This window comes from Lactuca virosa, chromosome 2 (assembly GCF_052849685.1).
Source record: "Lactuca virosa cultivar CGN04683 chromosome 2, Lactuca_virosa_CGN04683_v6, whole genome shotgun sequence".
Classification (NCBI taxonomy): Eukaryota; Viridiplantae; Streptophyta; class Magnoliopsida; order Asterales; family Asteraceae; genus Lactuca; species Lactuca virosa.
The window spans coordinates 270528975-270601063 of NC_136427.1; the positions used below are offsets into that span (position 1 = coordinate 270528975).

The 72089-nt window shown below is 36.2% G+C and overlaps 2 protein-coding genes across 2 annotated transcripts; one reads left to right on the forward strand and one right to left on the reverse strand.

The window, feature by feature from the left end:
• Positions 1-21625: 21625 nt before the first annotated feature.
• Positions 21626-25524, reverse strand: LOC145161068 (R-linalool synthase QH1, chloroplastic-like). The gene is made up of 7 exons (XM_079080507.1): positions 25214-25524; positions 24771-25050; positions 23251-23635; positions 22951-23169; positions 22662-22800; positions 22343-22573; positions 21626-22228 (listed from the first exon to the last, which is right to left on the reverse strand). Exons 1-7 carry the CDS (start codon positions 25433-25435, stop codon positions 21917-21919), a joined length of 1788 nt encoding a protein of 595 aa, XP_078936633.1. The 5' UTR covers positions 25436-25524; the 3' UTR covers positions 21626-21916.
• A 39296-nt stretch (positions 25525-64820) lies between these two features.
• LOC145158504 (uncharacterized) lies at positions 64821-65956 on the forward strand. The gene is made up of 3 exons (XM_079077394.1): positions 64821-65424; positions 65494-65563; positions 65770-65956. Exons 1-3 carry the CDS (start codon positions 64821-64823, stop codon positions 65954-65956), a joined length of 861 nt encoding a protein of 286 aa, XP_078933520.1.
• Positions 65957-72089: the final 6133 nt, after the last annotated feature.

The window sequence follows — 72089 nt, forward strand, 5'->3', positions numbered from 1 at the left end:
TTCACGATTGAAGTCCCGAGCACCAACGGGTCCTAATTAGCATATTATTACACATATATGTGTAAATTTAGTGAATATAACTACAAAGGTGTTTAGGAAACAACCTAGGATGCAAGAGTAACTCACCAAAAGAGTGTTAGAAGCAAGTTAGGATGCTGAAATGGAGTTCACAGCTCTATGGTGTGTTCACGGCCCAAGAACACATGAGTGTTCACGGCCCAAGTTGAAGGGTTCACGGCCTTGATGAAGGGTTCACGGCCCTATGAGTGGTTCACGGCCCAAGAACATGAAGAACACTTGAAGATTTTGGTGTTTAGCAAGTGCTTGAAGGCCCCTTTGTTGTATTCCAAGATGATACAAAAGAAAAGGGGTGTTTAAGGGAAGAAAAGAGTGTTTCTTGAGGATGATACTTGAGAGAGAATGGGAGGATCACGACTGGGAAATGAGAAATGAGGAGAAAAATGGCTAACACATCTATATATAGGCGAGGGTTCACGGTTCGAAGGGTTCACGGCCGTGAACCTCGTTTGCGGTCCGAAGGCGGTGGTGGCCGAGAAGCGTTCACGATCCGAGGGTTTGCGACCCTCGTTCACGGCCGAAGTCTACTTGTTCTCGGTTGCGAGGCTGCTCTCTGAGGGGAAAGAAAGAATGGTCTTCGGACTTCAAGCTTTCACCTCTTAAACATATAACACCTTGAATACAAGGTGTAAACACTTATAAAATATTAATCTAACCCATTTAAGATTGAATAAGATTTAAGTTGACTTTAGTTGACTCAAGTTTGACTTTGATTAACTAGGGTTGACTTTACAAGAAGAAAATTTATGGGTTGTCACATCATCCCCCCGTTAAAGGGAATTTCGTCTCGAAATTAAGTCTAAAGGATACACATGGACGAAGGGGAAAGATGTGGATACTTACGTTTCTGATGATCCTCACGACTCCAAGTGAATTTGGGTCCTCGCTATGCACTTAAGCGGACTCTCACTAACAGGATAAGGATTTGATTAGTCTTAACGACTTTGCTGTCTAGGATTTCTACAGTTCTTACACAAAGTTGAGGTTCTCGTTTACCTCGATCTAATCGAGTGGGATAACAAGAGTCTCGTCGGACTAATAGTTTGAAAGATAAAGGCATGCAAGGTAGGGTGTATGCTATTGAATTCTCGGGGTAGTCGGGGTCTATAAGCTACTGGATCAAATCTAGTAAGAATATCGAATGGTCTTATGTACCTTGGATTTATTATTCCACGCTTTCCGAAGCGTATCTTGCCCTTCCGGGTGAGACCTTCACACGACGAGGTCACCAACCTGGAATTCCAAGGGTTTCTCTTATCGAAGGCATATCTTTTCTGCCTGACCCTGGGAGCTTCACGTCGCTCCTGAATTTGTACTCTCTTCTCGGTAGTTTCTCGGATGAATCCCGGACCAGCGAAGGTGCCGTCTGGAAATTGAACCTCTAGCTAGTTGCGGGTCACCTACTTTAATCCATTGCAGAGAGGATCTACACTTGCGACCATAGAAGGTTTCGAATGGAGAAACTTTAAATGATAGCATGGTAAAGGACTCGACTAGTTGGTAAAGGGGTATCCCATGCTTACCAAAGTCGATCACATATGCTCTCAGCATGACTTCAAATGCTTGAATCTTTCTCTCATTTTGTCTTATGGTTTAAGGATGGTAGGCTATGCATCATGACTAGCCTAGTTCCCAACGATTTTCTAAAGTGACTGCCTGAACTGGGAGATGATTCTACTATCTCTAGAGGAGATAACAGATATTGAAACACCGTGTAGTCTAACTAATCTCTCGAACACTCGTTCTAGTTACTTCTCTATTTTGTCTGTTTCTTTAAAATTACATGAAGTGCGCCGACTTGGTTAATCTGTCGACGATCACCCAAAAATGGCATCAAGTCCACCCATTGCCTTGGGTACTTGATTTTGAAGCCCATTGTAATCCACTACCCCTTCCACTTAGGTATCTCCGGTTGTTGTATTAAGCCTGCGAGCTTTTGCTCTAAAGTTCATGATAAGACTCATACTTGGTTCATCCACCATTACCTCGTGTATATAAGTCGTATATAATTTAGATTGAAAAAACGTCCAGATGGGTGGCTCTGCCCCAGGTCCACAACCAGACAAGGAACAAGAGATAGGGCGGAATCACACATCCTAAATCTTGTTGAGTCTAAATTATATACCACTCTTGCGTATACACGTAGTAACGATAGATTACTCTAATGAGTTCTTATTCTCTATTCTTGAACTTGACCTGTGGTACAAGTGGTCTTCCTCGGAGATCTATTGGGTATACTTAGGGTGGTTACTGACTTCTGAGACTTCTCTGGTGTTTTTTGCTTCAAGGCTATTGACTACTGGGTAGGCTAAAAAGGCGTGGTACCCCTCACGTGGGTACTTCTGAAGTTTTGAAGTGAGAGATGATATAAGGGTTTGTGTTATGGATTGGAAGAATTTAATCTGACGGCTGATTAAGGAAAAAGTTCTTTTACACAACATAAGAATTTTGCACGGTAAGGACAAAGCCAAACCATGTCGGATGAGGATGTCGGAATTTCTCGACGAAATAGATATTAAGTCGTTCTGGAAGAAATGATTACTAGGATGATGAACTATCCTATGTACATATGTTTTCAACGCTTTCGGTTTTATTCTGTTATTATTTCTGCGACTCCCTTTTTAGATTCGAAAATGGAAAGTACTAACAATACGAGGGTTCTGATAATTAGAAATTATGAACTTTCATGAAAAGATCCCTACTAGGTCTCTCTATCATCGCTTGGTGTACACAAGTCATGTATAATAAAGATTGGTAAGACAGTTGACTGAACGACCGTGCCCTAAATCCACAACCAAACAAGGAACAGGAAATGAGGCGGAACCACTCACTCTAAATCTACAAATCTTAATTATTAATGACCCTAATGTATACACTAAGTCATCATAGCTTACTTGTTAGGGTTCCGAGTTTTATATGAGTGTTGTGATTTGGTTCGAACGAGGGAGTAATTATAATTATAATTAATTGTTGGGGTTTGGAAGCGTACCAAAAAAGTATAGAGGGGTCCTTTGATGCTTCCCCATTCTCTGGGGTCAAACTCCTCCTGCTCCCCCATCGTTCTTCTCTGTTGGACAGTCCCTCTTAAAATGTCCTATTTCACCACAAAGATGACATATTGGACTGGTCCCAACATTGGTGGTTGAAGTAAGGTACTCAGCCGGAGTCCTACAGGAACAGACGGTGTGCCCTTTCATGTTGCATCTAATGCAATGCGACACTCGGCAAGCTCCATGATGATGGTAGTTGCACTTGCTGCCGTGTGGGAGGTTTCCTAAGTACGTTATAGTTGGTGTTGGGATAGCAGGGCTGATGGGGGTATTGACTGTCCTAGTTTGTTCCCCTTCAGTAGGTCCTTGAGCTGAACAACTCCCTTTCTAGTTCTCGAACTTTCGTTTCAGGATATTAGGTTTGCGGTCCAGAGTGTCTTTACAAGTAGGCACTTGTTGCTGAAATTGGTTATCACCACGATCGGGATTGCCGATTACGTTTCCAATAACATTTGCGTTTTTAGCATTAAGGTGAGCCATGACAGCTGCTACGGCTGCTGTGACTACAGCTTGAAACGTAGCTGAATCTATCTGAAGGATTGGTGTTTTACCGGGGGGTTGGTTACGTTTCTTCGGAGGCATGATTCTGTTACACGATAAGAAAATGAGCTCGTGAGCGACTATGGTTGGCTCTATATGTATTCTAACAATTTATATATACATATAAATTTGTCGTTTTGCTATTCGGTTCTCAAAGTTTCGACCTACATCCCTATGATGCAGTCCTGGTAAAGAGTAGAAGTAAGTTTATAGAATGGTTATAAAACGAGTGTCATCCAAACAAAGTTATCTTGATTGGTGGATAACATGATCCAAATTTCGAAAAGATTTGAAAGTAATTCATAATAGAGTCTACATAAAATAGACTTATGAATTTGAGAAATAATCACTCTCAATTGAGATCTCGCGCTCCGATTTATTGTTATTAGTCGTGATAGGAAAAGACGATAAGCTCAAAACTAATGTGAGTAATGTAATCACTAACTCACTAGGTTGCATTAATGTATTAGTTATTATTGTGACGAAAATACACTCAAACACTTCGCATGTAACACGCGTGGTTTTCTTTTGTTCTCTGTTCTATTATGGGTGGTAATGATTTGTTCTCTCCTGGTATCTATATGGTGTCCTTCTCCTCCGTAGGTATATTGAACTCCTGAGCCGTCTTACTTCCGATTCTGACACTGATCCCCATTACTTCAAAATGAAGAGTTCGAATCCCGGAAGCTCATGCGAACCTCTCATCGGTGTTCTTAATAAGGTAAAGGCATTTGGTGGTTTCTATAGTTTCTTTACTCTTTATCTGTTTCTTTCTTGGAATTCTCCTAACGAAACTCTGCTGGATCCTCGTTGATTCCCCTTTTGGTTGTTGTGGTGAGGTGGTTACATCTATCTGAGTGCTTTACATGAGAATGAGAATGTCTAAAGAATCTATGAGATTAATAAAAATTAAATTTTTACGAAGATGATCATTTCTGGTCTTTCTATAATCACGAAGTGTGTACAGATTATATATAATCCAGATCAAATAGACCTGTGAATAAATGATTCTACTCTAAAACCACAACCAAACAAGGAACAGGAAGTAGAGTGAAAATCACCTATTCTAAGTCTATAAAATCTCAACTATATATAACCTTAAAGTATACACTTAGTAATTATAGACTTACCACAAAAGGTCTTTTTAACAATTCCCTAAAGTTATTTATGGTACCTAAAATACTTCTATAGTATTTTAATTATATGTTTGATTCTTGAACTTCTAGATATAAGAAGTTGATAAGTTTTCAGTTTTGTTGTTATAGCATCCTAAAATACTCCTATAGTATTTTAACCTTTATGTTTGGTTCTAGAATTCTTCTGGTAACTAGGTAAGTTTTAGAATTGTTGCAACACTACAATCACTCCCAAACACATGTTGGTCATATCTCAAATAAATATAGTTGATCAGGCTATATTGATCCCATATATGATTACATAACTGTCCAGGTTTAACTGCAGTGTCCAACATCCAAATACTTTTGTTTTGTTTTTCTTGTGATACTCGTTCTAGTATATATATATATATTCTGCATGTGCTTATACTTTATAAAATATTGTTATATTTTAAAGTATAATTCTTGGTCAAAGTATTTTAATCCAATGTGTTTATAGTTGTATATCTTTTATGACTGATATACTGAGTTCACTATAAACAATGCTCTGATACCAATCTGTCACACCCCCAAACCCGAACGGCGGAAACGTTCAGGGGCGGAGGACGTCATGTCGAGTATCACAACACATGCATTATAGTAATCAAAGTACAAACAACCATTGCATTAATAAGTATAATTTTTTACATAAGTGTTTAAACATTACATATTCAAACATCAAAAGTAGATATGGTAAAAGACAAAAGACGCACCACGGTACTAAGCTGTCTTCTCAAAAGCTTCGGGAGTGTACCTGTCTACTGGATTTCCTTAGAATACAAGTTATTTTGAAAGATAGGATCAACATTTAAGCTGGTGAGTTCATAAGTATTTTAGTTATATAAAGTATACTCTAAGTTATTTGGAAAAGTTCGCCTGTTCCTCCAGAAAATCCTATACTTTCTCATGTGATAAATGATAAGTAGTTTTAATCCCATAAAACCGTTCTGTTCAAGTATTATTGTATTTATAATAAAGATTGCCATAATTATAACTATCCATAAAATTATAAGAAGAATGTTTTCCCGTTTTGTTGGTGAAAAGTAGTTTTAATCCCATAAAACCGTTCCGTAAAGTAGTTTTAAATCCCCATAAAACCATTCTGAAAAGTAGTTTTAAATCCCCATAAAACCGTTCTGTAAAGTAGTTTTAAATCCCCATAAAACCGTTCTGTAAATTAGTTTTAAATCCCCATAAAACCGTTCTGTAAAGTAGTTTTAAATCCCCATTAAACCGTTCTGTAAACTAGTTTTAAATCCCCATAAAACCGTTCTGTATTGTTTGTGGAAAGTAATTAATATAGTAGTATTTCTTAAAAATAACTACTGGTGTAATAACTACCCTATAATTAAACTGGTTAATTAGGGTTAAAATGTGATAAAGTTGTAACCATGCTAATAGACTAGAATGAACACGACGACCTACTGGCGTCGAAACTGAATATGTGATACTTGTCACCCTATGGCTGGTCTGCCGGACTGTAGCCAATAGTCGGGATGTGGGATTGTCAGTCCCGTATAGATCTATACACACAATGTCCGCCCTCCCTCCAAGAGACTCTGGTTACAATAATGTAACATAGCAAATATATTGCTATGTCCTGAAGACGTATAATCACATTTTAGTTTGAGTAAAGATCGAAATATACCCTTTTCTTGACAAAGTAATTTAGACCTCGTATACTTATCTAGAAAATAGATTTCTCGTTTGTTTCATAAATTATACCTATTATAATTTATACGTCCTATCTGATTAGCATGATCTCTCATGAATGTACCCCTTTGCTCATCGTGATACAAAAGTAATGATACCGACTGAAGTAACCTTTTATATTCATATATGTATAATATATATAATTAAGAAGGAAACGATATTCGGACAAATAACACCACCTTAAGCCCACATCCAAACAAGGAAAAGGAAATAAGGCAATCCATTAGTCCTAAGCCCTTTAAGTCTTATTTATATACCTATATATATATATATATATATATATATATATATATATATATATATATATATATATATATAAACATGATTATATATATATATATATATATATATATATATATATATATATATATATATAACGTGATTTTGACAATTATATATATAAACATGATTTTATATATATATATATATATATATATATATATATATATATATATATATATATATATATATATATAACATGATTTTGACAATTATAAGTTTATAGAGTTATAAAAACATTTAAAATAGTTTAACGGTATTCTAAAAAGAGTTTATGTGACTTTTAAAAGAGTTAACATGACTATAAGTTTTTATGGGAGTATTTAGTAATCCTTTATTGTAAAAATATTAATTAAAAGCATAAGAAAATCTTTTATGTGATTGATATCACATGTAATTATTAACACAATTAGCTTGTGTTCAACTTGTATCCCCCTAAAAGCATTTAAAATCATTTAAAAGGTAGATTATAGGGGTATGAACTCACCTCATGTTGGTGATTCGATTGAAGATCTGGTATAGGATGATAAGTTTCACGATTGAAGTCCCGAGCACCAACGAGTCCTAATTAGCATATTATTACACATATATGTGTAAAGTTAGTGAATATAACTACAAAGGTGTTTAGGAAACAACCTTGGATGCAAGAGTAACTCACCAAAAGAGTGTTAGAAGCAAGTTAGAAGGCTGAAATGGAGTTCACGGCTCTATGGTGTGTTCACGGCCCAAGAACACATGAGTATTCACGACCCAATTTGAAGGGTTCATGGCCTTGATGAAGGGTTCACGGCCCTATGAGTGGTTCACGACCCAAGAACATGAAGAACACTTGAAGATTTTGGTGTTTAGCAAGTGCTTGAAGGCCCATTTGTTGTATTCCAATATGATACAAAAGAAAAAGGGTGTTTAAGGGAAGAAAAGAGTGTTTCTTGAGGATGATACTTGAGAGAGAATGGGAGGATCACGGCTGGGAGATGAGAAATGAGGAGAAAAATGGCTAACACATCTATATATAGGCAAGGGTTCACGGCCGTGAACCTCGTTTGCGGTCCGAAGGCGGTGGTGGCCGAGAAGCGTTCACGGTCCGAGGGTTTGTGGCCCTCGTTCACGGCCGAAGTCTACTTGTTCTCGGTTGTGAGGCTGTTGTCCGAAGGGAAAGAAAGAATGGTCTTCGGACTTCAAGCTTTCACCTCTTAAACATATAACACCTTAAATACAAGGTGTAAACACTTATAAAATATTAATCTAACCCATTTAAGATAGAATAACATTTAAGTTGACTTTAGTTGACTCAAGTTTGACTTTGATTAACTAGGGTTGACTTTACAAGAAGAAAATTTACGTGTTGTCAGACAGAGAGTGTATAACTATGTCTATTGCCAACTCTTCATCAAAGTTGACATTCAATTTGAGCAAACGGTCCACACACCTCTTCATCCTTTGCAGGTGGGCCGTGATGGACTCTCCATCCTTCATTTTGGTAGTTATGAACGAGGTGACTATCTAGTACCTTTCTTGACGTGCTCTCTGATGGTACTTTTCCATCAGGTCCTGGCACATCTCGTCAGGCCAGTAGTCATCGTAGAATCGCTGGAGTTCTGGAGTCACAGTGGCCACCATAATGCACGAAACTTTGGTCGTTTCCTTGCATTTGGCCCTATACTCAACCATTTCTTGAGCAGTAGCAGTTTCTTCATTTACCTCGACGAGTTCCTTGTCGAGGATGTCTCCCTTATCCTCGTATCATAGGTCCATTCTGATGTTTCTGATCCAATCATTGAAGTTGGATCCATCAAATGTGATCCTCCCACAAATGTTATGGAGCGAGAGTGGGTTCGAGGAGTTGTTGGAGGAGTTGGAGTTTGAGCCAGAAGCATTGTTTGGGCCAGACATCTGAAAAAGAAGAACAAGTTTTAATTAGATATCAATTCCTCAATATAACACCCAAATGAAATATCAAGGCTAGGACCCAACACAATAATCCATAATTAAAAGAGGGATGTCGTAATCTAATCATAAATTATTATGAAGGTAGGTAAATGACGATTTATCAATTCCCCTACGAAAAACGAAATTTAAACAAACTAGGTTTTATTAAATGAAATTCCTAGATCTTTTGAGATTCATTGAACCTTTCAATGGCATGTTTAATCTCGATTATGCCCTTCAAGTTTGTGACTGGGATACCAAGGATCACAAACAAGGTGTGAATAACCATGCAAATTAGCTTGGCACTCTCGATGTCATTTACCACCTAATCAATGTGTTGGTTAACCACACACGCTCCATTGATCTATGATAATTCTCGAGCTACCCTTCGCCACCCTTGTTAGTCTAAGTTAGTGTGCCGGTTAGCCACACACACTCCACTAACGACTTAGCAAGGTGCAAAGTGCAATTTCATGGACTAGCATCATTTTCACATTTTTTCTAAAATAACTAAGATTGGGAATTCACAAGACATGTAGTTACTTTATATTAATCATTATACTTATTAATGAGAGAATTAATGTCCTATCCTACCCGTTCGACTAACGACTCTCCACTAGTCAAGAGTGTGGTGGGTAAGAGTGGATACCTAATGGCGGTCATTTTACAGGCTGCTTCCTTAAACACCCCTTATAGACCAGCTTCGTGAATGAGGACTAGTAACGGTAAGACTGACTCATCTTATATATATATATATATATATATATATATATATATATAAATTAAGCTTTTAATATTACAATAGTATAAGGGTTGTATTTTAAACTTTTAAAATACTAGGGTTTTAGAATTTAATATTTCAAAATTACAACTTTTAATCAAATTTTAAATTCCAAAACATGAGGGTAAATTTTGAAACTTTTCAAAACTTCTAGATCAAATTTTAAACAATTAAACTAATCATATAATTTTGTAATTATCTTAAAATTTGACCTAATCCATCTTATTTGGTAAGGAAATCAGATTACCATTCCAAAAATTCAATTTATAGTGATAAAAACGATTTATGGTAATTATCCCAAGCCAAACAAGATAAGGAAATCGAAAAATCAGCTGTCAGACGAGTCAACTCGTCGGGTCAGGGCTTGGGGTCGTCGAGTTCATCTTTGAACTCGTCGAGTTCATCAGACAGATTGCGAAATCTGTTTTCTTCTAGCTTTGAACAAATTACAATTTCATCAAATATAACAGAAAAACATCCTTGGCTCTGATACCACTGATGGGTTTTGAGCATATCTACATTCCTATGTGCACATGCAACCCTATTTGCTTTGGATCTATGTTTTTCTCAAGTTATATATGCAAATTAATTTTCCAAAGCAAGAACCCTAGATCTACTATATAAAATCGAAATCTATACATATTAGGGTTTATAAGAATACCTTTCTTGTTAGCTAGTAGTAACAAGTAATCCTTTCTTTGATTCCTTGACCTTCGAAAGCCTAGTGCCCCAAGCGTTGCACCTCTAATGGAGTCACAAACACCACAAGCAAAGAATGAGGGAGAAGGAGTAAGAAATCGGCTAGGGTTTCTCTCTTGAAGAAGGAAGGCCGATTTCTAGAGGCTAAGGGTTCCTTTTATAGTTGAGGCTGCTAAGGTTTTCAGCTGGAAACTCTAATTTCCTTGCTTAGGCCCTAAGCAGTCTATGGACCCCCATATGATAGGCCTTAGACGAAAACTCTATGGGCTTGCCATATATTTTCGTCCACCCCCTTTCAATAAAGTCCATCAGCCCAATACTGTAACTATCACTGATTAACATAATCAGTCCCCGTTCTTTTAATTAGTTCCTTTAACCACTAAATTAATTCCAATTTAATTTATGATTAATACTAATTAAAAAATATGATTTCTCAATTAATATATTATTCTTATAATATATTAATAAACCATTAATTAACATCTTTCTCCAAAATTCATCGTGTTCAGTTGCTATGGTGAAGGCAACCCAAAAGGACCATGCTATAATCAAATCAAGTACATACCAATTATAGTTATGGGCTTAGACACCTAATCCAACAAATACTCCTTATGAACTTTGGTGTAAAAAGGTACCAAATTTGACTTATCTTAAAGTTTGGGGGTCGTAGAGCAGTTGTAAGGCTCATTGAACCCAAAAGGAAAACATTGGGTGAGAGAGGTGTAGATTGTATCTTCATTGGATATGCTCAACATTAAAAAGCATATAGATTGTATGTTTTAGAATCTAATGAATCTGTGTCTGTAAACACTGTGATAGAGTCAAGAGATGCTCTCTTTGATGAAGAAAGATTTACATCTATACCTAGACAAAGGGACATGATTCATCAATCTTCTAGCAAGAGTACTACTCAAGTTGAAGATGTTTATGGTGGTGCAAGTTTTGTACCTGAACCTAGGAAAAACATAAGAGCTAGAAAAGATAAGTCTTTTAGATATGATTTTCAACTTTATCTAGTTCAAGGAACAAGGAATGAGACTATATGTCAACATCAATATTGTTTTAATATTGAGGAGGATCCAAATACTTTTAGTGAAGCTATGGCTTCTAGGGATGTTCATTTATGGAAGGAAGCAATTCAGGATGAGAATTAATCTATCATGCATAACAATACGTGGGTATTGTCTGATTTACCTCCTGGTTGCAAGGCATTGGGAAGTAAGTGGATACTCAAAAGGAAAACGAAGGTAGACGTCATAATTGATAAGTATAAAGCCAGATTGGTTATCCAAGGCTTTAGGCAACAGGAAGGCATTGACTTCTTTGATACTTATGCTCATGTTGCTAGAATTTCCACTATAGGATTATTGTTAGATCTTGAAGCCATACATAATATTGTGATTCACCAAATGGATGTGAAATCTGCATTCTTGAATGGTGAATTGGATGAGGAAATCATTATATGGTTTGAAACAAGCACCAAAACAACGACATCAAAAGTTTGATGATGTGATATTGTCTAATTGTTTTGCATTAAACCAGGATGAAAAATGTGTATATAGAAAATTTGATTCTCCTGATAAAGGAGTTATAATTTTTCTATATGTTGATGATATGTTAATTTTTCGTACTGATCAATGTGAAGTTGATAGAACCAAGAAATTCTTGTCATCTAGTTTTGACATGAAAGACATGGGGGAGGCTGAGGTAATTCTTGGTATGAGATTTAGAAAAGGAAACAATCGGATTTCTATTTCTCAATCTCATTACATTGAGAACATATTGAAAAAGTTTAACTTTGAGAATTGTTCTCCTGTAAGCACTCCTATAGATCCTAATCTTAAGCTTCTACCTAATAAATGATCTCCAGTGTCTCAACTTGAATATTCTAGATTAATTCGCTGTCTTATGTATGCCATGAATATTACTAGACCTAATATAGATTTTGATGTGGGAAAGCTTAGTAGATATACTAGTAATCCTGGTGTACATTATTGGCAAGCAGTGAATAGAGTATTCAAGTATTTGAAAGGATGGATATCCTTCTGTTTTGGATGGTTATTCAAATGCCAACTAGATTACCAACATAGAAGATCACTCTTCTACAAGTGGTTGGGTATTTCTTCTTGGAGGAGGAGCCATTTATTGGGCATCCAAGAAACAAACTTGTATTACTAATTCAACTATGGAGTATGAGTTTGTAGCATTGTCTGCTGGTGGTAAGGAAGCTGAGTGGCTAAGGAATTTGATTTATGAAATTGCATTATGGCCTAAACCGATATATATCATTTCTATCAGATGTGATAGTGATGCAACCTTGGATAAGGCTTATAGTCAAGTGTACAATGGGAAGTCTAGACACTTAGGTGTTAGACATAGCATGATTCGTGAGCTCATCATGACTGGTATGATATCTGTGGAGTTTGTGAGAACTCAGTTGAATTTCACAGATCATCTAACCAAAGGGTTAGCAAGAGATCTTGTGCACAAGGCAGTCATAGGGATGAGTTTAAAGTCCACCAAAAATATTTCATATTGAGATACCCAATTCCTATCTAGTGTAATATTAGATGTTGAATTCAATGGGGGAAAGCTTGCTATTTGAAGTTTGGAACACATAATTATCATTATCCCAAGGTATGTGTTCAGTACTGCAAGTAAAGGAGGTTGAATTTATATTCTTAATAGTTCTTTTGAAAAAAATGCATTTGCAGGTGCAACAATAAAAGGACTACCTATATAAGAATCAAGTTTAGTTGCTTCAAGAAGTTAGGACTTGGCTTTGATATGCTTATTGTGTAGTGAATTATGAACATTGGTTTGGCATGCGGAATTAAAGAACACACAATGAACATGGTGATTTCGGTGTTTAAGAGATGTTTTCGATTATGTATGGTGTTACACAAAAAGGGATCTAGATCTAAATCTACATAAATAACATACACAAACACACACACACACACACACACTCAATGTTACATCTCCCAAGCACACCTCCATAAGTGGTATGAACCCACCTTATATAGAGGTGTTTACATGTCTCTCTCTCAATCTCTATCTCATGTCATAAGGCTAATGCACCACATGCAAGTGGGTCTACAAAAGTCAACCTATTTACAAAGTCATACGTGGATAACTTTGTACCCAACATTCTCCCCCTCAAAGTTAGGAATGGATGACCCACTTCAAATCTTCCAAAATCGAGAAACTACGCGAACGAGCCTCAAGCGTGACACATGTTGAGATGAACTTCAAATCTTCAATTCTTCCATGATTATTCAATTTGGGTTCTAGGATGTGAGACCATACGAACCGAGCATCAACGAATGATCAAGAGCTTCTCAAACTCCAAATAATCACCCTAAAGTTGAGCAAACACACCCCAAAAATCTTCAATAAGTCCAAACCCATCTTGAACCGAAATCACTTCCGAATCTCCAATCGAATCATTTCATAAACTTCAAAAATTGAAGGTCGCTTCGGTCTACAAGTCCGCGTAATATGAAAAATTCAACTTCGAATTTCCATATGATTTTCTCCCCCTTTTTATAATTGAAATTTGATTATAAAACCAACTAGGAAAGAGAATGTGCTCTATTCAGAATTTTTCTTGTCAAAACTCCCCCATAACATGTGGCATAAACTTTTAGCTTCAATCCGGAAAACCGAAAAAATCTTCAATTTTTAGCTTCGTTCACGGACCGCCTTTGACAAAATTTTCTCAAAAATGGGTAGAAATTGTCGATTTCAAAATTCTGCAGTGACCCGGTGCGCCCAAAACAGCCAAAAATGCGAAACTCTCCCCTTTTTTCGAAACTGGGTAGAAAGCATCAATTCGCATAAACTGCAGGGGCATGAAATGCATTTTCTTCAATTTCTCAGCAAAATCAGTCAAATTTCGAAATTGGGTATGAACAGCCAAATTTTCGAAACTTCAGGGACTGCTTTCGAAATTTCTGCCTTTTGTCCCAAAATGTCGAAAATATGTTCTGATGTCGAATCTGGACTAATGCTGCCAAGCTGTCGAAATTTCAGGGACCAATTTCGAAAATTCTCCATTATTTATTCCAAACTGTCGAAAATTACTCCAAATGTCGAAATTTGTAAAATGAGACAAACTTTCGAAACAATAAGGACTAATGTCGAAAAATTCTATGTTTCTTCCTTTTTCCCAATTCGTTACAGAGACAACAACGAAGTTTTTCTTCCTTCCCATTCGTTACTTGGTAACGAAAATTATCAATTCGTGACACATTTGCTTCAAACTTTCGTTAGTCCTGGTATCACAAAAACCTTCGATTCGTTATTTCCCGAACCCAAATTTTCGACCATCGATATTCAAAATCTTTATTCTTTGCTGTTCATTCCAGTCATCGACTTTGATACACAAGAAAATCACACTTCGCTTTTTATTACCAAAATCTTCACTCTTTCATCTCAGTCGATCAACAACAATCTTTCATTCGTTTTTTGTTACAGTGACCCCAAAATCCTACAGATCCCAAACTAACGAACTCAAACTTTCGAAATTTCAGACCAAAATCAATAATAACCGATATCACAGTGCCCTTCATAACTCGTTTTTCATTCAATCATACAACATATAACATCGATTTTGATATATTGACTCCAACTTTCAAAATCAACGATCAAAGCTAGTCAGTTTTGATTTCGAAGCCAATCAACTCCAATTTCTTTCGATTCAGCCATCCGAGTTTGTCTTCTTTGCACCACAACGATTTCGAAATTAACAATTACAATCATGTTCGCAATCAGAAGATTATACGTGTTTGACTCCAAATAGTCAACTTCAAATCAAATACCTCAAATCCTTCTCATTTGTGAACTGAATGTCAACATTAATAACTTTCGCATCCTCCTTATACCCATTGACATCAACATTGACTATAAGACCTTCAATTTCCCAAAAATCATTAAGGATGCAAACATGAACTGTGTTCGACATCAAGGATATAAATCCAACCACTTTTCGAAATTGAACCCCAAATCAATCATGATTTCGACATTCATATCCCATGTTCAACTTGTATCAAAAAATTTCAACTTCCAATTCAACTAATCAACCAATAGAAGTCGAGTTTGACTTTTTCACATTGTTTGACTTTTCGAAATCAACATTCAACAAACATGAAATTGACAAATCTAATGTCCAATTTCAGATCAAAAAGTGTTCAAACTACTGTTCTAACAATGTTCTTCACAAAAATTTGGAAGATCTTCATCAATTTCATCAAACTCAAAAAATGGATCGACAATTACTTGATCATTATCGACTTTTGAGATTGAAGACATCAAATAAAATCGATTCACAAGTTTAACAACACTAATCAGTAATTGATTCGCAAGAACTGATTCACAACAACAACGAGAAGAAATTGATAATACGAATAGAATACGATAATATCAATTGACGCTGTGAACGAAAGAGTAAACAAATGTCGATTTGGGCTTTCAACTCATATCAAATGAACGGTAACAAGATAATACATTTCAGATTAAGATGGAATGAATTTTGGGCTCAATCTTTTAATATATCGGATCCAAACAAGATGTTGGGCTCAAAACATGATAGATGAACAGTAGATTTCGAAAATGGATCACAAAATAATTTTTTTGGGCTAAATCAAGAAAATGATTGAATCACAATGAATTTTGGCTTGATAAAAACAAATTAATTCGATCAAACAAAGAGATTTGAAACGAATTAGATCCAATGAACAAAAACGATCAAAAATCAAGAACGTAACACACGAATCAACAAGATTAAGAGAGATCATAGAGAGAGACTCACCATAAATGCTCCAATTGTGACAAATTTTGCCAAACCGAGCATCGTTCTTCAAAAAATCGTGTTGATCTTCGAAGACCCGCTCTGATACCAATTGTAGTGGTGTTGATTATGATGGCATGTGCGAAATTAGAAAAGATCTAGTGAGTCATCATGTAAACTCAAGAACACATGGAGTAAATAAATCTTGTTTAAGCTCATATTAGATCTAGAAAGAATACTTGTTTGTACCACTTTCTCTCACTTGAATTTGGTTCATATTCACTTTCTCTCTCTAGAGATCTCCTTGATTTTCACTTTCTCTCTCTAGAAAACCCAAGTTCATATCGTTTGATTCAAAAAGAAAGAAGCAATTATGGAGAAATGGTTTATACATAATGGAATTTCTCTAGGCGAATACACTTTTGAATCCATTCTTTATTGCTTGACTGTTGGATTGAAAAGTGAATATGCACCCATTTCAAATGGAGAAAAGAATGAGGTTGGAGAATTAATTAGTCATCCCATTTATCAAACCAAAGATTTGTTTGATCAATTGATTACAACGTATCAAGAAAGAAGAAGAAATAAGAAAGAAGGTGAAGTCATAAAAGGAATTTTTCTTGATGAATGTAAATATGGAAGCAATAAACTTGAATATTATGCAAATTGTCGTGAAGCTCAGGAACATGTTCTTTATGATGATCATTTTGGAGTGTTAGACTAGAGAGAGAAATTTGTACAAACCCATTTGTATATCCTTTCTAGATCTAATATGAGCTTAAACAAGATTTATTTACTCCATGTGTTCTTGAGTTTACATGATGATTCACTAGATCTTTTCTAATTCCGCACATGCCATCATAATCAACACCACTACATATTGAAGCATGGGACACAAGCTAGTAAATTATAGTGTCAAGTTAAAACTTGTGAGAATGTAAAATGTTGTGTGTATTATCTTAATGTATTTACTATTAATAGAAAGGCTTCAATCTTTAGTGACACCCTGATATTCTAATATTAGGAATGAATAATATACTAATGTGAAATTCAATCGTCATGACATTTCATTTATGCATCAGTTTTTTGTTGTTATGTTTTGTTTTAAGTTAATCAAGATTACACTTAAATGGGGGAGGTTTGTTGGTGATTTGTTATCATCAATGTTATTTAAGTGTAATACGATTAATTTGTTGACCAAAAATAATCTTGATAAATATTAAACAAGTAAGGGAGGTGTGGTGTGCATACTTGTTTAAGTTTGATCAAGTTTTTAAAGTACACTATCATTTAGGGGCGAAGCCCCTAATTGGTATAATAATAATAAAAAGATTGTCCTTATAAAATTCAGGCAACCAAAGGTAGACTTAAAGAAGATGAAGCAAGAAAGTAATTTCAGCAAGTCATTAACGTTGTAGAATACCGCCATAGTCGTGGTATTTTTCATAGAGATCTCAAAGTTTCTGATTTTAGATTAAGTAATTTTCAAATTCCATGGCATGTCTTTGGACGGACAAGATTGTAAATTGAAAAAAAGGGCACACAAGACGATGAATTAAAGATTAAACTCAACGGTTCAATTTATTTGTGATTAAGTTATTAAAGATTATGTCAAAGGTTCAAAGTCTATTAGGTATGGTATATATTTCCTATCCTTACAAAGTTAAATCTTATGCCCATTGTTTTAGTCAGCAACTAACTATTACTAAAGCTTTGTCAATATGCTCCTATTGAAAGAGATTACTTAATATTAAAGGAGATTCTCGGCGATGGTTTTAACACTGTGATTATTCATTTGGTCAGTTAACCTATTAAAGATATTACCATTATGCCACCTTGACTTTGGTGAACTTTAGTTTCACTTTGTATCCGTGTACCTTATGATAATTGTTCCCTGCGCAGTGTTCAAATTACAAAGTGGTCATAGAAAAGGTATGAGAGAAGGTATGAAGCTTTGAGTTTTGGGTGTGTGTATGATAATATGATATCCAATTGTTAGTTGACATTTTTTTATATGGAAGCTTCAGTTCAAAGTCAGCTTTTGTTTCCAAAATCGATGTAAAATCTGAACTGCACAGTGTTATGAAAATCTATGTTTCCACTATTATCATTCCATAATTTACAAATTTCAAACGTTCATTGCCATATTTGGTCGAAACTCATTCAAACCAGCGTGCGTTTGCTTCCGCTAGTTATGATTAAAACATACTTACACGTTACAATAAAACACCAAAGCATATGGTAAAAACTTTAAAACAAAAACAAATATAAATTCAACATGTTGGGCATCCAACTACCCTATAGGATGTTGCCGACTGAAAATGGAATAGTGGGTGTACACACCACCTTCCGGGACACTCCTATAATATTTTTAATGTTTATTTTCGATTTAGAACTCAAATTTTTTGTATTTATAAAAATGCCTTTATATATTTTTTAATTTTTCGATTTAACTCTTATAATTGTTTTTTAATTGGCCTGTTTAGGTTTCTATTTTTTCGATTTGGCCCTTTCATTTTCCATGATTTCGGATTAAACATTTATTTTATTTTATTTTATTTTTTGAAAAACCCTTTCATCATTGTATAAAACCGAAAAATTAACGAAAAACTTGCTAAAAATGCCAAATGAAAAAATGGAAAATTTTAAGTGATCTTTTAGAAACAAAGTGGAGTTTAATATGAGAAAATCTATAATATATATATATATATATATATATATATATATATATATATATATATATATATGGTATTTTATGTAATTATCCCTTATAAAAAATTGTATTTTGTCGACATTTTGATTTAAGTTTTACATACTATGGGATTTGACAAGCTCCAAGAGCTTGGAATTCCCAATTAGATAAGTTCTTAAAAGGTCTAAATCCATTAGGTGCCCTCAAGTGTATGTGGTGTATATTAGAAGGGTCAAAGGGAAAAGTTTGAGAATTAGGATCTACATGGATGATTTGATTGTAACTGATAATTGAGAACATGAAGTAAAAGTATTTGAACAACAAATGAGGAAAGAGTTCAAGATGAGTGATGTTTGCTTATTGTTGTCATTTTACTTGGGTATTGAACAGGTCAACATGAGGATGGTATTAGCTTGAAGCAAACTGCCTACCCGAAGAATTTGCTAAAAGAGACGGGCATGATTGATTTCAACCCATCCTAACATCCAATAGAACCGAAGGCTGAGCTAAAAAAAAGACAAGGAAGGAGCTTCGATGGATCCTAAAGAATTTAAAAATGGTATGGGTGGGTTAATTTCACACTCGAACTGACATTTCACATGATGTTCGAGTGGTGAGTCGTTTCATGGAAAGACCCACAGTCCAACACCAACAAAAAGGAAACAAAATTTAAGGTATGTAAAAAGGACCATTGATTATGATCTAGTATATACATGAAGTAATCAAGAGGTTGAGGTAATATGTTACTTCGATAATGATATTGCCGGATATGTAGTCGGCAACAAAGTATATAAGGGATGTCATCACATAAACAAATGTGTGTGGAACTCTCTTCATGTGAAGTCTAGTTTATAGTTGCCACATCAACTACACACCAAACAATTTGGATTCTTCTCTTGCTAGGTGACTCAATAGGTAAGATTATTAAACATGTTACTCTTTGTCTTGCTGATGAAACAAATTAGCATTTGCTTTATTATTGTTCAACAACTATGTAGGTTAGGGTGAGATTGCACCATTGGTGGAAGTGGAACCCTACAAACATCACCTTTTTAGAGGAGTGGTTGTATGGTACTTCTAACAATATGTTTGGAAAAGCAGGAATCACCTAGTGTCTGAGGGCAAAAGGCATTAATTGTGTTAACTCCATCGTTATGGATATTAAACTTTGTTCTTTTACTTGGTTTAAATGTATATCAAAAACAAGATCTAGATTAGTTTGGGAAAATTAGTATAATGACCCTATCATGGAAGCCTTGTAACTTTCAACTAGCTTCTCACTAGTTGCCTTTTTTTTTTATATTCGTCTTGCTGTTAAAAAAGCAAGTCAACTGTAGAACTTGTGAAAAGCCCGATCTTCCATGATAGAAATAACCATATAAATACAAGGTTTCAATTCATTAGAGAGTATTTTGAGAAAGGGGACATTATAGTGAAACATGTTTGCAACAATGAGCAAACGAAATATATCTTTACAAAGTCGTTGGCAAGACTGAAGTTCATAAGGATGGAACACCTGGTGGGGGTGAATAACATATATAGTAGATTCTGAATTAAAGGTAAAAATGTTGGAGTAATTAAGAATAAAGGGTAAAAAGTCATATAAGGGAAATTTCCTTATTTTTGGTATTTGAGTTAGATTAGGTTCCAATTATCTTTTTAGTATAAATATGCTTTAAGAGCATCCACAATGCATAGTTCAATGAGAGAGTTGAATGAGGTGACATGCCTAATTGACATTCAATGGAGTAAACTCTACCATTGTGAGATGTCATGTTGGCATTCAATGGTTATGAAGTTTAATGACTATTAAACTCTTCAATGAGAAAAAGGAAACCTTTTAACTATTAAATATATATTCCATTGAATTCTATTTTGAGTTCAATGCATTGCAGGAAGATTAATGTGGAGTTGTTTAGCAAGTAAAATGATGATGTGTCAATCCATTAATGTGGATGCCCTAACAGATGGTGTTTTTATTCAATAGTTCCCTTTGGTTTCTTAATAAAACCTTGGAGATCAAGTATTCAATATGTTTCCATAGTTTTCCTTTTCTGTCCCTCCTTTCCCATGTTATCCTGCTTTCACTTGTGCCCAAAGGTAAGAGTAGATTTATTGCTTACAATAAATGTCAACTTCTTGTATATATGTTTTCTGGTCTAACTTTAGAATCTGGAAAAACTAACGGATATTTAAAGGGCTCATCTAACCTTGCAAGTGTTGGGTGCATTAGTGAATTTTAATCTTTTATAAGAATAAATTTTTTCAGTCTAAACATTGTTTAATTTTCATATACTATAATATAATTTTTAATATCTCCAATATATAATCTTACGGATTTAACCGAAATAGCTTCTTTTTCCTAAAACCGACTTCCTAAAGTAAATATAAAAAACACGTCAACATTAAAACCGTGCAATTTGACATATGACTTAAAAAGTGAGTAATTAATCCAAAAACCAATTAACGTGTATAATTTTATACTTGAAATTTATGGGGGCAAAACTTATTGGAAAGTTTATATCACAAGCTTACACAATCGTCAATATTATTTATAGTGTCAGCCATGAGTTAGTTTGGATAAAGGTTATTACATCAAATAATGGTAATTTATATAAAGGTTTTTGTGGATGGAGGTCACCATCTAGTGCGGTTCCAATTTACCGTCTTCGAGTTTTCTCAATCTAAGTTAGACTAAACCCAACAATTAATAGTGGAAATGGAGTTGACATTTGATGGCCTGATCGGTTTATTGGCTATTGAACTTTTAAATAGGAAAAAACAATTTTAATATATATATATATATATATATATATATATATATATATATATATATATATATATATATATATATATATGATAAGTACATTGAATTTTATATGGTTCAGTATATTATATATAGAAATTAAAATGATAAAGTTTTATGAAAAGTAAAATGCTTGTATGAGGATCTTAAATTTTCTAAAGTTTAATATGTTGTGGATGTCTTAAAAAGTACACAAACAAGAAAAAGGAAAAGAAAGAAAAAAAAAAAATTTTATGAGAAAATTACAGAAAAGCAAATATAACATGATAAAATTGATAAATAAAAATAGAAGACTCACAAAGATGAAAAATATGGCTTTATAAATTATATTAGCCAGAAAGAGAAAATGGAACCGCGTCATATAATCATATTCATTAGGGTCACCTGCCACCTTGATCAGAAGGTTATCTAATAATCCTCTGGGATTTAGGATCAAAAAGTAAAGATATTTCATGAGATTTATACCAATCATCTGGCGAACCAAATGCATCCGACGCATGCTGGTATGTAAATTGGCCCATCCTACCAAGGTTTGTTGCACATTCTATGAAAATTCGAGATTTGGGATATTTAACAGACATTCTTTCTTTGTTTAGTTTCTTCCATGTCTGCATGATTAACTTCTTTATATATTCCCTAGCATTCTCTTCAGTAGCACCGGTTTCATGCATGTAGCACTGGATTGATTTTGGAATATCACCTCTTTCACGCTCGGCCTAATTAAAACAAAGAAAAATGTAATAATTGTAGTTAAATTCGTATCTATATATATATATTACTTCCTAAGATGGTCAAACACATGAGAGATCCTGAAGATAATTTTTCATTACCGATGATGTTCCCAAGTCATCAGCAAGACGTAGAATCATTGATGAGCAGTGCACTACGTTCTGCATGGCTTCTCCGCTAATATCGCTAGAAGTGAAGAAGTAAATATTTGAAAGTATTACAGGAAGTGATATGGTAATACAAGAGTTTTTCAGGTACTCTTCAAGTGTTGGGATATATCCACTGTTGAACCATTCTGCCTCCACGTTGTTCGCATCACAGTAATCTGCCCACTACAATGTCAAAGTTCAACATTATCCAGCGAAAATCTTGATATAAGTTTGGAAAAACCAATTGCTGAAATGAAGAAAGATAGCTGACTGCTTTTTTCACAATCGGTATAACAAGGAGTTCCTGGTTGATCAGGGTGCTGTATGCCATTTCATTGATGGTATTGTAGAATCCAAGGAAACATATCTTCATGTAATCAGGAAGTTCTTCGATGGCATTGATGTCCCATCTAAATGTCCGGTCATGTAAATATATATTAAAAATATATATAGTGAAAAAAAATAGAAGACTATATCTTTTTTTGAAAAAGCAAAGATCGACGACTGTATTTACTAGTATTAGTCCTATATATTCAATTCACTATATATTAGCACCGAACCTTTTCACAGCGCTCGAGAACTGTTTAAGTTCATCCAAAGTACCATACACATCATAAACATCGTCTATGACATTTACTAGAGAAATAAGCTTTGTGATGTTTCTCCTTAGAACACCATGTGGTGGTTCGTAACTTGCACCAACAGCCCACATAAAACTCTCCACCAACCTGTCTCGAGCAAAGCTGAACTTCTTGTCCCAACCTAGATTTTTCCACCACCTATACCAACAGTTTGACTTAAGCAACACAGAACAAGTAATAGGCGATAAACACATAATATATACATAAAGATTAATACACCTTGATGAGTACTTTAGCTCTTCTTGGTGTATCCCTTGCAACACGTTGAAATCCAATTCAGCAAGCTCTAACAACAACGAATTCTTGTCGCTTCTCCTCTTGTATGCTTCTATAAACCATATTGCCTCAAATCTTTGAGGCCTCCAAAGCAATGGAAGCTCCAAGGCGTGGCTTATTAACATCGCCAGACATTGATCGTTACCTATGCTATTCTTCTCTAGCATCTCTTTCAGGCATTGGCGAGTAAGCTCTCTGGCTTCATCCAATATACTTTCATCCTCGACAGCAAGAAAGGAAGCCTCATACAAGTTAAGCATTCCGACAATGTCCTCTCGTAACTGGGCCTTGATATTTCCGGTCTCATCCCTAATGTCCTCAAATATTTCTTCACAAATAAAACCAACAATTATATATAAGGATCTATCTCATGGTTGTTGCTTTATTATGCTTTCTTATTTAGGCTGAAGGGTGTGGGCGCGGTCTGGGACCGCGGTTTGTGCCACGTCAACCGCGAACACCGCCCCCAGGCCGCGGTCTGGTGCGGTCTTGGCCGCAGTGCGGTCCTTTAGTGCCGTGTTTGGTGATTGGTGGATGATGTATTGACCGTTGAATGGGTTGGGTTGTTGGGTAATTAATTTTTTTTTTTGCTTTTTCTTTCTTTTATATATATATATATATATATATATATATATATATATATATATATATATATATATATATATATCAACTTCATTTGTTTTTCACAAAACAATCTCTTCTCTCTCTCAAAAAAATTTAAAAAAAAAATCACCACTCTCTCAAAAATGTCATCTTCTTCATGTATACATGTCTTATATTGCATAACATGATTATTGAAGACGAAGAAAGAGCGATATGTGCGTTTGACGAGGAAGAAACCATACCAGAGACACAACCAATAGAAATTGATGGCGAAGAGTATATAAACAGGAGAGCAGAGATACGTTGCACTGAAACATTTCACAATATTCGCAATGACTTGGTGGAACACATTTACGGGGTTCAAAACATTAACCTTAATTTGGATCCACCGGATGACCCCGAAGACGAGTTCTTGGAGAACGATTTTATGTAGTTTGTTTTAGTTATTTTATTTGTGTTTTTTAAGTTTCTAGGATTATTTAAATGTCATGTGTGTGGTTTTCGTGTTTTTTTTTTTTGGTAATGCAATGTAATGTTTTTTTTTAATTTTCAAGTAATGAAAAATTATGCTTTTTTATTAAAATAGAAGTTTTATTAAATTAAAATAGTTAAAAAAAAAGAAGTTTTATTAAATTAAAATAGTTAAAAAAAACAAAAAACAAAAAAAAAATAAATGTGTGGCACCACTCCCTTGATGTGGCAAGAAACCACACTTGAGTGGTAAAAAATGACATGACGTTTATGTGGCGGGGAGGGAGTGCGGTTTCGGTGGCACCACTTCCTCCAGCCTTATATCGGAAGTTTACGAAAAACAAAAAGTGAGAAAGGATGTACGTTACAAATAACAAGGAGTCAAGTACCTTGAGGGATAAGATAGCCGTGTTGTCTCAATAGTCTAAAGCCAAGGGCTTTAAGGTTCAAATCAGATTTGTTCCACTTCTCTTGAGAGTCAAAGTAGCAATGGTATAGCATCTTCAAAACACTACTGATTTTATACTCAAAGTGATAAGATACTCCAAGCCTCTGCAGATCATCAATGAATTTAAGTGTACTCAAAGGGTCCTGCACTGCAGCATCTTCAGAAATCATCATCTTCACCTCTTCCTTCAAACTAAGAGACCTTGTCTCATATTCTTCACCCTATATATACGAACAAAAAGAATTGCAAGTAATTGTCAATAGAATCATTGGCACATGGATGTGATTAGCTTGTAAGATATATATATATATATATATATATATATATATATATATATATATATATATATATATATATATATATACAGACGAAAGAATAACTTGCCACATAGTTGTTAGTCAGTGACTGGAGATACTCATAAGACCATAGCGAAGGGGGGTAGTTTGCGGATCGTCTAACAGTGGGTGCATTAGTAGTTACAGCCATGGTTGTGGGTTGTGTTGTAGAATATTGTTTTTGAAATCCTCCCATATAATTTCTTATCCTTCTATGATGAGAAGTCGGACTAAAAGGAAGACTCATGCAGGAAATGCAAATTGAACTCATTGCAAAAGATGAGAGTACAAAAGAATGGCTTGGTGGTATAATATATCGCGGGATGATAAAAATCTTTAAAAAAACTCTTTTTGAAGGGAGGACTCACGTTTGCTTGGTGGTATATATAGTATATTGCTTGAGTTAAAGCCTCAAACTGCCCGTATAACAACACACTGCATATTTCGGTTTAGATTTTAGAAGTTTCGTGTTGTGGTTTCTGAAAATCTCAAACCGCATATGCGGTTCGTTTTATGGTTTTGACTACAAACTGCACCACATCGCAGCACCACCAACACCTCTATGCAGATACTTTTTAATTTTAGAACAACAAATTACTTTTTTGTCACAGAAAATACAATAACTTTTTCAGCAATACAATAAGGTGTCGTCTGATTCGTTGGAATCCATTGAAATTAGAAAGAATTAAAATCCAATTACAACACTTTCTTATGTTTGTTGAGGTTTTGAAAATAAATTGATTGCTAATTATGTCATTTTATATTATTTCAATTTTATTTCTAGCAAAATAGGAACTTAGATTCACCTTCATTTTTCCTTAAATGATACTTCTAAGACTACCCCCATTAGAGCTTCTTGTCATCGGGTCGTAGAAAAAAAAATAATAAAAAAAATGAAAATTAGACAATCTTTGGTGATCTAAGTCGTGACCATGCCCTCAGCTCACTATAGCTTGTATATAAAGATTTCCCACGTTTCAAACTTTGTTAAAGAGAATCCATTAGTTTTTATATCAAAAACTAACTTTTGTTAATAAGTAGACTTTATCTGTAATAAAAAATGAAATAAAATATATCATGTAGTAAAAAATGAAATAAAATATATCAAAATACTTGATTTATTTTTCTCTACAAAATAAGACCAATATTGATATAGTTTTATAAGTATAAAATCTTAATATAAAATAAATTGAATTAGATTGGTAATGAGTAAATAATTAAATTGGATTGGGTTATACAGATAGAAAAAAGAAAAATTAGTTATTTATAAAAAAAATTGTGTTGGATTGGAAAGCTTGATAATCTTCCACCTCTATTTATTAGACGAGACAAAATATTACCAACCCGGTCAAATCGTCAATCAGTACTATTCCTTTCTCACGCTATTAGACGAGACAAAATATTACCAACCCGGTCAAATCGTCAATCACTATTCCTTTCTCATGCTAAGGCTGAAGGGTGTGGGTGTGGTCCCAGACCGCACTTTGTGCCACGTAGACCAGGAACACCGCCCCAGACCGCGGTCTGGTGCGGTCTTGACTGCTTTTGACCGTTGAATGATCTTTGTGGTTAAATTTTTTTTTTTCAAAAACCTATATATATATATATATATATATATATATATATATATATATATATATATATATATATATATATATATTACCATTCTACACAACATTTTTACACAACCTTTTATCATATCTCTACTCCTTTTCTCTATTTTTTTTTGAAAAATGTCATCTTCCGAACGACCCAGCAAAGAAAAAACACCAGTTAGAAATACCAACACCCCACTACCTTCATTTGATCAACCGATTTTCTCACCTCCGTATTACCACTACGGCGGTATGTTTCCATATTTTCCACAACGACCAGCGCAACCACAACCACAAACACCACCACTACCACAACCCGACCCGAATTTTAATCCATTTGATTTTTTATCTCAACCCGAGTTTGTTCAACAAACACAAACACAACCAGAAACGGTCGTTTCTAATTCTGAACTGGAATTCGTTACAGAGACTCAGCCCACTCGAGCAGCAACTAAAAGAAAAGAGAAGGCGAATGCTAGATGTTGGGAACCTTTGGAAGCGTTAGTGTTGGCACAATCTTGGATCGATATTTCAGAAGATGCGACGGTTGGAAAAGACCAAAAGCATGACCGCTTTTGGATTCGCGTTTTACACAGGTTCCATAAAGGAATGAACCGTGGAGAATACCGTTCAAAACATCAAGTGTACTCCAAATGGGGGAAGATGAACAAGGAAATCATGTTGTTTAATGACTTGTGGAACAACATGAAACGTCAATGGAAAAGTGATAAAAGCGATGAAGTGATTTTGAAGAAAGCATTGAAAGTGTATCAAAAAGAAAATCTGAAGGCTTTCAAGTTTCTTGAAGTTTGGAATTTTTTGAAAGATAACAGGAAATGGCTGAGTAGCAAAACATCAGACGAGCATATCGACAGTGGGTCAAAACGCAGCAGAACATCTGAGTCCGACCACACTACATCAGATGCTCGTGTTCAATTTGATCTGAACGAAGATGAACCTGTTCCAGTTTCACCACCTTCCCGACCAATGGGAAGAGACAAATCAAAAAACAAAGGCAAATGCAAAGCGTCGGATTCAGATGATTTGAAAGAAATGGGATCCGACATGAAGAGTATAAAAGACAGAATGGACAAGATTTTGAAAATTGCTTCTGAAAGAGAGCTTCGGAAACAAAGGGAGAGCGACATGCGAATACTAGCGATGGACACGTCGAATATGATCGGGGCCGAGCTTGAAGTGGTTTTGGCGATGAAGGAGGAAGTGAAAAATCGTTACATCAATCGTGGCTAATTTCTAGTTTTTTTTTCAAATTTTTAATCGTTTCGTGTGTGTGTGTGTGTGTTTTTTTTTTAAGTTGTAGGTTTTATGTTTCTACTTTGTTTTTCTAAAATTTTAGGTTTTTTTAAAGTTAAGTAATGTATGGTATTTGTATTTTTAATTAATGAAATATTATCTTTTTTAAATTATGTTTTTTTTTATTAAATAAATAAGTTTTATTAAATTAAAATAGTTAACAAAATAACAAAAAAAAAATAAAAAATAAAAGTGTGGCACCACCCCTTGGTGTGACAAGAAACCAGACTTGTGTCGTATAATTTGACATTACGCTTATGTGGCGGGGGAGGGAGTGAGGTTTCGGTGGCACCACTCCCCCCTCCAGCCTAATGGGTAATAGGGATAGCCTAATAATCTTCCACCTCTATTTATTAGATAAGGACAAAATAGTACCAACCTCGTCAATCATTATTCCTTTCTCATGTTTTTATTCTTTTGTCACGTTGTTATTATAATAACGATAATAATATAGATACACAAAATATTTTAATTAATATAAATATAAGATGCAAAACAAAACGTTTAGTTTTTAGTTATAATATCTAAATAATATTTAATATACTTACTGACTTGCAATATAAATATTAAATTGAAATATGAATAATAAAACTTATTTGACAACAATCTAATTTATTTATAATGAGATTTTTTAACATACAAAATATTATTTATAAGAAATATTATCATAATTAAATATGAAGTGTATTAATAATATAAAATATTTCTTATTTTAAAATGTGAAATCTATTAATTATGAAAAATATTACTTATAATTAATGAATGTCATATTTAATTATGGTAATATTTTCCATAAATCATACTTTTTTACATGTATTTTAAGGCTCATGTTAGAAAAACTCATATTATTTATAGACTATAAAGTTAATAAAACCAACAGAGAAGTAGATATATATGGAGTTTAGGGGAGAATTAAGTGGTGTTTGTTTTTTTAAAAGCTCTTCTTGACCACTTTTGTCTGCGCCCCGCAGACAACGCGCATACTTTTATCCTCGCAGAGCGTTTGTTTTTCCGACAGGCTAAGATCTAAAAATGTCTGCGCGAGGTCTTCACCACACAGACATGGACTACCCACTTCTCACGTCTGCGGGCTTTTGACCTAAAAAAACGCCCCATATTTTCTATTCCCTACTCGCTCATCTGATACATCTGCATAGCGCCTCAACCCTCGACCCCCTGCCTCACTCCACCACCGATCTTCGATCAGACGAGGTTGTGCCCTAGATTGTTGTTGTCGTCCTTTGTGAAGCCACTGCCGTTAGCCATCTCCTCCCCACCGGCCGGAGATCGTCACCGCCTACAGCTGAATCGGAGACCATCCACAGAGGTTCGTTCAGGCTTCTTTCGTCTTTTTTTTTTCTTTTCCTGTTGTCTCTTTCATTCGTTTTTCCCTACTTGCTGTTGAAATTTTGCTGTCAAGGCTTCCTTTCTTCTCCCTTTGTATTATGGTATTTGATGGAGTGATGAAAGTTCGAAGATATGTGTTGTTTATGGTTGATTTCCACTGTAACGCCCGTGTTTTTAGGCTAGACATTAATGATGATGTAATAGTCTAGGTTAACCTTTGTAACCCGTCTTGAAATAATAAAGATGTATTATTTAGGTATTATGTGTTTTGTGCTTAATTGTGTCGCTAGTAGTCCAAAGGTGAAAAGACAGACGAAAACGGACGTCGGATGAATAAGTTATGATTTTATAACGGAGTTTTCCTATCCCGGCCTACTAAAAATAATATAATAAAAATAAAGTCAAAATTAGCCGACGAAGTCTAAATGAAAGTTGTAGATCATAGTCTCACCTACGCGTGGATATAAAGAACGTCGAAAACAGAACTCGTATGAGCAAGATATGATTTTCTGAAGTTTTTAAATAATTAAAATATATAAATTTAATTATTTATTTGGATAATATCCGAAGAGCTGACGAGTCCGATCTGATCCGAAAGGTACGGCCAGCGTACCGAGGAGTACGCCCCGCATACATGTTGACACCGAGGTACGCCCTGCGTACGAGATAGCTACGCGTAGCGTACAATTACTTTCCTTGGCCCAGAAGCGACCACGTCGCCCCACCCGAAGTTCGCCACGTGGAAGCCTGATCCGAACTAAGCCCTGCGTAGAGCTTCGTACGCCCAACGTACGTGCGAGATTCAGCCCCTATAAAAGGCATGCGAGGGCTGCCGATCTTTTTTGCCAAATTTCTTTTCTCTCTCCCTTTATACCTCGTTTTACGTGCAAGGTATACCCCCGAAGCCCCGGTATCATTCCCGAGACCCGAAGCAAGTCCCGGAGCCCCGAGGATCCCGAGAAGTAAAGTTTCCGAGCCGAAACTCTGCCCGCGTAAAGCCCGGTTTTGGAGAAAACGTCCCGGTTTTATCGAAGATTATTATTTTAAGAGTCGTAGTGCTGTTCGATCATCTTCTTATCAAGTGAGTGTATATTTGTTTTCTTCTAACACATAGATATGAATGTTGGATTAGGTGTCTAAGCCCATAACTATAATTGGTATGTACTTGAATTGATAGCAGCACAGTCCTTTTGGGTTGCCCTCAAACCTAGCAACTGGACAAGGAAATTATGAAATGAGAGATATTGATTTATTATAAGATTAATAAATTAATATAAATGATTTATTAATATGTTAAAAGATTAATATATTAATTAGAAATCATTATGTTTAATTAATAGTTAGCCATAAATTAATCAGAATTAATTTTGGGGTTAAAATTATTAATTATAAAGTGTAGGGACTAGTTTGCAGTTATCAAATAGTTGAGTGGAAGGCTCCAGAACCTCCTTGGAAGGAGGTGGACGAAATTCATAGGGGAAACCCTAATGATTTCGTCAAAGGGGGCTTGGATAAGGCCTTGGATTAACTTAGGCCCCAAGCAAAGGAGTATTAGGGTTTTCCCTAAACCCTAGATCCCTCAGCTATATAAGGAGCCTCCTGGCTCCCAAAATTAGCCACTCTTACTTTGGTGAAACCCTAGGGCCGAAATTACATACCCTACTCTCTCTCTCTCTCTCTCCTTCTAGTTTCCTTCTTGCTAGTTCTTGGGTGTGATTCCATTAGAGGCATTACATTTGTGGTGCTAGGCTTCCAAGAAGATCAAGTTCAAGAGGATTATCAATTGTTTACTATAACAATTGAAAGGTATGTAACTCTTAAACCCTAATTAGTTATTTTCGAAAATAGCCTCCTCCTCTAGGGTTCTTGTTTTGCAATTCAAAGTTATATGTTCAATAGTTAAAACATAGATCCAGAGTAGGTTTCATGGGAACTTAGGAATTGTTTTCTAGTTTATTTGTTTTACCTAAAACCCATCAGTGGTATCAGAGCCATTGTTTGTTTTAAAATTGAATTGCTATAATGGTTGAATTTCAAATTAGGGTTTATAGCTATTAAACCCTAAAAGGCCATTTTTGTTTTTAGGGTTTTTGGTTCAAAGGGTTTTTCGAAAAAACCCTAGCCTCCATGAACCCTAATCGAAATTAGGGTTAGGGTTTTGAAAAACCCTAGCCTCCTCCCTTGATTTTCGAAATATGCATGGCATTTTTAGGGTTTCTTGTTTTGGATAATTGTTGCCTAATTGAATAATTGAGAAAATAAGGAAATCATCCTATACCCTTAATTTCGAAATCTAGAAGGGATATGGATTAGGATTAAATTAATTGTTTAATTTAATTAGATAATCCTTACAAGATTTAATAAATTAATTAAAAGTTAATTAATAGATAAATATTAAATCTGGTTATTTGGTTTATTTCTAAATTTAAAATTAATGGCTTAATTTTCGAAATTTATATATAAACCTTAAAGTTTTAAAAAGTTTAAAACACATCTTATATATGTATTATAATTAAAAGTTAAATATTATATATGTATAAGAATATGGTCAGTCAAATTGCTAGTATGCCTCATTCACGAAGCTAGTCTATAAGGGGGGTATAAGGAAACTGCCTATAAAATCGTAGTTGAATGAGTGTCCACTCTCACCCACCGCTTCCTTGATTAGTGGAGGGTCGTTAGCAGAACGGATTTGATAGGACAACTACATCTCATTAAAAGTATAATGTTATTAAAGAAAGTACTAGAACATTATTTTACAAAAATCCCAACTCTAGTTACTTTAGGAAAAATGTGAAAAGTATGCTAATCCATGAAATTACACATTATGCTTTATTGGTCGTTAATGGAGCGTGTGTGGATTACCAGCACACTAATAGGCACTAATAAAGAGTAGTAATGGGTATCTCATAATTATCATTTTGGTGGAGCGTGTGTGGTTTACCGGCACATCAATAGTTAATGATAAAGACAATGAGGTTACCAAGCACATTTGCATGGTTATTCACATCTTGTTTGTGATCCTCGGTATCCCAGTCACAAATAGAAGAGCATAATCCAAGATTAAAACATGCCATTGAATGGTTTCAATGTATCTCAAAAGGAATTAGGAATTTCACTTCGTTTGTTTCGTCTAATGGTGGAATTGGTGAATCGTCATTCACCTACCTTTATGAAATTTACACTTGGATCTCGGCATCCCATTTCTAAGTTGTGAATCTTCATAGTTGGATCCTAACCTTGATATTATATCTTTGGGTTATTATATTGAGGTATCTTGAAATCTAACTAAAACTATCTTTCTTTTCAGATGTCTACTCCTGGAAACAATTCTGCTTCATCATCCTCCAACCACAACTTCTCTTTGCTCAACATTTGCTCCAAAGTCGTTATGGATGGCTCTAACTATAACGATTGGATGCGTAACATCAAGATGGCGCTTCGATTTGAGGACAAAGAATATGTCCTTGAAAATGATCTCAAAGAAATTGATGAATCTAAAGCTACTCCTGAAGAATATGCTGCCTACAAGAAGCACTATGACGATGCCACCAAAGTGGCATGCATCATGGTCGCAACCATGTCCCCAGAACTGCAGAGGTACTATGAGGACTAGTGGCCCTTTGAGATGAACAAGGACCTTATGTAGAAATACCATAAGCGAGCTCATCAAGAAAAGTTTAAGGTAGTCAAGTCACTCATGGCTTGCAAGATGAAGGAAGGGGAGTCGGTTGTTAGTCATGTGCAAAGAATGCAACGCTACATAGAGCGTTTGGTCAAGCTCAACATTCAATTTGATGAGGAATTGGCCATTGACATGGTTTTGAACTCATTACCCGATTGTTATGGTCAGTTTATCCTAACTTACCATTTGAACAACATTGAGCAGATACTGGCCCAATTGCACAACTTCTTACAGACAGCTGAAGCAGGGATGAAGGGTAAAAGTATAGCCTCCACTCCTGCAAGTGCCCCTGTCTTGGCTATTGGACAGGGAAAGGGGAAAAAGTGGAAAGGTCGTCCTAAGCAAAACTGGAAGAACAAGGCTCAAGCTGGGTCATCTAGTAATGACCCAAAGGCTAAGCCCAATGCTACCATTCCCCATGTTTCTGATCCAAAAGATGCAGATTGCTTTTATTGTAATGACAAAGGGCACTGGAAGAGAAGCTGCCCAAAATATATGTAGGATATCAAAAATGGCAAAGTGAAGCCATCTTCAGCAGGTATTTACACTATTTCTTCTAATAACTCATTATCTTCTCGTTCATGGGTCCTTGATACAGGATGTGGTTTTCACATCTGTTCTGATTTGCAGGGGCTAAAAGAAAGTGAAGAGGTGGAGCGAGGGAGGATAAACTTGATCATGGGAAACAAAAAGTCTTCACCAGTAACCAAGATCAGAGTTTATCAGCTTTTGCTTAGTAATGATGTTAGATTAGACTTACTGAATTGTTGCTATTCGTCTGAAATGACGAGAAACATTATTTCATTTCATGCATTGTTCAGACAAGGCTTTAAGTATTCTTTTAATGATTTGAATGGTTCAATTTCTGTTTATAAGAATGGTGTCTTTGTGTTTGAAGATTTACCTTGTGATAGTGTGTATGAAACAATGACTTGTGTTGATAGCTTAGGTAATAGTGTGTTTAATATTGACTTGTCTAATAGTGTAGACAAGGCATGCTTGTGGCATTGTCGTCTTGGACACATTAACAAGAAACGCATAGCCCAACTCCAAAAGGATGGAGTGTTGGAATCATTTGACCTAAAATCAGATGATATGTGTGAATCTTGTCTTTTGGGAAAGATGACGAAATCACCATTCACAGGGTCTTGTGAAAGAGGTGAAGGTCTGTTGGACCTCATACATATAAATGTATGTGGGCCCTTCAGATCAACTACAAGGGATGCTATTCGATTATATGTGACTTTCATTGATGATTATAGCAGATATGGCTATATCTACTTAATCAAACATAAGTCAGAAACCTTTGAAAACTTCAAAGAGTTTAAGCATGAGGTCGAAAATCAATTAGGCAGGAAGATAAAGGTACTTAGATCCGATAGAGGCGGAGAGTATCTTAGTATCGAGTTCAACGACTATCTAAAAGAATGTAGGATAGTCTCACAATTAACTCCTCCTAGGACACCACAGTTAAATGGTGTAGCTGAGAGGCGTAATCGAACCTTGTTAGACATGGTTCGTTCTATGATGAGTCGTGCTTTGCTTCCTATTCACTTCTGGGGGTATGCCTTAGAGAAAGCCGCCCACATCCTCAATCTTATCCCTACAAAGAAGGTTGCCAAAACACCTCACGAAATGTGGACGGGGAAAGTTCCCTCGTTAGCACATATTAAAGTCTGGGGTTGTGAAGCTTTCGTAAGACGAGAGACTCATGACAAGCTAGCAGCTAGAAGTGAGAAATGTGTTTTTATTAGTTACCTAAAATAGTCTTTTGGATATTTGTTCTACAGACCTAGTGAAAACGTGGTCTTTGTAGCACGAAGAGGAGTCTTTCTAGAAAGAGAGCTCATATTCAAAGAGGACAGTGGGAGCACCATTGACCTTGAAGAAATTCAAGAGTTAGCCAATGAAGGAACCTTAGATGACACTAGCACTCAACCAGAGGAAACAGTTCCTGTTGAACCAGTTGATAACTCATTACCTCTTCGAAGATCCACTAGGGTGAGTGTGCCACCTGAGTTGTATGGTTTTCATATTACTTCAGATGGTGACACATTCATCAGTGATAGGACACTGGTAAATTTAGATGAACCAGTTACTTACAAGGAAGCAATGGCAGGCCCAGAGGCTTCCAAGTGGAAAGATGCAATGGACAGCGAGATTAAGTCCATGTATGACAACCAAGTTTGGAATTTGGTTGATAGTGCACCAGGTCGTAAGACAGTTGGGTGCAAATGGATTTTCAAGAAGAAGACATATATGGATGGAAACATGCACACATTCAAGGCTCGACTGGTTGCAAAAGGTTTCACTCAAACCCCAGGGGTTGATTATGATGAGACCTTCTCGCCAGTAGACAAGATTAAATCTATTAGGATATTGCTCGCCATAGCTTCCTTTCATGACTATGAAATCTGGCAGATGGATGTCAAGACTGCCTTCCTTAACGGGAAGTTGGCTGAGGATGTTTACATGAATAATCCAGAGGGTTTTGTTGATGCAAAGTTTCCCAATAGAGTGTGCAAGCTTGAGAAATCCATTTATGGATTAAAACAAGCATCTCGCAGCTGGAATCTTTGCTTCCATGAGAAAGTCAAAGAGTTTGGTTTCTCTAGAAGTGAAGATGAGTTTTGTGTGTATATCAAGGCTAGTGAGAGTATAGTAACTTTTCTGGTGTTATATGTCGATGACATATTACTCATTGGTAACGACGTTCCAACCTTTAAAGATGTTAAGTCTTGGCTTGGAAAGTGTTTTGCCATGAAAGTGTTGGGTTTTAAGCATTCTAACACTCCTAAGTGTACATGCAACCCTAAATACCTTGGATCTATGTTTTCTCTATTATACATGCAAATATGAATATTCCAAGGTATTACCCTGTCTAGCATACAATCTTTGATACTTGGGTAATAAAACAAGTTAGAAGACATACCTTTTTTATGTAGCTTGATTCCTTGATGCTTAAGAGTCGAGTGCCCCAAGTGTGACACCTCAAATGGTTCACACAACATCAAATGCACTTGGAATAACTTAGAGAGAAATGATACACTTCATGAAATCGGCTAGCCCTCACCATACACACATAGTTGCCAAATTTGTCAAGAATAAGATGCTTATATAGTTTGTCAAAATTAGGGTTACACCATGTAAACCCTAATTGTCATGGCCTTTCATTTCCATGATCCATGGGTACAAAAACACCATGGAGCATCCTATGGGTTTTAGCCCAACTTGATAATCCATGGAGCATTAGCCCACTATACAAGTATGGATGATTTACGCAATCAACCCATATATTTAATTAGTCTCCTTTTGATCACTTAATTAATTCCAAATTAATTCTTGATCAATACTAATTAAATAATATTATTAATATATTAGAACTTATAATATATTAATAAACCTTAAGTGTTATTTCTCTCATTTTAGTCTATCCAATTGCATGATGCCATGCAACCCAAATGGACCATGCCAATCGGGTCAAGTACATACCAAATATGGTTATGGACTTAGACACTAATCCAACAGTCTCCCACTTGGATAAGTCTAAAACTATTATTGAGTATGACTTCAAAAACCGACTGGCAATCGTAGCTCTTGAAGCCGCTGTCGAACTCTGACGTTGTAACTTAACTCTGATCTTGTCAATGACTTGTCCACAAGATAAGGGATCATATATTCCTCCATTCTAGATATCATATGGACTAAGAGATGGATTATACATCATTCTCTCTGTCCATTTGTTGTTTCCCGATTTCCGATTCATGATGACTGACTGATTGAACAGATCAAATCAGTCCTGGCTTGGCCAAGCACTCACATGTGTCATCATTAAATCATCGATGGGCCCACATATATCGCTTTTATCCCGAAGGTAAAAGGAATGGATAAACTTCGACTCATATGGCTCGTTCTACTTCTTGTTGAATCATACACAAAGGCATGTTTTATAACATCGAGTTACCAATGCGTTTTCGTGCAATCAATGTATAACCAACTCATAGTAACAACTCATATCTCTAGGTTTGAAGAATATAAGATATTATCGTTTCATGATCACTCGTGATAAAATCCATGAAGTGATTCAAATGAGCGTGGGTTGAATCCAGTACTCAGAACTTATGAGCACTCATGAGTGTTGTAGCACCACTTTGTCCAACATCTTAGACCTCTACAAGCCAACCCATGACAGTCTTGATTCATATCTACTTCCAACATATGAACGACTGTGGATGGTTTGAATAACTTAGTCATTTAGGAAGAACGACCTAGTTATTCTGGAATTCAAAACATGCAAAGTGAAACACAAGAATAATCGAATCCAATATGGTCTCGGAACTTATGAATATAAATAAAACACCTTTTATTTATCACCATATTGATTACCCATTAGTCATTGTATACTGTTTCAATTGTCAACGTTATACTTGAATTAAAACAATAGTTGTCCCATGCTCCAAGCATGTACACTATGTTTTCTAAACACTAGTCATGCCATATACCAAGTATGCACACTATGTTTGTCTAAACATTAGTTATGCCATACATCAAGTATGCACACTAAGTTTGTCTATGATCTTTACTCTGTGAAATAGATTGATTGAACATAATTCCAATGATTCTCATTTCACAATCCCAATTCCTTACCGCAAATGCAAGAATTCCAAATCCTGCTATTTACCTAAATCTGTTAGATTCTAAACTTATATGCATTGATCCTCTTGAAATGATTATGCACAAAGTCACAAAGACTTGTCAACAGACATTACAGAGTATTCCAATGGAGATCAACTACATGGAAATATCCTTCTTGCATTAAGTTTTTTTTCTAATCTTACACAGATTGAATCCACCTATGGAGATAACTCCATATTCCCATTTTGACTATCATTTCTGAACAAGAGTTGCCTCTTTTCAGAACATGTCAATATGGTCCTTCCAGAAACACTATACTTCCAACTGTCCCTGAGCAACCAATCTTTGGTAAACCTTAGATTGTTCTCGACAATTGCTTAATCATTTTAGTCATATCCAATTCTAGATTTTTCCCCCTTAATGCCCAGAGCATTTGGAAAATTTAGAAAGGATGAATATTATAGCACATGCAATCGATCCTATATCTGAAGCATATGGAACACGATTCATGATGTCTCACATAAAGACATATACTAGACCAGTCTTTTTGCTATAATATTTCTATGTCTATTTGCCAAGTTCTCATAATTCAGATTATGAAAAGGGATGCCGTAATCATAATCGAATTTTAGAACGCAAATAATGGACCCATATATAAAATTTCCTTATGTTGAGCCATTCCAACACAAAATTCATATATATCCTTGACTAAAGATGATTAAAACCTCAATCTAAGCTTTTAGAATTGAAATGAAGTATAATTTCCTCTCCCTAAATTATAGCAAAACAACTTTTTCCCAATTGAAACTTTTGTTTTCTATAATTAACATTGCTAACTTGCAATACTTACCATAATTATCATGCTCCCACTAACATGAAAATTATTAGCATAACACTTATGCTCCCACTAGCTTTGACATGTACTCAGAAATTAGCTGGACTTCTAGAAATCAATACTGTATTGACTTTCTTACCAAAGTTCAAATTTCTGATACGAGATGCTTTGATAAAATTTTATCAAAATCATACACCTTTCCTTAGATAGCTCACAGGTGTGTCTAAACAATTTTAGAACTATGAAAAGGGATGTCGTAATCATAGTCTCGATTGTTTAGACTTTTTCCATTTCTCATAAGTCCATGTTAGTGTGCCGGTTAACCACACACGCTCCACTAACGACTTTGAGCATGCAAAGATCACAATTGCTATCTTACTTAAAATCTACTTGGTGGAAGTGTTTCCTCACCATCATTTTCATGAATCGGAGATAAACCTTATGACCCTTAGATTTTATGGTGTATGTGTTCATATCCACGTGAATTTGTCAAAACCATTATCACAAGACTAGGTTAGTGACAAATCCAAACTCATATGGATTGAATTTGTGCAATCTTAACTTCTAGCCACCTGGCAGTACAGGGCCTGCCATTGCTTCCAAGTAGTTATGCAAACAATTGAGAACATGTAGATTTCAAATGTATAGCCAACTTTACTGGAATGGGCACAGAAGTAGGAATATGTCAACACAATAGGTTATAAACCTCAAGTCGTGTGCTAGTGATGAACTACAGGTTTTATTCTTGATTAGATCTTGAAGCTTTTCCAAGATCTCTAAGACTCCCACTGTCCTCTTGACATATAAGACTCACTTGTCAAATATTCAAGAGATAGTGCGGATTCTTTATCAAGACAAACACTTCACACAATTGGCCTAAGTTGGTCTTTGTTTTATCCAAAACATCACAACTTACCAATTTCAAATGTATAAGAGTAGGACACTTTTACTCTTACATTTGACAAGTGTTATAACCTTTCTTTAAGATATGTCACTCAACTTACAGTCTTGGAGTATGACTCTCAGACTTGTTTTGGAACGAAGTATGAATCATCTTCTTGATTTAACCATTTCAACAATTCTTGATTTCTCTTCTTAGCCATAAGAATGCACTAAGATGTCCTTAGAGGACTAATTGTGACATGATTTCTAAATCATTAAGATGATCACAAAATATGATACTAAAGTACTCTCCCATCTTTTCAGATTTGAGAGACTTTTATCCTTCTGCCTGATTTGATTCTTCTCATTCATTCTGCCATACATCGAAACTTTTCCAACGTTTCAGAATTATACTTAAACTAGTAAGTATAACCATATTTACTAAACTTTAGTAAATCATGACGAATAGTCTTATCGATCTTCTGTCGTGGACTTGATCAGTGCACCAAAATGTGTACTCGATCCCTTAGTCCTTCACTTGACTCACATATACATGTGAACAAGGAATTAATCTTAATTTTCCAAAGATGAAAATTCTCATTCATCATACTATACAACTTGCATGATTTCCAAGTTTCTATCCAACTGAAACCTTGGGTGATGAGAATCTTTCCTTATTTGGTAAATTATGACACTACCACAAACGAAAGAATCAAGCCCATTTTTCCAATATTGATATCAATGGAATCATATAAACAACCATTTTTCACAAATGCCACTGTAAGGATGTTTAAAATAAATATAAAATTAAAACCTTTTTATTTTATTTTAAAACTTTGCGGAAAAAACTTATCCTTACAGTGCAAATGCATATGAAAAACTTGTTGTTATCTATTACTAAGCAATATATCATAACTCCTAAGCAACAGCTCAAAAATTCTGATCACCGAACCATGCGATCGAAATCCATCTTCGCGATCAGAATCAGGATATACTTCCTTTAAGTTTCTTCACTTTTCTTTGATTCTTAAAACAACAACATGTGACCCAGTCACATCATGTAATGAGATTCTCAGAATAGAAACTTAACAGAGTTAGATAGTGGACTTCACCTGAAGTACAATCAAACATCTTGACTTGATCAACCCTATGATCCTTCAAGTAAATAGGCAGTTTTGTAACCAATGCCCCTTCCTTTGGCAATATAAACATATGAACTCTATGGAAATGGTACACAGGACTATCACAGACTTAGTCTTTCTATTTACCATTTGGTCAACCGAGATAACTATCGCCGATCCCTTTCCATTGGGAAGAGAAAGCTTTTTCTGGATATCCAATGTTACCATTGTCAATGTCCATTTAAGGCTTGGGAAGTTGATCTTCTTAATAAAACTTGCTTTACTAGTCCTCCAAATCATTGCTGATTCAGTAGCACCAAGCAAATAGATAAGATCATTTAAGGGTCATGTCATAGTCTGTTTTATAGTAGTCCCAAAGGAACTCACTATGTGACTTAGAAAGTGACTGAACATCCAAGTTTCTTAAGACTTTGACACCCAACTCTCCCGGCTTGTCAATATGTGACTTCATCTCCAAGATGCGATCACACATAGACCTTGCTTGCCAATAGGGCTTGAGTGACCTTGAACTTGTGGGTTAGGGAGAATAATTGAAGGAGGTGGAGGAAGTGAAGTTCCAAGAGATATGGGAAGATCATAGATGTCTGAACTAGACATCTTTTGGGAGATATTCAAGATAGTTGATTTAAAGTCCTTAATATAACACCCAATATGAAATATTAAGGCTATGACCCAACACAATATTATATAACTTGGAAGAGGGATGCCGTAATCCAAGCTATAAAATATTTGAAGGTAGGCGAATGACGATTCGCCAATTTCCACCATGAAAAACGAAATAGAAATATTAGGCTTTAATTGGATTTGAAACTCGTAGATCTTTTGAGATTCATTGAACTTTTCAATGGCATGTTTAAATCTCGATTGTGGCCTATCAAGTTTTGTGACTGGGATGCCGAGGATCACAAAACAAGGTGTGAATAACCATGCAAATATACTTGGTACCCTTAATATTTACCCCTTAATCGATGTGCCGGTTAACCACATGCACTCCACCGATACTATGCTAAACATTAAGTTACCCTTTGCCTACTTTGTTAAATCCAGGTTAGTGTGCCGGTTAACCACACACGCTCCTCTAACGACTTCAGCAAAGTGCAAAGTGTAATTTCATGGGTTAGCACCAAATTCACATTTTCCTAAGTAACTAAGATTGGGAATTTATAAAAGGTTTAGTTACTTAGTAATTATCATTAATACTTTTAATGAAGGGAGAACTATAGTCCTTGTCCTACCCGTTCGGCTAACGACCCTCCACCAGTCAAGGAAGCGGTGGGTGAGAGTGGACACCCATTAAACTACCATTTTATAGGCAGTAACCTTATACCCCCCTTATAGACCGTCTTCGTGAATGAGGCCTACTAACGGTAAGACTGAGTTGCTCTTATACATATATATTATTAACTTATAATACTATAAAGTATAAGGGTTGAATTTTAACTTTTAAAATTCTAAGGGCTTAACTTGGAATTAAAGTATTCATAAAGGAAAAACTTTTCAAATTCCAAAACTTAAGGGCAAATTTTGAAACTATTCAAAACTATTCAATTCCATAACTTATGTGTTTAAAGTAGTTTTAATACAAAAAATTCTTCAAGTTCCATAACTTGAGGACAAGTTATGGAAGACTTTAAATTATTAAAAGAATGTAACTTTTCCTTTATTCATAACTTATGAAACAATTATGAGTTTTATGATTCTTAAATGTGACTTTTCATGTAACTTGAAGACAAGTTACAAAAACACATTTTAGAATCAACTCTTAGATTAAAATGGATTGAAAACAACAATTTCACATAACTTTTCTATTAATCTAAGCAACTCATAAGAACAAGATAATTCAATCAAACTTTTTCATATAATTAGACTAACCATTAAACTAATACAAAACATGAATCTATTGAAAATTATCTTTGAAATTGGATTAGAATGAACATTCCCACATCAAAAACAGGTTTATAGGTTCACAAACAGCTTAGGGTAATGATTCTAGTCCAATTCCAGCCTTAAAAGTCGAAAATATGCTGTCAGGGGGTCCTACTCGTCGAGTGTATGAACCTACTCGACGAGTAGGATGAGTTTCCTCATGGACTCGGCGAGTACATCAGTGGACTCGGCGAGTACATCAGTGGACTCGGCGAGTCCAGTGCCCAGACAGCCCGAAAATCGATTTTTTCAGCATTTTTCAGCACTTTGCATCAAGTATAATTGAAAACAAACCTAGGCTCTGATACCACTGTTGGGTTTTAAGCATTCTAACACTCCTAAGTGTACATGCAACCCTAAATACCTTGGATCTATGTTTTCTCTATTATACATGCAAATATGAATATTCCAAGGTATTACCCTATCTAGCATACAATCTTTGATACTTGGGTAATAAAACAAGTTAGAAGACATACCTTTTTTATGTAGCTTGATTCCTTGATGCTTAAGAGTCGAGTGCCCCAAGTGTGACACCTCAAATGGTTCACACAACATCAAATGCACTTGGAATAACTTAGAGAGAAATGATACACTTCATGAAATCGGCTAGCCCTCACCATACACACATAGTTGCCAATTTTGTCAAGAATAAGATGCTTATATAGTTTGTCACAATTAGGGTTACACCATGTAAACCCTAATTGTCATGGCCTTTCATTTCCATGATCCATGGGTACAAAAACACCATGGAGCATCTTATGGGTTTTATCCCAACTTGATAATCCATGGAGCATTAGCCCACTATACAAGTATGGATGATTTACGCAATCAACCCATATATTTAATTAGTCTCCTTTTGATCACTTAATTAATTCCAAATTAATTCTTGATCAATACTAATTAAATAATCTTATTAATATATTAGAACTTATAATATATTAATAAACCTTAAGTGTTATTTCTCTCATTTTAGTCTATCCAATTGCATGATGCCATGCAACCCAAATGGACCATGCCAATCGGGTCAAGTACATACCAAATATAGTTATGGACTTAGACACTAATCCAACAGAAAGACCTTAGAGAAGCTGCCTATATTCTTGGGATTAGAATATTGAGAGATAGAAAGAAGAGACTAATTGGACTTAGTCAGAGCACATACTTGGATAAGGTACTAAAGAGGTTTAGTATGGAAAATTCCAAGAAGGGAGAGCTACCTATCCAAAGCAATACCAAATTGAGTAAGACTCAATGCCCGAGTACAGATGAGGAAATAGCTGACATGAGTCGTGTACCTTATGCTTCCGCTGTCGGATCGATCATGTACGCTATGACATGTACTCGCCCTGATGTGGCATTTGCTTTGAGCATGGTCAGTCGTTATCAGGGAAACCCGGGTAGAGCTCATTGGATAGCGGTTAAGAATATACTCAAGTATTTATAAAGGACAAAGGACTGGGTCCTTGTGCTTGGTGGCAATGATACTTTGAGAGTAGATGGTTACAGTGATGCCAGCTTTCAAACGGATAGAGATAACTTCCGTTCTCAATCAGGCTAGGTATTTTTACTGAATGGAGGAGCAGTTACTTGGAAAAGTTCCAAGCAAGATACGATGGCTGATTCTACTTGTGAATCAGAGTACATAGCAGCGAGTGAAGCGTCGAAAGAAGCAGCTTGGTTGAGGAACTTCATCGGAGATCTCGGAGTTGTTCCAACCATCCAGGAGCCCATGGAACTATTCTGCGATAATGAAGGAGCAGCTGGCTTAACAAAGGAACCCAGAGATCATGGTAAAACCAGACATATCGACAGAAAGTACCATTTCATAAGACATAGAGTAGAAGAAGGCCATCTTGTTGTGAAGAGGGTATCATCTGAAGACAACCCAGCAGACCCCCTCACAAAGAGTCTGAGTAGGGTTAAGCATATTCAGCATGCTCGGAGCATTGGACTGAGAGATGATATTAGTTTTAGTAGTTAGATTAGTTTTGTTCTGAAACTTGTAACAAAGTAAATGTAATTGACTTTTGGTGATTAAATAATAAAGTATTATTTATAAGTTTGGTTACTGCCTTTTGTCAATTGTTTATTATTGTGTTTCATATTTTGCATGTTTTAATTCCCGAATAATATAATTATTCAAACTCCACAGTAACTCGTACTTTCGGAAGTAAGTAGTGAATTAAGACTGTTATGAATCGGATTGCAGATTGTCTAAGGGAGTTAGACATAGCAATAGAATTGCTGCAATGTTCATGAATACTTAGAAATAGAGATTTGAGTATTGGATAAACCCTCGCTCAGAGTATTACTTCATGGAATTCATCACGAGTAATGCTGAGACGATAATATCTTATAATCTTGAAGAGGAGAAATATGAGTTGTAATTTACAAGTCGGTCATGCATTGGTGATACGAAAACACATCAGTAACTTGGTGTTATAAAACGTATTGTCATGTATAATTTGATGAGTAAAAGATACAAGCATATGAGTCAAAGTTTATTAATTCCTTTTGCCCTAACGGGAAATGCGATATCTGTGGGCCCCTCGATGATTTGGTGTTGAGTTATGTGCTGGGCCCAGCCAGGACTAAATTGATGTGTTCAATTAGAAGTCCTATATCATCACAAATCAGAAATCGGGAAACATAGATTCTGGACAAAGAGATTGATTACATTCCATGTCTTATGTCTGGGGATATCTTGCAGAACGAAGGATTATATGATCACTTATCTTAGGACATGTAACTGACTGGGTCAGAGTTCAGCAACGGCTTTTCGAAGCTACAATTTGCTGGTCAAATTTAGAAGTTATAATAGCAATTATAGTTACAGACTTATCCAAGTGGGAGACTGTTGGATTCGGTGTCTAAGCCCATAACTATAATTCGTATGTACTTGAATTGATAGCAGCACAGTCCTTTTGGGTTGCCCTCAAACCTAGCAACTGGACAAGGAAATTATGAAAGGAGAGATATTGATTTATTATAAGATTAATAAATTAATATAAATGATTTATTAATATGTTAAAAGATTAATATATTAATTAAAAAATCACTATGTTTAATTAATAGTTAGCCAGAAATTAATCAGAATTAATTTTGGGGTTAAAAGTATTAATTATAAAGTGCAGGGACTAGTTTGCAATTATCAGATAGTTGAGTGGAAGGCTCCAGAACCTCCTTGGAAGGAGGTGGACGAAATTCATAGGGGAAACCCTAATGATTTCGTCCAAGGGGGCTGGGATAAGGCCTTGGATTAACTTAGGCCCCAAGCAAAGGAGTATTAGGGTTTTCCCTAAACCCTAGATCCCTCAGCTATATAAGGAGCCTCCTGGCTCCCAAAATTGGCCACTCTTACTTTGGTGAAACCCTAGGGACGAAATTGCATACCCTACTCTCTCTCTCTCTCTCTCTCTCTCTCTCTCTCTCTCCTTCTAGTTTCCTTCTTGCTAGTTCTTGGGTGTGATTCCATTAGAGGCATTACATTTGTGGTGCTAGGCTTCCAAGAAGATCAAGTTCAAGAGGATTATCAATTGTTTACCATAACAATTGAAAGGTATGTAACTCTTAAACCCTAATTAGTTATTTTTGAAAATAGCCTCCTCCTCTAGGGTTCTTGTTTTGCAATTCAAAGTTATATGTTCAATAGTTAAAACATAGATCCAAAGTAGGTTGCATGTGAACTTAGGAATTGTTTTCTAGTTTATTTGTTTTACCTAAAACCCATCAATGAAGTATTCTTTATAAAATACATGCTATGTGTTTATATATTATTTATTTATTTGAACTAGTTGTTGAATGGATGTTTTGTACAGGTTTTAAGCTGTATATAAATGTATATATTTTATCTACTAATATGTTGGGTAGAACATGGGTAGACAGTTGGTATGTGATGAAATAAAATGATGAGAGGCCTCGATGTTGTTGTTGATCTAGTCATCTAGCGGAGTATGGATGACGACCACAGACTCTTTCTAGACAGTCCAGTGGAACGCTAGCAGGCTCATAACCTGTAGGTGTTTGTGAACGATGTGTTCACCGGTGTACTCTATCCCCCTCATGGTTGCCTTTAGGACATTTATTATGGAGGAAACCCCTTCGCAGTAATGTCCACCTCGATGAAAATCCTTAGAATAGGTCCCTTGTGATAGTTGTTTTAGGGACATAAAGTGAGGATAATGGGAATGGGTAATCGGGTTATTGTTGGTTGATGAACTAAATATAATTATTTATTGTGGGTTGAAAACCCTATATGCTCACCAGGCTCCCAAGCCTGACCCACTCAGTTTTTCTTTGTATTACAGGTAGTGGCACGAGAGCATAAGTTGGATGACATTGTCAAGATATTTTTGGATTATAGATCAGTAGTTATATGTAACTATTGTAAGGTCTATTTTGTATTGTTTATGCTTTTGGTCTGTATCGGAACATGACATCCCGAGGTTTTGTTATATAATGAAAATACATTTCTTTATGTAATGCTTTGATAAATTCTTATCATATTTTGTTTTGGGAACAAATCCCGCAACTCTTTTAATCAAACGATTACTCTGATTTTATTTAAAAGCATAAATGAAATCGGTCTTTTCTGGCCGTGATTTTGGGGATGTCACAGTTGGTATCAGAGCATTAGTTTAAGCGAACTAGGAATTTGTAGGATTTCTAGACTTAAACTTAGAATGCTAAGTGAAGATTGTGAGGTGAGTGTCTGCTATATTTTAGACACGAGCACTAGTTTATTTTAGGAAAGTTGCCTAAAAAGCTTTTATGTGCTAAACGTTATATGTCTGCCATATATGATATTATTTGTTCAGATCTATGGTTTGTTGCCAACCGGATCTGGAAACCTTATGTGTTTAGGGTTCTAAACGTAGGACTATGGTATTAGAACTAGCATGTAAACGTTCCGGAGTGATAAGGATGATTTGATTATCTATCGTGAGTGAGGATCTAAATTTACCTTATTCGGTGTATATAACAACGATGGAAAGAACAAGAAGTGGCGTTGGAAACGCAGACGAAAACAGGAATCAACGGCCTCAACCACCAGTGATTGAGCAAATACCTGTTGTAGCTGCTGCACCCGAGCCAATGACAATGGCTGGTGTACAATTGATTATTAAAACGATGTTGGATCGTCAGATGGAAGAAATGAGACGTCTGCTTCGGCAGAATCGTGAAGAACCTTCGATGCCGATTGTTCAGCCCGAATTAAGTGAAGGGCAGTCGGAAGGAGGAAACTTCAGTGAGATTATTGGTCAAGCCAACCCGCCGGTGGTTAGACAAAACAATCGTGATGGAGGAAATGATGGAAGGGGATGTAAGTACAAGGATTTTATGGCATCCAAGCCACCGTGTCTATCTGGAAGCCCGACACCGGTGCAAGTTATGGATTGGATCTCCGAAATGGAGACAATGTTTGAAAGTTGTGAATGCAACAACATGCAGAAGACCGCTCTTGCGATTCCTTTGTTAAAACCTAGAGTGTTGAGTTAGTGGAAGCTATTAGCTGACTCGATGCCCAAGGGAGAAGCGAGCAAGATGTCTTGGGAAGACTTTGTGGAACAACTGAAATTGCAATACTGCTTAGAGCAGGACCTTCTGGAAATCAATAATGAGTTTCAGAATTTGAAGAAGGGAAAAATGAGCGTTACCGAATACGCTGCAAGTTTCACAGAAAAGATGAAGCTTATCCCATACCTAGTTCCAACAGAACTCTCAAAGGTCAATAAGTTTGCCCTCGGATTACCAGTGGATTTTGGTCCAATGGTTAAGCAAGCAACCTGTTAGATGTCATTTTATGCATCTTTTAGGGTAGTTTTTATTATTATTTAGTATCATATTTTGTACATTTGCATTTCATTTATTTAAATAATGTTCAGCTCATGTCTTTTGATACAATTCCCGTATTGCTTATGTTTTTATGTCAATTTCAGATAGTTTGAGTGGAGCAGTGCTTTGGGAGCAGTTGGATGCACGTTTGGAGCTTAAAATGGAGCTTGGAACTTATGGATTATGTTGTGGAATGATTGGAAGATGCTTTGGTCAAGAAACATTCGATCGAATTGATCACACGAAGATAGAATATGCAATCTAAAGTTAAAGGATGTTGCTGGCAGCTTTGACCCCCTGTCAGTATTTTGACCATATCTCGAGAACCGTAACTCCGATTGACGTGATTCAAAATGATCTGAAAAGTAGACGAAATTTCGGACGTATTAGGCACAACATGTGATCGCAGGTTGCCTTTATGCGATTGCATGGGGCCTTTTTGCGATCGCAGGTTAGGTCGCAACATGGATTCGAGGTTTTTTAGTGCCCAAAATTCATCCGGGAGTGAAAACTCAATACCTGCGATCGCAGGTTGTGTACATGCGATCGCAGGTTGGCCAAAAAGTGTCAAAATAGCATCCTACTTCATTAAAAAGGCACGAGACGCGTTTTCTTCAAAACCTGCGATCGCACCTTTGATACATGCGATCGCATGCACGTCGTTTTTGCTGCTGGACGTATAAATAGACCCTGATAGCATTCCTGTAACCTAAGTTGGCGATTCCAGAGGTACCAGACGACGAAAATACGATTTTGGAGGCGTTTCTTCTCTAATTTCAACGATTTCTGAAGATCTGAAGACTTTGGATCATCTCCTTCAAGTAGATTAGTAAGATTAGTTGTTTGATGTCTCTTTTCATTTGTTTTTATCAGATTTCAGCCATCTCTGGCTAAAACCTAGTTTTCATTTCTGCAAAGACAAGTACTTTTCATGTGATTGATCATTAGATCTGGTTTTTGATTTGTGTTTCTATCTAGATTCTTCAGTTTTGTTCTTAATGAATGTTTGATTTGATTCTTGTTAGTCTGATCACCTAGCTTGGGTTTTATCATTCCAGTTAATCAGTTATAGAATACGTAATTGTTCTTGTCAACTGGTAATAAGTACCAAGTAATAAATCGGTTTCGTGTTTGGGATTTGACTTTATTATAAACTGTAAAAATCATATCTTTACACTTCCGAGCTTGTGAGAAGTATTGGGTATTGCTGGTAATTTTACAAAGAACTTAATGCAAGTTTTCTGATTTAATTAAGAGCTTATTTAATTGAACAATAAAAAGTTAGGGTTAATTGAAGAGCTTGTTTTGATTAACTCGTTTAGGTAAAAGAGAAATTACTAGAGCTTGTTAGTTTTTCTCAGTACCAGCTTAGATAGAACACATCTTAAATAATCAGATCTGGATCAGTTACATGATTAGGAAAGTCGCAGCAGAACTGAAATCGCTTTTATATTGATTTTCGTTAAATTTAATATCACTGCATTTTTAGTTTATAGTTTAATTTAAAATCCCGCTTTTATATTTTTTGTTTCTTGACTAGATTATACCTGATGCAAAAAGGCATTGACCATTAGGCTGTGTCCCTGAGGATTCGACCCTGCTTCCCTGTGCTATATTTTTAGTGCAACCAGCAGTGATAAATTTATTTGTTTAATACGTGCGTGACAGCGTGTTAACACAACCACATTGAAAGCCACCATCTGGGCTGCTAAGAATGTTGAGACTCAGATCAGGGAGAAGGATCTGGAGAGATCAGAGGTTGGTGAGAAGAGGAAGTTTGATGGGCCTTCAGGGTCCAATAAAAAAATAAATTCTCGAAATTTGGTTCGAGAGGAGGAGGAGGAGGCGAGGCGAAATGGTGCGACAAATGCAAGAAGAAGCATCTTGGGAAATGTGGCGGGGAAGCCACATGCTTCAAATGTGGAAAGCCATGGCACTATGCCAACGAATGCACCCTTACCAAGAAAGTCTGCTATGGGTATGATGAGGAGGGGCACATCTCGAGGGATTGTCCGAAAAAGAAGGAGGCAGCAAGACCCAATATTCCACCAAAGCCGAAGGCGAGAGCCTTTCAGATGACACTGGAAGTTGCTAAAGAAGAAGCTGATGTCGCTTCAGGTACCTTTCTCGTAAACGAGTTGCCTGCCCAAATTTTATTTTATTCTGGAGCCAACTACTCCTTTATTTCGCATGAATTTGGTAGAAAACTACCTTTGCCCGTCGATAGACTAGATAATGCTTTATTAGTCGAAGTTGCTAGTGGCAAGTTTGTACCTGTTAGCCATCGTATGAAAAACATCTTAATTGATTTGAATGGGAATAAGTTCCACGGAGAATTATTGCCTATTGAGTTAAATGTTTTCGACATCGTGCTGGGAATGGATTGGCTTAGCGCCAATGATGCCGAAATATTGTGCCGGAAGAAGATAGTAAAAGTAAACCCGCCAGGGAAAGAGTCAGTTATGGTGTATGGGGACAAACGCAGAGTAAATTTTGGGATTATTTCTCTAATGAAAGCCAGAAAGTGTTTGGCCAAAGGATGTACATCATATTTGGCATTCGTGATTGATGCAAAGAAGGAGAAAAAGGAGATGCAGAGCATTCCTGTGGTGTGTGATTATCCGGAAGTATTTCCCGAAGATCTTCCCGGATTACCGCCTGATAGACAAGTGGAGTTCAGAATAGACTTGTTACGAGGGACGACGCCAATAGCAAAAGCACCCTACCGATTAGTACCAACGGAGATGAAGGAGCTGATGATGCAACTTCAGGAGTTATTGGACAAAGGTTTCATAAGACCTAGTTCATCACCCTGGAGAGCTCCGGTGTTATTCGTGAAGAAAAAGGATGGGAGTATGAGAATGTGCATTGACTACAGAGAGCTGAATAAGGCAACGATAAAGAATAACTATTCATTGCCGAGGATTGATGACCTGTTCGATCAGCTACAAGGTTCGAGTTATTTCTCGAAGATCGATCTTAGGTCAGGATATCATCAGCTGAAGGTGAGAGAGCAGGATATCGAGAAGACTGCATTCAGAACACGATATGGACACTACGAGTTTTTGGTTATGTCGTTTGGACTAACCAATGCTCCAGCAGCATTCATGGATTTAATGAACAGAGTTTGTAATCCGTTCCTTGATAAATCTGTGATAGTGTTCATAGATGACATTCTGATTTACTCGAAAGGGCAAGAGGAGCATGGCAGACACTTGCGAGAAGTGTTAGAAGTCTTGAAGAAGGAGAAGTTGTATGCTAAGTTCTCCAAATGTGATTTTTGGATCCGAGAAGTCCAATTCTTGGGTCACGTGGTCAACCAAGAAGGGATAATGGTTGATCCAGCAAAGATTGAAGCTGTGATGAAGTGGGAACAACCGAAAAGTGACGGGTTTTGAGCATTCTAACACTCCTATGGTGTACATGCAACCCTAGAAACCTTGGATCTATGTTTGACTATGATACATGCAAATAATTATTTTTCCAAGGTTCTTATCCTATCTAGCATGGCATGGGGAACTTGAATCAAATAAAGCTAGTAGAATTACTTACCTTGTAGTTGTAGTTCATTGCTTGGAGTTTTAGAGCCTAGCACCAATAGTGTGGATGCCTCAAATGGAAATCACAAATCACCACAAACTTGGAACTTTGAGAGAATAGTAATCACCTTCTTGAAATCGGCCCTCTTACTTTACTCACCACAACTCGTGTCATTTCAAGAACCGAAGCCTCCTTTATATAGTGTGGTGGATTAGGGTTACATCCATTTAAACCCTAATACCCATGTCTTTTCATTTCCATGAGATCCATGGGTTAAAGCTCCATGGAGTATCCAAATAAGCATTAGCCCACACTAACTAAATACAAGAGCCCATATTTACTTAGTCATACTTTTGATCTCTAAATTAATTCTAAATTAATTATAGATCAACACTAATTAAATAATATGATTTTATATTAATATATTAGAACTTATAATATATTCTCAAAAGATTATCCGTAAATTGTTCGGGTGAAGTGCAACCCAAATGGACCATGCCGGGTCGGGTCAAGTACATACGAAATATAGTTATGGACTTAGACACTATCTCCAACAGTCTCCCACTTGGATAAGTCTAATAACTATAGTTGCAAGTATGACTTCAGGAACCGATCAGCAATCGTAGCTCTTAAAACTCTATTGAACTATGAAGCGCCATTTCAGATAAGTGATCATATAATCCTCTGTTCTAGATATCAGCCGGACAAATATGTGGAACATGGTCTTGCTTATTGTCCAGCATTTGTTTCCCGATTTCTGATTTGTTTGACATAAAACTTAACTGAACACATCAATTTAGTTCTGACCGGGCTCGGTACATAGGTCAAAACAAAATCATCGAGGGGCCCAGATATCGCTTGTAATCCTAGAAGGAACAGATAAACTTCGACTCATATGTTTGCTATACTACTTGTTGAACTACACACAAAGGCACAGTTTATAACATCGAGTTACCAATGCGTTTTCGTGCAATCAATGCATAACCAACTCATAGGCAACAAATCATATCTCTAGGTTTGAAGACTTATATGATATTACCGTCTCACGATCACTCGAGATAAATTCCATGAAGTGATACAAGTGAGCGTGGGTTGAATCCAATACTCAGAACTTATGAGCACTCATGAGTGCTGTAGCCCCGCTTTGTATAACATCTTAGATCTCTACAAGCCAACCCATGACAATCTTGATTCATATCTACTTCCAACATATGACCGACTGTGGAGAGTTTGAATAATATGATATAAACCATAACATAATTATTCCGGAAGTCAAAACATGCAAAAAGAAATAATAGTAAACGATTGACAAGAGATAGCAACACTTTACTCATAAATAACAGCTTTTATTTATCATCAAATGTCAATTACATTTTACAAATTTCAAGATTATCTAACTACTAAAACTAATATCATCCTTCAGCCCTATGCTCCGAGCATGCTGGAGATGCTTAGCCCGAGTCAGTCCCTTCGTGAGGGGATCTGCTGGGTTCTCATCCGATGATACCCTCTTTGCCACGAGGATTCCTTCTTTTATTCGATGTCTGATGAAGTGATATTTTCTGTCAATGTGTCTGGATCTCCCATGATCTCTTGGTTCCTTGGCTAAGGCAACCGCACTATTGCTGTCACAAAAAATCTCCATTGACTCCTTTATAGATGGTACAACTCCAAGGTCTCCGATGAAGTTCTTTAGCCATATAGCCTCCTTTGCTGCCTCGCTTGCTGCTATATACTCTGATTCACAAGTGGAATCAGCCACTGTCTCCTGCTTGGAACTTTTCCAAGTAATTGCCCCTCCGTTTAGAGTAAAGACCCAGCCCGACAGAGAGCGGAAATTATCCGTGTCAGTCTGAAAGCTAGCATCACTGTACCCTACAACTCTCAAGTCCTCACTGCCACCGAGGGTAAGGACCCAGTCCTTAGTCCTCCGTAGGTACTTGAGGATATTCTTTACCGCAGTCCAGTGTGCCTTGCCAGGGTTCCCCTGATACCTGCTAACCGTGCTCAAAACAAAGGCTACATCAGGTCGAGTACACGTCATAGCATACATGATCGATCCTACAGCTGAAGCATAAGGTATTCGACTCATTTCTGCTATCTCAGCCTCAGTACTAGGGCTTTGTGTCTTACTCAATCTGGCGTTACTCTGGATGGGTAACTCTCCTTTCTTGGAGTTATGCATGTTGAACCTTTTCAACACTTTGTCCACATAGGTGCTTTGACTAAGTCTAATTAGTTTTTTACTCCTATTTCTCAAAATCCTTATCCCTAAGATATAGGCAGCTTCTCTAAGGTCCTTCATAGCGAAATACTTCCCAAGCTAGGACTTTACTTCCTGCAGGGTTGGGATGTCATTTCCTATGAGTAGTATGTCATCCACATATAGTACCAAAAAGCTGACTATACTCCCACTAGCCTTGATATAGATACAAGATTCATCTTCACTCCTTGAAAAGCCAAATTCTTTGACTTTCTCATCAAAGCAAATATTCCATCTGCGAGGTGCCTGTTTTGATCCATAAATGGATTTCTCGAGCTTACACACTCTACTGGGGTACTCTGTACTGACAAAACCCTCTGGCTGAACCATGTAAACATCTTCAGCCAACTTTCCATTAAGGAAAGCGGTTTTGACATCCATTTGCCATATTTCATAATCATGAAATGCAGCAATGGCTAACAGAACCCTAATAGACTTAATCTTGGCCACTGGTGAAAATGTCTCATCATAATCAACTCCCGGAGTTTGAGAATAACCCTTTGCAACCAGTTGTGCCTTATAAGTGTGTACATTACCATCCATGTCGGTCTTCTTCTTGAAGATCCATTTGCACCCAACTATCTTACGATCAGGTACATTGTCAACTAAGTTCCAAACTTGATTGTCATACATGGACTGTATCTCGCTATCCATAGCCTCTTTCCATTTAGCAGCCTCAGGGCCTGCCATGGCTTCCGTGTAGTTGTTAGGCTCACCCAGATTTACCAGTGTGTTATCACTGATAAGTGTCTCACCTTCTGTAGTAATATGAAAACCATAATAATGCTCAGGTGCATTCCTAACTTTGGTGGAACGCCTCAGAGGTATAGATTCTTCAGTCGGCTCAACAGGAGTTTCCTCCTCAGGTTGAGGGCTAGGGTTTGAGGTTCCTTCACCACTTGACTCTTGAATTTCCCCAATGTCAATTTGCCTCCCACTGTCTCCTTGGCTCATGAATTCTCTCTCTCGAAAGAATCCTCTTCTTGCTACAAAGACCACATTATCACTGGGTATGTAGAAGATGTAACAAAAGGATTTCTGTGGGTAGCCGATGAAAATACACCTTTCGCTTCGGGGTTCGAGCTTATCGTGAGTCTGGCGTCTCATGAAAGCCTCGCAACCCCAAATCTTGATGTGGTCTAGATTGGGAACTTTTCCAGTCCACACCTCGTGAGGTGTTTTGACAACCTTCTTTGTAGGGACTAGATTAAGGATATGGGCGGCAGTCTCTAAGGCATACCCCCAAAATGAGATTGGTAGCGAAGCTCGACTCATCATGGAACGAACCATGTCCAACAAGGTCCGATTGCGCCTCTCAGCTACACCATTCAACTGTGGTGTCCTAGGAGGTGTCAATTGTGAGACAATCCCACATTCCTTAAGATAGTCAAGGAACTCAGTAATAAGATACTCACCACCACGATCGGATCGAAGCATCTTAATGTTCCTGCCCAACTGATTCTCCACTTCTTGCTTAAACTCTTTGAATTTCTCGAAGGTTTCTGACTTATGCTTGATTAGGTAGACATATCCATATCTACTAAAATCATCAGTAAAAGTCACATAGAACCGATTAGCATCTCTTGTGGTGGTTCTGAAGGGTCCACACACATCCGTGTGTATGAGGTCCAACAAACCTTCACCCGTAGCACAAGTGCCAGTAAAAGGTGACTTTGTCATTTTACGAAGCAAATAAGATTCACAACTATCATCTGACTTTAGGTCAAATGACTCCAAGACTCCATCCTTTTGGAGTTGGCCTATGCGTTTCTTGCTTACATGTCCAAGACGACAATGCCATAAGGATGCTTTATCTAAGCTAGTGGAAGAGTTAATACGCAATACATTATTTCCTAAATTATCTACAACAGATACAGTTTCATACACGCCATCACAAGGTAATGCTTTAAAATAAAGAACATTATTAAAGAAAGCATCAATACTACCATTATTATTATCAAAAATAAAAGGTAAAACCTTGTTTATACAATGCATGAAAGGAAATAACATTTCTTGCCATTTCTGGCGAATAATAACATTTATTCAAATCTAATGTAAACCCACTATTTAGCACTAAGGAATAAACTCCTATCTTGGTGACAGGTGAAGCTTTCCTATTTCCCATGATCAAGTTTATCTTTCCCTGCTCCACATTCTCACTTCTTTTTAGTCCCTGCAAATCACAACATATGTGAATACCACAACCTGTATCAAGGACCCAAGACTTAGAATGAGGTGAATTATTAGACAATATAGTGTATATACCTGCATGGTTAGGTTTTACTTTCCCATCCTTCAAATCTTGCTGGTACTTTGGGCAGTTTCGCTTCCAGTGCGACTTTTCATGGCAATAGAAGCATTCAGCCTCATTAGGGTTAGCAGAAGGAGTGACAAAACCTTTCTTGGTTTTGCTTGAAGAGGAGCCTTTAAGGGTCTTACCCTTGGTACCCTTAGAAGGGTTCTTTCTCTTCTTCCCTTTGCCATCCCTAATTGCCAAGACATTGGCCGCAGTTGGAGTAGGAGTAGGGGTGGTAACAACCGACTTACTCTTTAGACCACTTTCGGCGGTCTTCAAGAGTCCTTGAAGTTTGCTGAGGGTGACTTCTTCCTTGTTCATGTGATATGTCATGCGGAATTGATCATAACATGATGGCAAGGAGTGCAAAATGATGTCTATTGCTAACTCCTCAGGGAAGTTCACATTCAGCTTCAGTAAACGGTCCACATACCTTTGCATTTTCTGCATGTGGCCCGTGATGGGTTCACCATCCTTCATTCGGGTTGTTATCATGGAGGAGATTATTTCATATCGCTCTTGACGAGCACTTTGATGGTAGCGGTCCATCACGTCCTAGTGCATCTCAAAAGGATAATAGTCCTCATAGGACTTTTGGAGCTCGGCTGTCATGGTGGCCATCATGATGCATGCCACTTTTGTAGCATCTCTTTCATGTACCTCATATTCAGCAAGCTCTTCAGGAGTAGCAGTTGGCTCGGGTACCTTCAGCTCCTTGTCGAGAACATATTCTTTGTTCTCATACCGAGTGACCATCCTGATGTTTCTGATCCAATCTATAAAGTTGGACCCATCAAAGATGACTCTCCCACAAAGATTCATGAGAGAGAAGGAGCTAGTAGGGTTTGAGCCAGAAGCATTGTTATTGGAAGACATCTGAAAAGAAGATGGAATAAATTAGATTAGATATAGAGATAGTCCTTAACAAAACACCCAAATGTAATATTAAGGCTAGGATCCAACACAATATTTTATAACTTAGAAGAGGGATGTCGTAATCTAAGCTATAAGATATTTGAAGGTAGGTGAATGACGATTCACCAATTTCCACCATGAAAAACGAAATATTTAATTAGGTTTTAATTGGTTTAGAAACTCCTAGATTCTTTGAGATTCATTGAACTTTCTTCAATGGCATGTTTCAATCTCGAGTGTGCCCTTCAAGTTTTGTGACTGGGATGCCGAGGATCACAAAACAAGGTGTAAAGTAACCATGCAAATTACTTGGTACCCTTAATGTATTACCCCTCAATCGATGTGTCGGTTAACCACACACGCTCCATTGATACTATGATAAACATTAGTTCACCCTTTACCTACCTTTTTAAGTTCAAGTTAGTGTGCCGGTTAACCACACACGCTCCACTAACGACTTAAACAAAGTGTAAAGTGTAATTTCATGGATTAGCACCTTATTCACATTTTCCTAAAATAACTAAGATTGGGAATTAAATAAAGTTTAGTTACTTTAGTATTATCATTATACTTTTAATGATAATTTATAAGTCCTTGTCCTACCCGTTCGGCTAACGACCCTCCATCGATCAAGGAAGCGGTGGGTGAGAGTGGACACCCATTAAGTTGCCATTTTATAGGCAACAACCTTATACCCCCCTTATAGACCGGCTTCGTGAATGAGGCGTACTAGCGGTAAGACGATTTGATCTTATACATATATAAATATTATTAAACTTATAATATTATAAAGTATAAGGGTTGAATTTTAACTTTTAAAATTCTAGGGGTTGGAACTAAAGTTTTTAATATGACTTTACATGTTCCAAAACTTGAGGGAAAGTTTTGTAAACTTTCAAAACTTTTCATTTCTCATAACTTATGAGTTAATGGTTATTAAAAATGAAGACTCTTCATTTTTTGTAACCTATGTGTTCTTTTAATGGTTATTTATAAATGTGACTTTTGGTTATGCATAACTTAAGAACTAGTTATGGACTCCATTAAAACACATAAAGATCAAGAATTAATCTAATCAATTATTAGCACATAATTTCTATGATCTTCTAAACTCATATGTTTATGAATGTTCATATCAAAAATTTCAAGAATCGTAAGTACATATACAAAACTTGAAATTTTGATACGAGCTTTTGAACAAAACTTCGATTTTTCAAGTTTTTTTTTTGCATCAAATATCAAATAAACAAACCTGGCTCTTATACCACTGATGGGTTTTGAGCATTCTAACACTCCTATGGTGTACATGCAACCCTAGAAACCTTGGATCTATGTTTGACTATGATACATGCAAATAATTATTTTTCCAAGGTTCTTATCCTATCTAGCATGGCATGGGGAACTTGAATCAAATAAAGCTAGTAGAATTACTTACCTTGTAGTTGTAGTTGATTGCTTGGAGTTTTAGAGCCTAGCACCAATAGTGTGGATGCCTCAAATGGAAATCACAAATCACCACAAACTTGGAACTTTGAGAGAATAATAATCACCTTCTTGAAATCGGCCTTCTTACTTTACTCACCACAACTCGTGTCATTTCAAGAACCAAAGCCTTCTTTATATAGTGTGGTGGATTAGGGTTACATCCATGTAAACCCTAATACCCATGTCTTTTTATTTCCATGAGATCCATGGGTTAAAGCTCCATGGAGTATCCATGGACTTTCCATGCAAGCCTAGCCCATTCCAAATAAGCATTAGCCCACACTATATAAATACAAGAGCCCATATTTACTTAGTCATACTTTTGATCTCTAAATTAATTCTAAATTAATTATAGATCAACACAAATTAAATAATATGATTTTATATTAATATATTAGAACTTATAATATATTAATAAATCATAACTTATACTATTCTCAAAAGATTATCCGTAAATTGTTCGGGTGAAGTGCAACCCAAATGGACCATGTCGGGTCGGGTCAAGTACATACCAAATATAGTTATGGACTTAGACACTATCTCCAACAAAAAGTCCCACGGAGATCCGAAGCTTTTTAGGAATAGCCGGATATTACCGAAGGTTTATCCAAGACTTTTCTTCGATCGCTACTCCACTAACAGCTTTGACCCACAAGGGAGCTACTTATGCTTGGAGTGATAAACACAAAGAAGCATTCGAGTTGCTAAAGAAGAAGCTATGTGAAGCACCGATTCTTTCTCTACCCGATGGAGTTGAAGACTTCGCTGTCTATAGCGATGCGTCTGGTATTGGGTTGGGTTGTATTTTGACCCAAAGAGAAAATGTGATAGCATATGCGTATCGATAGCTGAAAGAGCATGAAAAGAACTACCCCACTCATGATTTGGAGTTGGCAGCGGTAGTATTTGCTCTAAAGATATGGAGGCATTACCTCTATGGCTCGAAGTGCAAACATTTCACTGATCATAAGAGTCTCCAATATCTCTTTAATCAGAAGGAATTAAATATGAGGCAACGACGCTGGCTAGAATTACTTAAGGACTACGACTATGCGATACTTTACCACCCCGGTAAAGCAAATGTTGTTGCTGATGCTCTCAGTCGGAAAGTCAATCTTGAAAGAAAAAGGCCAAGAGCGTTGAGAATAGAAGTTGTCTCGGCAATTATGGAGAGTATAAAGAAAGCTCAAGAAGAAGCTTCAGAGAAGAATGACCGAAAGGAGGAACGTTTGGGCAAAACGTTAGTGTTTGGTACAAACGGTCATGGACTGAAGGTATTCCAAGATCGTATTTGGGTACCTAAGTCAGGAGGAATAAGAGATCTTCTGATGGAAGAAACTCACAAAACCATGTACTCAATTCATCCTAGCAGCACTAAAATGTATAGGGACCTAAAACCCTATTACTGGTGGCCGATAATGAAGCTTGATATTGCAAAGTACGTAGCGGAGTGTGTGACATGTGCGTGGGTCAAGGAACAACATTAGAAACCATACGTGAGTTTAGAACCTTTACATGTTCCTATGGGTAAATGGGAAGACATTGCTATGGATTTTGTCACTAAACTGCCCAGAATAAAGAATGGTCACGACATGATTTGGGTGGTCTTTGATCGCTTCACTAAGAGTGCGTACTTCATAGCAGCCAATGAGAAATGGTCTATGGATAAGCTTGCGAGTTCTTACGTGAAGGAAATTGTGAGGCTTCACGGTGTTTAGTTAACGATTGTATCAGATCGTGACAGCCGTTTCACCTCAAGGTTTTGGAGAAGTCTACAAGAGGAATTGGGTACCAAGTTGTGTTTAAGTACAGCTTACCATCCAGAGACTGATGGTCAGAGCGAACGAATGATACAGACGCTCGAAGATATGCTTAGAGCATGTACCCTGGAATTCCAAGGTAACTGGGATGAACATTTACCTTTGGTAGAATTTTCCTACAATAATAGTTTCCACTCGAGCATAAAGATGACACCTTATCAAGCTTTGTACGGTCAGAAGTGTCGTACGCCGTCTTGTTGGCTTGAGGCTGGGGAAAAGCAGTTTATGGGACCGGAGATAGTCCATCAAACTGCTGAAAAGTTGAAAATAATTAAGGAGGGAATGTTAGCAGCTCAAGATCGTCAAAAGAGCTATGCTGACAAGAAAAGACGACCGATGACTTTTGAAGTTGGAGATTCGGTTTTGCTTAAAGTCTCGCCGTGGAAGGGACTTATAAGATTTGGTAAAAGGGGAAAGTTAAGTCCAAGGTTTATTTGACCGTTTAAGGTTCTTCAAAGGATTGGGAATCAAGCTTACAAGCTCGAATTACCCGAAGAACTGAATGGAATTCATAACACTTTCCATGTGTTTTATTTGAGGAAGTTCACGGGAGAAGTTCCCGATATAATTCCAATTTCTGAGTTAAGAATTGATGAGAATAAGAGGTTAATTGAAGAACCAGAGGCGATCGTTGACCGAAAGACTAAGAAGTTGCGACGCAAGATGGTCGAATTAGTGCTTCTCCGATGGAAACATGCGAGTGGGCCAAATCTCACCTGGGAGACGGAGAGTGACATGATAAGTCGCTATCCGCATTTGTTTGTTGATGTGTGATTCCGGGGACGGAATCATCCTAAAGTGGAGAGAATTGTAACGCTCGTGTTTCTAGGCTAGGCATTAATGATGATGTAATAGTCTAGGTTAACCTTTGTAACCCGTCTTGAAATAATAAAGATGTATTATTTAGGTATTATGTGTTTTGTGCTTAATTGCGTGACTTAAATGAATTAAGGATAAAAATAAGTGTTAAAATAAAATATTAGATAAGCCCGACATCTATGAACGAAGTTGTAGTGGTCGTGGCAAGGTTTTCGAATATATAAAGAATGCCGAAATCCGAGTTATAACGAAGAAGTTATGACCCGTCGAAGTTTCGCGACAGAACCGGCGCGACACTACGTGACGTAAATAATGAATTTACGTTAGAGTGATATTTAGCCTTAGTGATCTAAATGGAATCGAAGAGTTCGTTAAACCGAGAGCGTGCATAAAAAGAACGTCTAAATCTGACTTCGTATGAGGAAGTTATGATTTTTCTGAGTTTCGACTTAACAGTATGCAACCCGAAACTCAAATATGAGATCGAGTGATATTTGGCCGAAACAATTTAAACGAGAATCGAAGATCTCGTCACTAGTAGTCCAAAGGTGAAAAGGCAGACGAAAACGGACGTCGGATGAAGAAGTTATGATTTTATGACGGAGTTTTCCTGTCCCGGCCTACTAAAAATAATATAATAAAAATAAAGTCAAAATTAGCCGACGGAGTCTAAATGAAAGTTGTAGATCATAGTCTCACCTACGCGTGGATATAAAGAACGTCGGAAATGGAGCTCGTATGAGGAAGATATCATTTTCTGAATTTTTTAAATAAGTAAAATATATAAATTTAATTATTTATTTGGAGAATATCCGAAGAGCTGACGAGTCCGATCTGATCCGAAGGGTACGCCCAGCGTACCGAGGAGTACGCCCCGCGTACATGTCGACACCGAGGTACGCCCTGCGTACGAGATAGCTACGCGCAGCGTACAACTGCTTTCTTCGGCCTAGAAGCGACCACGTCGCCCCACCCGAAGTTCGCCACCTGGAAGCCTGATCCGAACTACGCCCCGCGTAGAGCTTCGTACGCCCAGCGTACATGCGAGGTTCAGCCCCTATAAAAGGCATGCGAGGGCTGCCGATCTTTTTTGACAAATTTATTTTCTCTCTCCCATTTTACCTCGTTTTACGTGCAAGGTATACCCCCGAAGCCCCGGTATCATTCCTGAGACCCGAAGCAAGTCCGGAACCCCGAGGATCCCGAGAAGTAAAGTTTCCAAGCCGAAACTCTGCCCGCGTAAAGCCCGGTTTTGGAGAAAACGTCCCGGTTTTATCGAAGATTATTATTTTAAGAGCCGTAGTGCTGTTCGATCCCCTTCTTATCAGGTGAGTGTATATTCGTTTTCTTCTAACACATAGATATGAAGTATTATTTATAAAATACGTGCTATGTGTTTATATATTATTTGTTTATTTGAATTAGTTGTTGAATGGGTGTTTTGTACAGGTTTTAAACTGTATATAAATGTATATATTTTATCTACTAACATGTTGGGTAGAACATGGGTAGACAGTTGGTGTGTGATGAAATAAAATGATGAGAGGCCTCAATGTTGTTGTTGATCTACTCATCTAGCGGAGTATGGATGACGACCACAGACTATTTCTAGACAGTCCAGTGGAACGCTAGCAGGCTCATAACATCTAGGTGTTTGTGAACGATGTGTTCACCGGTGTACTCTATCCCCCTTATGGTTGCCTTTAGGACATTGATTGTGGAGGAAACCCCTTCACAGTAATGTCCACCTCAATGAAAATCCTTAGACTAGGTCCCTTGTGATAGTTGTTTTAGGGACATATAGTGAGGATAACGGGAATGAGTAATCGGGTTATTGTTGGTTGATGAACTAAATATAATTATTTATTGTGGGATGAAAACCCTATATGCTCACCAGGCTCCCAAGCCTGACCCACTCAGTTTTTCTTTGTATTACAGGTAGTGGCACGAGAGCATAAGTTGGATAACATTGTCAAGATATTTTTGGATTATAGACCAGTAGTTATATGTAACTGTTGTAAGGTCTATTTTGTATTGTTTATGCTTTTGGTCTGTATCGAAACATGACATCCCGAGGTTTTGTTATATAATGAAGATACATTTCTTTATGAAATGCTTTGATAAATTCTTATCATATTTTGTTTTGGGAACAAATTCCGCAACTCTTTTAATCAAAGGATTACTCTGATTTTATTTAAAAGCATAAATTAAATCGGTTTTTTCTGGCCGTGATTTTGGGGATGTCACATCCACGTTCTTTATCAAGTTCCTTTTGTAATCCTTTTATCTTTTGGTCATGTGTTAACTACAGTCTTGTAAGAGATTTGTTTTTCTCCTCTGGCAAATCAGATAGATCCTAAAAGTTATCTTTTGTTTATCTTTTGATCAAGAGTATTTGTTTTTAATAAATTATTTTAACTACCTTTCCTACTGCCCAATCTGCAGAAACAAAGAAATCGTGATCATGGTCCTGTATGATTGGGGGACAAATTATTTGTTAGCAACTCTTCCACAATTAGAGAAAAAACTGGAAATTACCTTTCAAATTAAAGGAATTTTTATTAGTAGTAATCATCCATATTTTTTTTAATAACAGTTTCCTACACATAATGATGAACTTTGAGAAATTTTAATTTTAATGATCATATAAAGATAGATGAAAGACTATTTCAAGCACAATTTTAAATGTCAAATAAGCACACTATTTAAGAGATTGACTGGTAAAACCTACACATTCATAAGCAGGTAAGGATTAATAAATAATTATTTGCTTTTATTGTAGTGTAAAGAATGAATTTTCATACGTACCTCAACAATAAAATTGAGACTTAAATTTTGTGATGTTTATGTGAAAGAAATACATTTTTTTTCAAGAATGAATTGGATAATTTTTTGAAGTAAACTCAGTTTGTATTTTTCTGCACTTATAAAGTAAATTTTTTGCACTTATTTTTCTGCACTTATTGAGCGATTTTATAATTTCAAGAATGAATTGGGTAATTTTTTGAAGTAAACCCGGTTTGTATTTTTCTGTATTTATAAAGTAATTTTTCTGTACTTATAAAGTAATTTTTCTGCACTATTTTTTGCTACTTGAAATATGATTAATGTAATGTTTTTTTGCTACTTGAAATATGGTTTATGTAATGTTTTTTTGCTACTTGAAATATGATTAATGTAATGTTTTTTAAAGTTCTACTTTGTTGATTTTAGGTTCATAATGGATCACGATCAAAAGTTACTTCTCGTAATTCTTATGTACCTGTAGATCCGTTATTTTTGGAAGAGGGGTGTGAAACAATTGCTGGATAATGATTCAGAAATGACGGGCCATGAATACACATTAGAGTTATTACATCGTAATCGTTTACAATGTGTTGAAGTACTACACATGTCTCGTGACTGTTTTGTACGACTATGTGCTCATTTTAGAGCAAATTACTCATTAAAGGACAACAATCACGTATCGGTTGAGGAAAAGATGGCTATGTTTTTGATGATGATCGGCCATAATCAACGCTACGTGATTATCAAGCGGATATTTCAACACTCGAAGCAAACAATTCATAAATTTTTTTATGAAGTGTTGGAAAAAATAATGTTTTTCGCACAAGATGTTATAGTACCAACTTCCTTTAATCCGAATCTAAATATTACACGACATAATAGGAGGCTACGACGGGTTTTCAAAGGGGCGGTTGGTGCACTTGATGACACTTTGATACATGCTGTTGTCCCTGCTAAGAAACAAGACTTATATAGAAGTAGGGGAAAGGGAGATTGCTACCAAAACGTATTGGCAATTTGTGACTTCAATATGATTTTTACATTTGTTGTGGCCGGGTGGGAAGGGGTAGCGCATGACTCTAGAATATTATCAGAAGCAGTAGCCGATCCACAAGCATCATTCCCATTTCCACCACCAGGTAAGTTTTTGTTTTTTTAAATATTTTTATCTTAGTTTGAAAATTGATTAGTGTTTTGCATTTTTACAGACAAATATTATCTTTGTGATGTTGCGTATGCACACACTCGAGGATTTATGGCCCCTTATCGTAATGTGAGGTATTGACTTGGAGATTTTCGTCAAAGACGTGCATTGACCAATAAAGAAAAATTTAACCATGTACATGCAAAATTCGGAATGTCATTGAGCGCGCTTTTGGTGTTTTGAAAGCACGCTTCCCTATATTGAAGAGGATGACACCATTCCAGTTTGTTACACAAAGAAACATTGTTATGACATGTTTCACACTTCATAATTTTATAAGGAGAGAGGGACTGAGTGATGAGTATTTTGCACGATACGATAAACCCAATGTCTCATTTCGAAATAACAATGTGGTCGTTGATGATGATGAAGACAGGATTCCAACACATGGTACTGCAGCAGACCGTGAATATATGACTCAGTTACGGGATGTAATTGCTGAACAGTTGATACACAATATAGATTGAATTGTTTTAAATGAAATTGTTATTGTAAAACCAATTTTTTTTATTGTATGACTAATTTAGTTGCATGAATTTTATTTTCAATGTTGTATGACTATTATTATTAAAATTTTGGTGTTGAAAAATCATTTTAAGTTTGTAAAATCATTTAATTTAAAATTCAGTTTATTTCAGCAGCCTGCAGATGTTAAAAAAACAAACAGTCTTCTTCTTGCAGTCTGCAGACGTTTGGTCCACCTCTTCTGCTACAGAGCCTTGCAGATGTAGCCCGTAGACTGCAGACATTTTGGCTACCGAAAAACAAACAACACCTTAAAGTTGATCTTCAACCAAATAGATCTTTAAAAATTTAGGATTAGAGATCTTCAACCAAAGTTCCATAAAAGATTTTGCAATAATGACTCCGTTATTTTTCTTGTAAAACCTTTAAATTCATATTCAAATTTGCATTATAAATTTCATTTATATAAATAAGGATATTAATTTGCAAAATATAAAGCAGGCCATAATCAAATATTTGTACAAACAAGGTTAATTACCAAACACTTATATAATCTCATTTTTCTTAAACGCCTAGATTTTAATATACCGTATTAAACAGATGATAGGAAAATAAAGGAAACAAGGTACATGGATCATGCAAAAGTATGCATTAATAAAAGGGTTTAGGTCATTTTTGGTCACTTAACTTTTGGTTTTGTGCTCATTTGGTTACTTAACTCTTTTTAAGTTTTAAAAGGTAATCAAACTTTTGGTTCTGTGCTCATTTAGTCACTTAAATTTTGGTTTGGTCACATTTAGTCACCTAACTTTTAAAATTGTGCTCATTTAGTCACTAAACTTTTAAAATTTTTCAAAAGTTTAGTGACTAAATGAGCACAATTTTAAAAGTTAGGTGACTAAATGAGCACAAATCTAAACGTTAAGTGACTAAATGTGACCAAACTAAAAGTTAAGTGACTAAATGAGCACAAAGTCAAAAGTTTGATGACCTTTTAAAACTTAAAAAGAGTTAAGTGACCAAATGAGCACAAAACCAAAAGTTTAGTGACCAAAAATGACCTAAACCCTTAATAAAAACATTAATAACATATGTAGGTACGGAATCACTAGTTTTATGGTTTAGCATTGAAATTGTTAGTCAATCATTTAAAGCTATGTTTAGCGGATTAGTTGAAAAGTTAGCTGATAGCTGAAAAACTAGTTGTTAAGTAAATAGCTGATAGCTGAAAAGCTAGCTGGTAAAAAAATGACGTTTGGTAAAACTAGCTAAAAAGCTAGTTGAAAGATTTAAAATGACTTAAAAACGCATATGTGTTTCTATAATTAAGGAAGAAATATATTTGAAAATTTTAAAAAATATCTTAAAAAGCTATCTAGCTTTTTGAAAAGTTAGCTTATAAGCTACTTTTTTGGTTTCCCAAACATGACAATTTAAAAAAACTTAAAAAAATAAGCTAAACTTATTAGTTAGTTATGACGCATCAAACACAATCTAAGATAGTTTTCATAAATAGTATTTGATGCATAATAGAAATTAATAGTATTTGATGCATAATAGAAATTAATAACACGAAAAGTATTCAAAGTTTCACTAAACAGGAATTTTATTAATTCTAAAATGTCCTTAAAGGCATAAAATTCGTCCCCTTTATCGGATGGTTTGGAATGTATTGCAAAATTACAAGGGAAAATTTCATGTACATCCTTCTAAAATTGAAGTATTATGTGAATATCCTTATAAACTTTAAAATTACGTGTATATACATCTAAAACTATAAAAATTACATTTATATCCAAAATCTTTTTTTAACTAGGCTAATGTCAATTTTATATTAAAAAACTTATCTAAAATTCGAAATTATATATGAATTTACCAAAATATCCTTCCCAAATTAAATCCTAAATTAAATCCTTAGGCAGATTCATTTCAAAAAAAAAAAAAATCCCTTGGCAGATTACGTATATCTCTCCAATCAGTTAAGGCACCTTGAGTGTATGTATATCATCTTCTTCATCGTGTATCTCGTCTCTATCCGTGCAACCAGTTCACATATTCTTACTCAGAACATGTAATGTCATATCTTCTTTCATTTAATTCTAATATGCATTCCATTAAGTGTGTCTCTGCATTGGAATATAATTGGTTCTTAAAATAGAGTTTCTTTCCATCTCTTACCAATTCCATATTGCTTTTTTGCAACAAAGACCAATTCTTTAATTCTTTTTTTTTTGTATCAGGGACCTTTTTTTTTTAAACAGGGAGCACTTGTACTTTGAATAGATAATCAAAATATGTGGCTTATGCTTATGTTTATCCCCTGTGGCATATCCATATATGTTGTAACTTATGCTTATGTACGATAATAATAAAAAAAATGTGATGATGACTTTTTCTGAAGGACAATCCTTTTTCCAGCAACATAAACACAACCCTTTTGCCGAGTTACCTGATGTACAGTCATAATGAACAACCATTTTGTTGACTTTTTATCTTTTAATAGCAATGTAATTTTTGTTGTTCAAATTTTATAGCAATATAATTTAGTTTCTCTAAATTATAATCTTTATGGTTAACTAATATAAACTGATAACCATAACCAACTTAATAAATTCTATAAAAAGATATAAGCATGTTTCTAGACAACTTAATTGTCTATATTCCTTGAATAGAACAACTATCTAACACCCAAATAAGGACTCATTTTCCCCTAAGAATTTAGATATTATAATTTAGAGAAATTAAAGTACATTGGCATAAAACTGACAAAGTAACCTAAGAAAACTGATCATATTACTTGCATGTGAAAAATGACAAAGTAACGTGTGAAAAATGATCATTTTATAAATACATGTCTACAAATACTTCCCAAAAGCTACAACTCAAATTCTTAACAATGGTGGTGTTTAGTCCAAGTTTGGAGTTGTATGGTCCATGAGCAAGCACACCACCAAAAACAAGCATGAAAGGTCCAGTTAATGTGGTTTGGTCTAGGCTTTCAATGTAATAGTTCAGTATGAGTCTGTAATACATTTTGAGAGTTGTTTAGGTGTTTACTGTTGGAAAGTGTGTTTACAACCGTAAACAGAGTTTACGGTCGTAAACCCTGTTTGCGGTCCTGTCTAGTATAAATAACGGAGGTATAGGTATATGTGTAGTTGTTGATGCCATTGCGTTTACAGAGTGTTCCATCGAGTTGTACTTGACGTTTTTCTGAATATAAACATGTGCAAGCTCGATTTCTTTTCTTCTTATTCTTCTTTCTGTGATTGTTTGTTGCTTGATCATTGGTAAAGATCCTTTTCAGGACCTTACAATTGGTATCAGAGCAAAAACCGGTGTCAAAGCTTCATTCAATCGAGATTTGGGGTGCTTAAACTTATATTCTTGTTGTTCGAAGATTGTTTTTAGTGTTTTAGTGGTTAAAGGAACTGAATCTACTGCAAAAACGTGTTTTTGAAGGCTTTATGGGAGTTTACTGCCAACCGTAAACCCTTTTTACGGTTGTAAACTCAAGATCTTCAACAACCGTAAACTGTAAATCTTCAGAAACCATAAACCAAGCTTCATTAACCGTAAACGCTTAAACCGTAAACGTACAAACCGTAAACTCATCAACCGTAAACTCATCAACCGTAAACGTAGTTTAAGGTCGTAAACAGCTCAACCGTAAACCCAGTTTCCGGTCGTAATCACTTAAACCGTAAACCAAGTTTACGGTCGTAATCATCATCAACCTTAAACTCTTTTGTGACTTCAATCTGCTTTAATTTTAAATGGAATCTCAAAGTCAAAATCATTTTCACGAACTTGATACTGTCATGGGTACTACTACGCGTATTCCAAGATTAATGTCTGCAGATGGTTTTCCTGAGTGGAAGTACAAAATTGAAAAATACATTAAAATGAAGGATTTCAAAGTCTGGAGAAGCATTCTCAGAGCCCCTGTTAGAATCACTATGACAGTCGGAGGTCAAGTGATTGACAAGGCTGTTGAAAACTACACTGATGAGGAGTTTGAGAAAGTTGAAGAGCAGGAAAGGGCTTTAGCCACTCTAACCATGACATTATCTCCTGATATTGCTTAAGGGTTCCGAGAGTACACTTCAGCTAAAGATTTGTGGGAAGCCCTAATTGAGGTATATGAGGGCAATGAAGATATGAAGGAGAGTCGCCAGGACATGTTGAGACAAAAGTTCAATATGTTCAACTACATTCCAGTAGAGACTCTTGAGGCTCAGCTGCAGCGGTTCACAACTCTCACCACTGACATGAACATATCTGGGATTTTCTTGAACAAGTCAGAGATTAACAAGAAGCTTCTAAATGCTCTTCCTAGATCATGGGACATGAATGTTGCTGTGATTAAGAAGACCAAGGATCTAAATCGCCTCACTCTTGCTGAAATCATGGCGATCATCAAAGCTTGTGATATTGATGACAAACAGAGAGAAATAAACCATGTAAACTCGTACTCTACTGCGAATCTTGGAATCTCATCCAACAATGCTCTCTCATCAATCATGACTTCCTCAGGCCAAGTGTTTGCTGCTCAACAACCTCAGATTCAAACCTTTGCTGCTGCATCATCCATTCCACAAAGTCAGCCATTTATCACTCCACAAGTTGTTCCCTCTCCAAATGTGCCTGTTGTAGCCTCTTCCTCAAACACTAAAGACACTGATGAAAATCTGGCTCTAGCCACTGGGCTTGTTAACTGCTACAATGCCTTTGTAGCTGGAGAGCTTCCACCTCAACTGTCATTTGCCGACCTGGATCAGATTCATCTTGAAGATGTGGAGGAGATGGACATTACATGGCAGATTGCTATGGCTGTTTTCAGGGCCAAGCAGTTTGCTAAGAAGACAGGGAAGAGCAACTGGGGCATGAATGCTGACAAGAAGGTGGGATTCAACAAGGGCATGCTGCGATGTTTCAACTGCCACGAGCCAGGTCATTTTGCTCGTGAGTGTCCAAAGCCAGATCGCAGGATAAACAACAACAGGACAATGGTTGCAGTGGGAAATAATCATGCAGGTGCTGCGGTAAATGGTGAAACTGCTATGGTTGCTCAGTCCTTTGACTGGGAGGACCAGATCCACGCTTTGAATATCTCAGGGCCAGAAAATGCTCACCTAGCTCAGATTGATGATGCTTCCTTGAAGAATGATGCAGCTGATCCCGAAGCAGAAATGATGGAGCTGCAGTTTGCTCTAATGGTGTCCTCTACTTCTGAGCCCAGGAAAAGTGAGGTAAATCTACCATCTTGTTCTCAGGCTTGTAATGAATATGTCAAACATCTTCATGATGAAATTCAATTATTACGTAGAGAAGTAGAGGACCTTAGATATGAGGGCTATCAGCTTAGGAAGGGACAGAAACCTCTTAAAGCCCAGCTAGAAACAAAAATAAAGGACTTTAAGAGAATTCAAACAGAATATAGTGAAAAATGTGAAATGTATGATCATATTAAAAGAAAACTTGATGCTGTAACTGAAGAACTTGACACTTTGAAAATTAAATGTGGAAAAACAGATGTTAGTTTCAAAAATTATACTGCGTCAAGTAAGGCAGTCGAGTCCTTATTTGAAACTCAATTGCAGTTCAACCGAAATCAGTCAAAGGGTTTAGGATATGATAGTGTACCTCCAGCTTATAATCATACATATCAGTATCAACCCATATACAAGGATGAGATTGCCAATGAACCGTTTATGGTTTATGGCAAGCCATCTGGTTTCGTTACAGGCGGATTTATTAATGTTGAAAGTACTAACATTTCTACTTCCCCTGCAGATCAACCATTAGATCAAGCAAAGCGTGAAGCTGGAGATTCTGTTTCTGTTTCTGTTTCTAATTCTGATATTTCTGTTTCAAATGAAAAAGTCTTTCTTTATGATGTTAAGACTGATAATGTTTCGTGTGATGTTTCTTCTTCTGCTACTGTTGAACTTAATTTCTTTGATATGTTTGATGAAATGTTTGGTAATTCTGATGCTTGTGATTCTCATGAAAACCCATCAATTCCTCAAGTCACACCTTCTGAGGCACCCTCACTTATCTCACAACCTATTTCTCATGCATGTTCTTCTGAGAATAGTAAGAGTGTCTGTCAAGAAAATAAATCTGAGAAAT

What these genes read in the sequence shown, in the direction of transcription:
- LOC145161068 (XM_079080507.1), bottom strand. Translation starts at nt 25,435, where the DNA reads ATGAGTTCAATTTGCATTTCCTGCATGAGTCTTCCTTTTAGTCCGACT. An exon ending in GAGCTAAAGTACTCATCAAG is followed by an intron (nt 23,170 to 23,250) that starts GTGTATTAATCT and finishes CTGTTGGTATAG; the next exon opens with GTGGTGGAAAAATCTAGGTT. An exon ending in TTCTCGAGCGCTGTGAAAAG is followed by an intron (nt 22,801 to 22,950) that starts GTTCGGTGCTAA and finishes CCGGACATTTAG; the next exon opens with ATGGGACATCAATGCCATCG.
- LOC145158504 (XM_079077394.1), top strand. Translation starts at nt 64,821, where the DNA reads ATGACGGGCCATGAATACACATTAGAGTTATTACATCGTAATCGTTTA. An exon ending in ATTCCCATTTCCACCACCAG is followed by an intron (nt 65,425 to 65,493) that starts GTAAGTTTTTGT and finishes GCATTTTTACAG; the next exon opens with ACAAATATTATCTTTGTGAT. An exon ending in GCCCCTTATCGTAATGTGAG is followed by an intron (nt 65,564 to 65,769) that starts GTATTGACTTGG and finishes TAATTTTATAAG; the next exon opens with GAGAGAGGGACTGAGTGATG.